Below are 72,089 nucleotides of genomic sequence, written 5' to 3'. Positions count from 1 at the left end.
ACATACGTACCACAATGATCCAGCCTCTATTTGTTGGCCAAAATGTCACTTGAAGCTCTAATATCCCCAAGTTGTTGGCTGGTGCTATGTGACTTGTAACTGTTACAGGTTGTGTTCATGACTCAACACGTCCTTGTCATTAGGGTCAAAAGGTCATTCATATTTGTGAGGATGTCATTTAAAATGAAATTGTAATTGATCCTTTGTTCCTTATGGATGACTAATTGTATTGGATCCAACCTTAAACACCAAACACCAATAAGTAGATGATCCAGACTGTGATTCCTTTCTTCTCCAGGTGACAAAGTATCCTACTAGGCCTGTAGATGGTTTAACACTAATACACAACAGCATAACGTGCCATTGTCAGCCATGAGACTGATTGTACTTTGACATCCCCATCTGATTGAAAATAACAAGTGTGTATAGGTCGTAGTCAATAAAACGTCACAATAAGGTGCAGAGCGTTCCATTTCCCTGCTGGGGGGCAAGGAGACGCACAGCTCCACTAAAACCATTGACAACTGTGTGATGTTTTCAAGGGATTGTTAAATAAATGTTAACTATTTAGTTGTAATATCATCACGTCTTGTAGAGCCTAGTCAGAACTACACATTTCAGATTATTCCATGCAAAACAATAGCGCACATGTAGCTCTATCATCAGGGTTATACAGCAAGGAACTGCATTCTTCTCATGATCAGGTAACATCTATTGATCATGTAATTTCCAGGCCCACCGTGTCCGGTCTGGAGTGTGAAGTCACAAGCTCTGCTGGTCAGCTACTGAGTAGCAACCAATGATATACAGTGCATTCGGAAAGTGCATCCTGTTCCCATTGATCATCCTTGAGATGTTTCTACAACTTGATTGGAGTCCACCTGTGCTAACTTCAATTGATTGGACATGATTTGGAAAGGCACGCACCTGTCTATATAAGGTCCCACAGTTGACAGTACATGTCAGAGCAAAAACCAAGCCATGAGGTCGAAGGAATTGTCCGTAGAGCTCTGAGACAGGATTGTGTCGAGCAACAGATCTGGGGAAGGGTACCAAAACATTTCTGCAGCATTGAAGGTCTCCAAAGTGGCCTCCATCATTCTTAAATGGCAGAAGTTTGGAATCACCAAGACTCTTCCTTGAGCTTGAAACCAAGATGGAACTCTTTGGCCTGAATGCCAAGCGTCACATCTGGAGGAAACCTGGCACCATCCCTACGGTGAAGCATGGTGGTGGCATCGTCATGCTGTGGGGATGTTTTTCAGCGGCAGGGACTGTAGTCATGATCGAGGGAAAGATGAACTGAGCAAAGTACAGAGAGAGATCTTTGATGAAAACCTGCTCCAGAGCACTCAGGACCTCAGACTGGGACGCAGGTTCACCTTCCAACGGGTCAACAACCCTAAGCACACAGCCAAGACAACACAGGAGTGGCTTTGGGATAAGCCTGTAAATGTGCTTGAGTGGCCCAGCCTGACAGAGCTTGAGAGGATCTGCAGAGAAGCTTGTAGTGTCATACCTAAGACGAATCGAGGCTGTAATCGCTGCCAAAGGTGCTTCAACAAAGTACTGAGTAAAGGGTCTGAATACTTATGTAAATGTGATATTTCAGTTTTTGAATTTCTAAAAACCTGTTTTTGCTTTGTCATTATGGGATATTGTGTGTAAATTGATGAGAGAAAAAAATCTATTTCATCCATTTTAGAATAAGGCTGTAACGTAACAATATGTGGAAAAAGTCAAAGGGTCTGAATACTTTTCGAATGCACTATATATAAACCCTGGATTGCTGATGCTATGTATTGGCCAATGACAGGCTTTGAAGCCACTGGGTCGGCCATATTGGCACTCCTCAGAAAAGTAGTCCTCCGACGGAATGAATGGAATTCTACAGTATTTCAAAATAAATGTTTCAAGGACAAAATTACATGTATTTAAGTATTTTGTTGTTGTAGCGGGGACAGCAACATTAGTTGCTTCGAAAAATTATTCTTCAAGGATTTAAAAATATAGATTTTAGCATTCTTTATGTCTATCATTAGCTCACATAATATAATTCTGTAATAGAATAAACTTGGATAAAACAATGTAGACATTAGTAAATGCATTTCAATAGCTTCCCAAGGTGGGTTAGTGCCAAGATGGAGACTCGGTGGCTTCAAAACAGCGCCCCCTGCCGTCATCTAGTATATATATAAATGATAAGTAGCAACCTAGCGGTGGTCTGCCCTGGTCTGCCTTAGAAAGCCTATATAAATTACGATCGCCAGAACAGCCAAATAAAATGTTTTTAGTTTTGGGCATAAAAATGTGTTTATTATGATCAAGTTTGATCCCCACTGTGAATTATTTCAAAGTTCGCAACAAATCGTGATATTTAATTAAATATTGATCCATTCTGACAACTACATTTGTCATCATACACGACCACGTGCTGACTCAGACCAATCACGGGCCGGCAGGCTGCGAGGAGACTCACGCCATCATGAAAGCTCTTTACACGTGCACCTAACTGGGTGTGGTGTACTATACAGATGAGAGAGCATATTCAACGAGCCTGTCAAGTAGGGACTGACCAGTGTCTATGGGACTGATAGAGGATGACAGAGTAGAGATGGAGGGACTGACCAATGTCTATGGGACTGATAGAGGATGACAGAGTAGAGATGGAGGGACTGACCAATGTCTATGGGGCTGATAGAGGATGACAGAGTAGAGATGGAGGGACTGACCAATGTCTATGGGACTGATAGAGGATGACAGAGTAGAGATGGAGGGACTGACCAATGTCTATGGGGCTGATAGAGGATGACAGAGTAGAGATGGAGGGACTGACCAATGTCTATGGGACTGATAGAGGATGACAGAGTAGAGATGGAGGGACTGACCAATGTCTATGGGGCTGATAGAGGATGACAGAGTAGAGATGGAGGGACTGACCAATGTCTATGGGACTGATAGAGGATGACAGAGTAGAGATGGAGGGACTGACCAATGTCTATAGGACTGATAGAGGATGACAGAGTAGAGATGGAGGGACTGACCCATGTCTATGGGGCTGATAGAGGATGACAGAGTAGAGATGGAGGGACTGACCAATGTCTACGGGACTGATAGAGGATGACAGAGTAGAGATGGAGGGATTTACCAATGTCTATGGGGCTGATAGAGGATGACAGACTGGAGAACAGAGGATGACAGGTGGGAGAAAAGAGGATGACAGAGTGGAGAACAGAGGATGACAGAGGGAACAACAGAGGATGACAGAGTGGAGAACAGAGGATGACAGAGTGGAGAACAGAGGATTACAGAGTGGAGAACAGAGAATGACAGAGTGGACAACAGAGGATGGCCATGGATGTTGATTGGCTCACACTGTTTGAAATATCAATTTAGTATGCAATTATCATTGAACATATTTTGAATTCCAAACTACATCGTATATCTGAAGGTATGTTGAATTCCAAACTACATCGTATATCTGAGGGTATGTTGAATTCCAAACTACATCGTATATCTGAGGGTATGTTGAATTCCAAACTACATCGTATATCTGAAGGTATGTTGAATTCCAAACTACATCGTATATCTGAGGGTATGTTGAATTCCAAACTACATCGTATATCTGAGGGTAAGTTGAATTCCAAACTACATCGTATATCTGAGGGTATGTTGAATTCCAAACTACATCGTATATCTGAGGGTATGTTGAATTCCAAACTACATCGTATATCTGAGGGTATGTTGAATTCCAAACTACATCGTATATCTGAGGGTATGTTGAATTCCAAACTACATCGTATATCTGAGGGTATGTTGAATTCCAAACTACATCGTATATCTGAGGGTATGTTGAATTCCAAACTACATCGTATATCTGAGGGTATGTTGAATTCCAAACTACATCGTATATCTGAGGGTATGTTGAATTCCAAACTACATCGTATATCTGAGGGTATGTTGAATTCCAAACTACATCGTATATCTGAGGGTATGTTGAATTCCAAACTACATCGTATATCTGAGGGTATGTTGAATTCCAAACTACATCGTATATCTGAGGGTAAGTTGAATTCCAAACTACATCGTATATCTGAGTCTATGTTGAATTCCAAACTACATCGTATATCTGAGTCTATGTTGAATTCCAAACTACATCGTATATCTGAGGGTATGTTGAATTCCAAACTACATCGTATATCTGAGGGTATGTTGAATTCCAACCTACATCGTATATCTGAGGGTATGTTGAATTCCAAACTACATCGTATATCTGAGTCTATGTTGAATTCCAAACTACATCGTATATCTGAGGGTATGTTGAATTCCAAACTACATCGTATATCTGAGGGTATGTTGAATTCCAAACTACATCGTATATCTGAGGCTATGTTGAATTCCAAACTACATCGTATATCTGAGGGTATGTTGAATTCCAAACTACATCGTATGTCTGAGGTTATTCTTTATGATGACACAATTATGCTGTTGAACAAATGATAAAGCCAGTCTACAATCATATAAATAGAAACACATTTTATAATTTATATATAGTACACTTTTTTCTCACCGGGTAACCCAATCTATCCTAACCGAGTTGTGATCAATTGTTGTGATGGTAGCCCATGAACTTTTTATTTCCAGGTGGAAGGATCATGGTCATATGATATCTAGTCTAGATGCTCACACACACTTAACTTTGGGACCAATTTGAGTCAGATGTGACACATAGCGTCACCTCACCGCCATGTTCTGTATTCAACTTACAAAGAGTCTAATCTTCATTTTTTTTCTGGTAAGTAAGTTGTAATTCTGATTCTCACAGTTAATATATGCTGTCCATTTTGTTTTCCAATGTTGACCTGGCTAGGTTCTCGGTAATGCTGAGCCTTCAAATTAACCTTCTGCTGCAAAGGTTTAACAGCAGACTAGCATCAGTTTACTGTAGGATTTTGCAGGTTATGTCCATTCCTGATCGACTTAGCTAACTTAATTTGGTCAAGTTTTTATGACAAGTAGTAATAAGATGATGGCTTTAATGTCTATCGTTGACTCTCAGGCAGGATGAAAACGACTACATCAACCATGATCCTTTGCTAGTTACGGCCACTTTCACCATTATCCTTATCCATTTTGCCCCATTCAGCAATATGGCGTGCTTCTAATTCAAATACGTGGATGACATCAGCGCTCTCACTATCTACTGGTTTCAATGTCTATGGTCATTTCAGACCATGATATCTCTTAATATTGGTCACCATTAATTGGATATTTGAGTGATATGAAATAAAAGTGATGTAGATGTGACAAGTATGAGTGGTTTAGGTTCTTTTGCCATCCTTTGTGGGCTCTGCCTGTCAGGCAGCAGAAGGGAGCAAAGTACCAATGTACCGTCAGCTGATAATGCTTACTTTGTGAGCTACCGGTAGGAACTTTGTACAGTTGGCTAACATATTGGTAAGTAGACTTAATGTACTTTTTCTCCAACCAATGTAGGCTTACCTAGCGAAGTTAGCTAACATTATCCCCTTTTCAACATTGTTTTTAAAAGTGTTTAATTACATTTGATGCTGACAGACCTGATAGGATACATTGATTGATGGACCACGTCACATTTGCTAGCTAGCTAAATATTGTTTGATTTGCTTGCCATCTACACTGAGTGTACAAAACATTAGGAACATCTTCCTAATATTGAGTTGAACCCCCACCTTTTCCCCTCAGAACAGCCTAAATACGTCGGGGCATGGACTCTACAAGATGTCGAAAGCATTCCACATGTTGGCCCATGTGGACTCCAGTGCTTCCCACAGCTCTGTCAAGTTGGCTGGATGTCCTTTGGGTGGTGGGCCATTCTTGATACACACGGTAAACTGTTTAACATGAAAAACCCAGCAGCGTTGCAGTTCATGAAACAAAATGCCTGGCACCTACACTGTTCAATTCACCCTCTGAATGACACACATACACAATCCATGTCTGAAATGTCTCAAGGCTTAATCCTTCTTTAGCCCGTCTCCTCCCCTTCATCTACACTGATTGAAGTGGATTTAACAAGTGACATCAATAATAGATCACAGATTTCACCTGGATTCACCTGGTCAGTCTATGTCATGGAAAGAGAAGGTGTTCATAATGTTTTGTACACTCAGTGTACAGTGTATCGTAAGACTAGAGGTGTTAACCTCGGTGTCCTGGCTAAATTCCCAATCCGGCCCTCATACCATCATGGACACCTAATCATCCCCAGCTTCCAATTGGCTTATTCATCCCCCTCCTCTCCCCTGTAACTATTCCCCAGGTCGTTGCTGTAAATGAGAATGTGTTCTCAGTCAACTTCCAGTACTTGGTGAAATACACGTTGTTTACATAGCTACATGCCAAAATGGATAGGCTTCCCTCACGTATCTGAAATGACATGATCAATTGACATTTACTGATCATGAAAAACATGCAGTGACTTGCTGGTATGACAGAGCTACTTGTGGAACAATCGGAGATGTGTAGTTCTGACTATGCTCTTCAAGAGGTGATGGTATTAAAACCAAATAGTTCTAACATTTATTTAACAAACACTTGAAAACGGCAGGTAGTTGTCGATGGTTTTAGCAGAGCTGGGGGTCTCCAAATGGAACTCTCTGCACCGTATTGTGATGTTTTATTGGTAACGATCCATTGGAATTGATCTAACAAGAGACATGCTGGGGCGCCCAATCACTGGCCCAGCCTGACAGAGCAGTGATGACGCAGGGTATCAGACACACACACGCACACAGACACACACACACACACACACACACATCTCGCCTCCGTGCTGAAAAAGCATGCATGTGTACATTTATCTCCATCTTTTCATTCAAAGACTCAATCATGGACACTCTTACTGACAGTTGTGGCTGCTTTGCGTGATGTATTGTTTTCTCTACCTTCTTGCCCTTTGTGCTGTTGTCTGTGCCCAATAATGTTTGTACCATGTTTTGTGCTCCTACCATGTTGTGCTGCTGCCATGTTGTTTTTCTACCATGTTGTTGTCATGTTGTTTTGCTACCATGTTGTTGTCATGTTGTGTTGCTACCATACTGTGTTGTCATGTGTTGCTGCCATGCTATGTTGCTGTCATGCTGTGTTGTCATGTGTTGCTGCCATGCTATGTTGTTGTCATAGGTCTCTCTTCATGTAGTGTGTTGTCTCTCTTGTCGTGTGTTTTGTCCTATATTTGTATTTTTAAACCCACGTCCCCTCAGGATGCCTTTTGGTAGGACGTCATTGTAAATAAGAATTTGTTCTTAACTGATTTGCCTCGTTAAATAAAGGTTAAATAAAGGTTAAATAAAAAATAAAAAAATTGTGTGTGTGTCAGCCTGATACACTTTGTCATCAGTGCTGCGTTAGGTTGGGCCAGTGATAGGCTGGGCCAGTGATAGGCTGGGCCAGTGATAGGGCGCCCCTGTGTGTGTGTGTGTGTGTGTGTGTGTGTGTGTGTGTGTGTGTGTGTGTGTGTGTGTGTGTGTGTGTGTGTGTGTGTGTGTATTTGTGTGTGTGTGTGTGTTTGTGCAGGCAGGTCACCCCTGATACAAATCCATATTCGACCTCAATCCATGTCTGAGGACGTCGGGAGATAATGTGGAAATCAGCCACTAGGGGCAACAGTGAATGCTGTTACCTTCCTGTTGGTGTTGTGGATGGGGATGTCAGATGGGCGCAAACATCTGCCTCTGGTTTCAAAGGTTGAATGTTCAAATCTAGCCGTGGAAAGTTGTTTTTGATATTTTTGTTTTAAGCTTATCCCAAAACCTTAACACTTACCTTAACCATTCGGAGTTAATGCCCAATCTTAAGAATGAGGAGATAATGCCTAACCTCAAGAATTAGAAGTTAATAACTAAACTTAACCTAATGATAGAGAAGTAACCAAAACACTTTGAAATTTGAAGTTTGAGAAACATGAATGAATGTTTAATTCTGACGTGTGTGTGTGTGTGTGTGTGTGTGTGTGTGTGTGTGTGTGTGTGTGTGTGTGTGTGTGTGTGTGTGTGTGTGTGGTGTTAGCAGGAGTCTAAAGCAACACATACAGTACAGTCAATGGGTCTTAATGTAGCACTCCTACCAGGGGTTTCTAGTCATTAGGAGGGTCCTGTGTGGCACAGTTGATAAGGGCTTAGCGCTTGCAACGATAGGGTATTGCGTTCGAATCCCGCTGGGGTCACATAATAAAATGGATTCACTCACAGCGCTGTGAGTTGCTTAAGATAAAAGCATATGCTAAAAGGCAGTGTGAACAACATCAACCAAGCATCAACCTGGTCACCATAGCAGCACCCACCTGTAGCACGCGCTCCAGCAGGTATATCTCTCTGGTCACCCCCAAAGCCAATTCCTCCTTTGGCCGTCTCTCTTTCCAGTTCTCTGCTGCCAATGACTGGAACGAACTACAAAAATCTCTGAAACTGGAAACACTTATCTCCCTCACTAGCTTTAAGCACCAGCTGTCAGAGCAGCTCACAGATCACTGCACCTGTACATAGCCCATCTGTAATTTAGCCCAAACAACTACCTCTTCCCCTACTGTATTTATTTATTTTATTTATTTTATTTTGCTCCTTTGTACCCCATTATCTCTATTTCTAGTTTGCACTTCCTTCTACTACAAATCTACCATTCCAGTGTTTTACTTGCTATATTGTATTTACTTTGCCACCATGGACTTTTTTGCCTTTACCTCCCTTATCTCACCTCATTTGCTCACATTGTACATAGACTTATCTTTCTACTGTATTATTGACTGTAAGTTTGTTTTACTCCATGTGTAACTCTGTGTTGTTGTATGTGTCAAACTGCTTTGCTTTATCTTGGCCAGGTCGCAATTGTAAATGAGAACTTGTTCTCAACTTGCCTACCTGGTTAAATAAAGGTGAAATAAAATAAATAAAAATAAAAAACAACCTGTGGTCACTAATCTCTGAAAGCCATTCCATCAATGGACCCAAGGCTGTAAATACAAACCTCCACAAGAGCTGTGATGAAGGCCAAGAGGCTGGCATGTAAGATTTAATCAAGCAAGAGCAGGCATTCTCTTTTCTTGGAAACGATGAACCCCCCATGTTTTTCTGGAGTCACCTACCTTTCTGGAGTCACTTATCTTAGATATTTTGTGACAGAGGCAGGTCAGTCAGGGAAAAGATGACAGGGGAAAGCTTTTAGCAGTCTGTAATTGGTACTGTACTGAAATTAGTATGTGACAATGCATCATTAAAATCTAAATATTGAATAAATACCACACATATGTACTATGATTATACAGCCTCTGTCTATTGGTTGGCCAAAACGTTAAATATCCCCAAGTTGTTGGCTGTTGCTATGTGACCAGTAACTGTAGAAACTAAACTCATTCTGGTTCTGTCACGTTCTGACCAGTAAAAGGGGTTATAAAAGGAATATAAGTATTGACACTTACCACGCTGCGTATTGGTCTGAAATTTCTTACTGTTAATCAGAAGACGAAACGCATGACAGGTTCAATGTATTAGGTTTAGTGGGTGCAACTCTTTTGGTTTCGGTGATGTCTGTTTCATTGGAAAGGGGGTATTTGAGGATACTGAATAAGGCAAAATGACTATACACCATTAAGTTGGTAAAGGTTAAAGGTCCAGTGCAGTCAAACTTCATTTTCTTGTATTTTATATATATTTAATCACTATGAGGGTGGAATAATTGTGTGAAATTGTGAAAATTATGATAATGTCCTTTTTGTGTAAGAGCTGTTCGAAATATCAGCCTGTTTTGGTGGGATGGAGTTTTGGCCTGCCTGGTGACATCACCACGCAGTACATTAGTTAATAGACCAATAAAAAAGAGTTCCAAACCTCTCTGCCAATAACAACTAGTTTTCAGTTTTCCCCACCCCACTCTGATCACTCCCAGACAGTCCTAACAAAATTCTTTGCTAAGAAGCTATTTTTGTTTATTTATTTTAATTGAAAACAATCACGGTAAGGTACTTAGTAACAATTAAGACATTATTTGATATTGAGATAAAAACATCTGCATTGGAACTTTAAGTGGAACTGACAGGGATTTAGCAACATGAAATCTTATTAAAATCTGTTCACATACCCCTTTTACATTTTCTCATAAGCGAGCACTTAGATATAGTCATTTTCACATTTTTATACTTTCATAGAATGTTTGGGAATGAGAGAGTGAGGCATTTGTCAAAATTCTATTTCTGTAAATATGTAAATACCACGGGAGTCCTCTTGCATTTGGAAGGTTTACAGTCCAATTGATCAAACAACCATGATCATGTATATCTCTTTGTTGGCTATGCACATCAACAACATCAACAACTAATGTTAGAAGGAGCAAGATGAGCTCAAATCTAATGAGGGAACATTAGATAAACTCAAACTTTTCAGATAGTTGGCCTTCAAAATTGCACTGATAAAGATGGGGAATAGTAGCCTGCTAGTCCTTCTGCAGCTTGCCTGCCAAAGCATACTTGTCCCAACCCATGTTTTGACAATTGAGTGGGAACTTGCCTGCCTGCCCTCCCATTTGCTAACTGTGGATAACAGTCGTTCAAGTTCAGCATAGCTCCCTAGTTAGCAAAAAGATTCAAATGACCAAATGAAACCTGCATCTCTAGTTGTAGCCACCGAAAAACAATATGGGGCGAAAAAGTCGTCCACTCACCCACTCGTCCATTGACATGACATCCTCCCAGCAGCTAGCTAGCTAACGTTTGGCTCCGTATTTGTAGCTTGCGAAATAAACATCTACATAGGGAGATAAGCTAGCCCATTAGCCACGTTATGACTGACTTGTGATGATAGCCCTTTCTAGTTTGATTGTATATGACATTCCCAGCCTTCTTACATTTGTCTATTTCTGTCCTAAATATTGAGTCATTGAAACTGAAACGGTGCATCTCGAATGGCTGGAGGCAGCGAACAATGTACCAGGCCAGCTGTAATTTACAACCTGATAGCAATAATTGTTGGACTACCATGTTGGGCTATTGGTGAATTATATGAATTATTATATTATCTATCTACCAACAATGTCTTACTCTACGTCATGGGACTTTTAAAACCTCTTATAAAAACCTCTTATAAAAACCTCTTAAACTCTTATAAAAACTTCTTAAAAACTCTTATAAAAAACTCTTAAAAACCTCTTAAAAACCTCTTATAAAAACCCTTTAAAAACCTCCTATAAAAATATCTTAAAACCTCTTGTAAAAACCTCTTAAAAACCTCTTTTTTTTCAACCTTAAACACCAAACACCAATAAGTAGATGATCTCGATTGTGATTCCTTTCTTCTCCAGGTGACAAAGTATCCTACTAGGCCTATAGATGGTTTAACACTAATACACAACAGCATAACGTGCCATTGTCAGCCATGAGACTGATTGTACTTTGACTTCCCCATTTGAGTGAAAATAACAAGTTTGTAAGGGAATTGACCTAACAAGAGACATGCTGAGGCGTCTATCACTGGCCCAGCCTGACAGAGCAGTGATGACGCAGGGTATCAGACACACACACACACACACACACACACACACACACACACACACACACACACACACACACACACACACACACACACACACACACACACACACACACACACACACACACACACACACACACACACACACACACACACACACACACACACACTTGGCCTGTGTGGTGTAAAAGCATGCATAGGAATAGAACAGGAGATCTAACCCCAGGACTTGTAGGCAGCACACAAGAATAGTTGTCTTCACATACAGTAGGTTCAGGTAGATTACAAGGCTCTGATCCAGTGAGAATATAACAGACAGGAAAAGACCATGGATAATATGTTGTCATGACGGTTGATGTATATAATTTACACAGTGTGGAGTGTGGAGGTTGATGTATATAATTTACCCAGTGTGGAGGTTGATGTATATAATTTACCCAGTGTGGAGGTTGACGTATATAATTTACCCAGTGTGGAGGTTGATGAATATCATTTACCCAGTGTGGAGGTTGATGTATATCATTTACCCAGTGTAGAGTGTGGAGGTTGATGAATATCATTTACACAGTGTGGAGGTTGATGAATATCATTTACACAGTGTGGAGGTTGATGCATATCATTTACCCAGTGTGGGGGTTGACGTATATCATTTACCCAGTGTGGAGGTTGATGAATATCATTTACCCAGTGTGGAGGTTGATGTATATCATTTACCCAGTGTAGAGTGTGGTTGACATATATAATTTACCCAGTGTGGAGGTTGACGTATATAATTTACCCAGTGTGGAGGTTGACATATATCATTTACCCAGTTTGGAGGTTGACGTATATAATTTACCCAGTGTGGAGGTTGATGTATATAATTTACCCAGTGTGGAGGTTGACGTATATAATTTACCCAGTGTGAAGGCTGATGTATATAATTTACCCAGTGTGGAGGTTGATGTATATAATTTACACAGTGAGGAGGTTGATGTATATAATTTACCCAGTGTGGAGGTTGATGCATATAATTTACCCAGTGTGGAGGTTGACGTATATAATTTACCCAGTGTAGAGTGTGGTTGACCTATATAATTTACCCAGTGTGGAGGTTGATGTATATAATTTACCCAGTGTGAAGGCTGATGTATATAATTTACCCAGTGTGGAGGTTGACGTATATAATTTACACATTAAGGAGGTTGATGTATATAATTTACCCAGTGTGAAGGCTGATGTATATAATTTACCCAGTGTGGAGGTTGACGTATATAATTTACACAATGAGGAGGTTGATGTATATAATTTTCCGAGTGTGGAGGATGATGCATATCATTTACCCAGTGTGGAGGTTGACGTATATAATTTATCCAGTGTAGAGTGTGGTTGATCCATATCATTTACCCAGTGTGGAGAATGACGTATATCATTTACCCAGTGTAGAGTGTGGTTGACGTATATAATTTACCCAGTGTGGAGGTTGACATATATAATTTACACAGTGTGGAGGTTGATGTATATAATTTACCCAGTCTGACGGCTGATGCATATCATTTACCCAGTGTGGAGGTTGATGTATATCATTTACCCAGTGTGGAGGTTGACGTATATAATTTACCCAGTGTGGAGGTTGACATATATAATTTACACAGTGTGGAGGTTGACGAAAATAATTTACCCAGTGTGGAGGTTGATGTATATCATTTACCCAGTGTGGAGGTTGATGTATATAATTTACCCAGTGTGGAGGTTGACGTATATAATTTACCCAGTGTGGAGGTTGACATATATAATTTACCCAGTGTGGAGATTGACGTATATAATTTACCCAGTGTGGCGGTTGACATATATAATTTACCCAGTGTGGAGGTTGATATATATAATTTACCCAGTGTGGAGGTTGACGTATATAATTTACCCAGTGTGGAGGTTGATGTATATAATTTACCCAGCGTGGAGGTTGACATATATAATTTACCCAGTGTGGAGGTTGATGTATATAATTTACCCAGTGTGGAGGTTGACGTATATAATTTACCCAGTGTGGAGGTTGATGTATATCATTTACCCAGTGTGGAGGTTGATGCATATCATTTACCCAGTGTAGAGTGTGGAGGTTGACGTATATAATTTACCCAGTGTAGCGTTTGGTTGAAGTATATAATTTACCCAGTGTGGAGGTTGACATATATAATTTACCCAGTATGGAGGTTGACGTATACAATTTACCCAGTGTGAAGGCTGATGTATATAATTTACCCAGTGTGGAGGTTGACGTATATAATTTACACAGTGAGGAGGTTGATGTATAAAATTTACCCAGAGTGGAGGTTGATGCATATCATTTACCCAGTGTGGAGGTTGACGTATATAATTTACCCAGTGTAGAGTGTGGTTGACGTATATCATTTACCCAGTGTGGAGGTTGATGTATATAATTTACCCAGTGTGAAGGCTGATGTATATAATTTACCCAGTGTGGAGGTTGACATATATAATTTACACATTGAGGAGGTTGATGTATATAATTTACCCAGTGTGGAGGTTGATGCATATCATTTACCCAGTGTGGAGGTTGACGTATATAATTTACCCAGAGTAGAGTGTGGTTGACGTAAATAATTTACCCAGTGAGGAGGTTGACATATATAATTTACACAGTGTGGAGGTTGATGTATATAATTTACCCAGTGTGGAGGTTGATGCATATCTTTTACCCAGTGTGGAGGTTGACGTATATAATTTACCCAGTGTGGAGGTTGACGTATATCATTTACCCAGTGTGGAGGTTGACATATATAATTTACAGTGTGGAGGTTGACGTATATAATTTACCCAGTGTGAAGGTTGATGTATATCATTTACCCAGTGTGGAGGTTGATGTATATCATTTACCCAGTGTGGAGGTTGACGTATATAATTTACCCAGTGTGGAGGTTGACGTATATAATTTACCCAGTGTGGAGGTTGACATATATAATTTACCCAGTGTGGAGGTTGATGTATATAATTTACCCAGTGTGGAGGTTGACGTATATAATTTCCCCAGCGTGGAGGTTGATGTATATCATTTACCCAGTGTGGAGGTTGATGTATATAATTTACCCAGCGTGGAGGTTGACATATATAATTTACCCAGTGTGGAGGTTGATGTATATAATTTACCCAGTGTGGAGGTTGACGTATATAATTTACCCAGTGTGGAGGTTGATGTATATCATTTACCCAGTGTGGAGGTTGATGCATATCATTTAAACAGTGTAGAGTGTGGAGGTTGACGTATATAATTTACCCAGTGTAGCGTTTGGTTGAAGTATATAATTTACCCAGTGTGGAGGTTGATGTATATAATTTACCCAGTGTGGAGGTTGACATATATAATTTACCCAGTATGGAGGTTGACGTATATAATTTAGCCAGTGTGGACGTTGATGTATATAATTTACCCAGTGTGGAGGTTGACATATATCATTTACCCAGTGTGGAGATGACATATATAATTTACCCAGTGTGGAGGTTGACGTATACAATTTACCCAGTGTGAAGGCTGATGTATATAATTTACCCAGTGTGGAGGTTGACGTATATAATTTACACAGTGAGGAGGTTGATGTATAAAATTTACCCAGAGTGGAGGTTGATGCATATCATTTACCCAGTGTGGAGGTTGACGTATATAATTTACCCAGTGTAGAGTGTGGTTGACGTATATCATTTACCCAGTGTGGAGGTTGATGTATATAATTTACCCAGTGTGAAGGCTGATGTATATAATTTACCCAGTGTGGAGGTTGACATATATAATTTACACATTGAGGAGGTTGATGTATATAATTTACCCAGTGTGGAGGTTGATGCATATCATTTACCCAGTGTGGAGGTTGACGTATATAATTTACCCAGAGTAGAGTGTGGTTGACGTAAATAATTTACCCAGTGAGGAGGTTGACATATATAATTTACACAGTGTGGAGGTTGATGTATATAATTTACCCAGTGTGGAGGTTGATGCATATCTTTTACCCAGTGTGGAGGTTGATGTATATAATTTACACAGTGTGGAGGTTGACGTATATAATTTACCCAGTGTGGAGGTTGACATATATAATTTACACAGTGTGGAGGTTGACGTATATAATTTACCCAGTGTGAAGGTTGATGTATATTATTTACCCAGTGTGGAGGTTGATGTATATAATTTACCCAGTGTGGAGGTTGACGTATATAATATAGCCAGTGTGGAGGTTGACGTATATAATTTACCCAGTGTGGAGGTTGACATATATAATTTACCCAGTGTGGAGGTTGATGTATATAATTTACCCAGTGTGGAGGTTGACGTATATAATTTACCCAGAGTGGAGGTTGACGTATATAATTTACCCAGCGTGGAGGTTGATGTATATCATTTACCCAGTGTGGAGGTTGATGTATATCATTTACCCAGTGTAGAGTGTGGAGGTTGACGTATATAATTTACCCAGTGTAGAGTGTGGTTGACGTATATAATTTACCCAGTGTGGAGGTTGACGTATATAATTTACCCAGTGTGGAGGTTGATGTATATAATTTACCCAGTGTGGAGGTTGATGTATATAATTTACCCAGTGTGGAGGTTGACATATATAATTTACCCAGTGTGGAGGTTGACATATATAATTTACCCAGTGTGGAGGTTGACGTATATCATTTACCCAGTGTGAAGGCTGATGTATATAATTTACCCAGTGTGGAGGTTGACGTATATAATTTACCCAGTGTGGAGGTTGATGCATATAATTTACCCAGTGTTGAGGTTGACGTATATAATTTACCCAGTGTGGAGGTTGACGTATATAATTTACCCAGTGTGGAGGTTGACATATATAATTTACCCATTGTGGAGATTGACGTATATAATTTACCCAGAGTGGCGGTTGACATATATAATTTACCCAGTGTGGAGGTTGATGTATATAATTTACCCAGTGTGGAGGTTGACGTATATAATTTAGCCAGTGTGGAGGTTGATGTATATAATTTACCCAGCGTGGAGGTTGACATATATAATTTACCCAGTGTGAAGGCTGACGTATATAATTTACCCAGTGTGAAGGCTGACGTATATAATTTACCCAGTGTGGAGGTTGATGTATATAATTTACCCAGTGTGGAGGTTGATGCATATAATTTACCCAGTGTGGAGGTTGACGTATATAATTTACCTAGTGTGGAGGTTGACGTATATAATTTACCCAGTGTTGAGATTGACGTATATAATTTACCCAGTGTGGCGGTTGACATATATAATTTACCCAGTGTGGAGGTTGATGTATATAATTTACCCAGTGTGGAGGTTGACGTATATAATTTACCCAGTGTGGAGGTTGATGTATATAATTTACCCAGCGTGGAGGTTGACATATATAATTTACCCAGTGTGGAGGTTGATGTATATAATTTACCCAGTGTGGAGGTTGACGTATATAATTTACCCAGTGTGGAGGTTGATGTATATCATTTACCCAGTGTGGAGGTTGATACATATCATTTACCCAGTGTAGAGAGTGGAGGTTGACGTATATAATTTACCCAGTGTAGCGATTGGTTGAAGTATATAATTTACCCAGTGTGGAGGTTGACGTATATAATTTACCCAGTGTGGAGGTTGACATATATAATTTACCCAGTATGGAGGTTGACGTATATAATTTAGCCAGTGTGGAGGTTGATGTATATAATTTACCCAGTGTGGAGGTTGACATATATCATTTACCCAGTGTGGAGATGACATATATAATTTACCCAGTGTGGAGGTTGACGTATACAATTTACCCAGTGTGAAGGCTGATGTATATAATTTACCCAGTGTGGAGGTTGACGTATATCATTTACACAGTGAGGAGGTTGATGTATAAAATTTACCCAGAGTGGAGGTTGATGCATATCATTTACCCAGTGTGGAGGTTGACGTATATAATTTTCCCAGTGTAGAGTGTGGTTGACGTATATCATTTACCCAGTGTGGAGGTTGATGTATATAATTTACCCAGTGTGAAGGCTGATGTATATAATTTACCCAGTGTGGAGGTTGACATATATAATTTATACATTGAGGAGATTGATCTATATAATTTACCCAGTGTGGAGGTTGATGCATATCATTTACCCAGTGTGGAGGTTGACGTATATAATTTACCCAGAGTAGAGTGTGGTTGACGTAAATAATTTACCCAGTGTGGAGGTTGACATATATAATTTACACAGTGTGGAGGTTGATGTATATAATTTACCCAGTGTGGAGGTTGATGCATATCTTTTAGCCAGTGTGGAGGTTGACGTATATAATTTACCCAGTGTGGAGGTTGATGTATAAAATTTACCCAGTGTGGAGGTTGATGCATATCTTTTACCCAGTGTGGAGGTTGACGTATATAATTTACCCAGTGTGGAGGTTGACGTATATAATTTACCCAGTGTGTAGGTTGACATATATAATTTACACAGTGTGGAGGTTGACGTATATAATTTACCCAGTGTGAAGGTTGATGTATATCATTTACCCAGTGTGGAGGTTGATGTATATAATTTACCAAGTGTGGAGGTTGACGTATATAATTTACCCAGTGTGGAGGATGACATTTATAATTTACCCAGTGTGGAGGTTGATGTATATAATTTACCCAGTGTGGAGGTTGACGTATATAATTTACCCAGTGAGGAGGTTGATGTATATAATTTACCCAGTGTGGAGGTTGATGCATATCATTTACCCAGTGTGGAGGTTGACGTATATAATTTACCTAGTGTGGAGGTTGACGTATATAATTTACCCAGTGTGGAGATTGACGTATATAATTTACCCAGTGTGGCGGTTGACATATATAATTTACCCAGTGTGGAGGTTGATGTATATAATTTACCCAGTGTGGAGGTTGACGTATATAATTTACCCAGTGTGGAGGTTGATGTATATAATTTACCCAGCGTGGAGGTTGACATATATAATTTACCCAGTGTGGAGGTTGATGTATATAATTTACCCAGTGTGGAGGTTGACGTATATAATTTACCCAGTGTGGAGGTTGATGTATATCATTTACCCAGTGTGGAGGTTGATACATATCATTTACCCAGTGTAGAGAGTGGAGGTTGACGTATATAATTTACCCAGTGTAGCGATTGGTTGAAGTATATAATTTACCCAGTGTGGAGGTTGACGTATATAATTTACCCAGTGTGGAGGTTGACATATATAATTTACCCAGTATGGAGGTTGACGTATATAATTTAGCCAGTGTGGAGGTTGATGTATATAATTTACCCAGTGTGGAGGTTGACATATATCATTTACCCAGTGTGGAGATGACATATATAATTTACCCAGTGTGGAGGTTGACGTATACAATTTACCCAGTGTGAAGGCTGATGTATATAATTTACCCAGTGTGGAGGTTGACGTATATCATTTACCCAGTGTTGAGATTGACGTATATAATTTACCCAGTGTGGCGGTTGACATATATAATTTACCCAGTGTGGAGGTTGATGTATATAATTTACCCAGTGTGGAGGTTGACGTATATAATTTACCCAGTGTGGAGGTTGATGTATATAATTTACCCAGCGTGGAGGTTGACATATATAATTTACCCAGTGTGGAGGTTGATGTATATAATTTACCCAGTGTGGAGGTTGACGTATATAATTTACCCAGTGTGGAGGTTGATGTATATCATTTACCCAGTGTGGAGGTTGATACATATCATTTACCCAGTGTAGAGAGTGGAGGTTGACGTATATAATTTACCCAGTGTAGCGATTGGTTGAAGTATATAATTTACCCAGTGTGGAGGTTGACGTATATAATTTACCCAGTGTGGAGGTTGACATATATAATTTACCCAGTATGGAGGTTGACGTATATAATTTAGCCAGTGTGGAGGTTGATGTATATAATTTACCCAGTGTGGAGGTTGACATATATCATTTACCCAGTGTGGAGATGACATATATAATTTACCCAGTGTGGAGGTTGACGTATACAATTTACCCAGTGTGAAGGCTGATGTATATAATTTACCCAGTGTGGAGGTTGACGTATATCATTTACACAGTGAGGAGGTTGATGTATAAAATTTACCCAGAGTGGAGATTGATGCATATCATTTACCCAGTGTGGAGGTTGACGTATATAATTTTCCCAGTGTAGAGTGTGGTTGACGTATATCATTTACCCAGTGTGGAGGTTGATGTATATAATTTACCCAGTGTGAAGGCTGATGTATATAATTTACCCAGTGTGGAGGTTGACATATATAATTTATACATTGAGGAGATTGATCTATATAATTTACCCAGTGTGGAGGTTGATGCATATCATTTACCCAGTGTGGAGGTTGACGTATATAATTTACCCAGAGTAGAGTGTGGTTGACGTAAATAATTTACCCAGTGTGGAGGTTGACATATATAATTTACACAGTGTGGAGGTTGATGTATATAATTTACCCAGTGTGGAGGTTGATGCATATCTTTTAGCCAGTGTGGAGGTTGACGTATATAATTTACCCAGTGTGGAGGTTGATGTATAAAATTTACCCAGTGTGGAGGTTGATGCATATCTTTTACCCAGTGTGGAGGTTGACGTATATAATTTACCCAGTGTGGAGGTTGACGTATATAATTTACCCAGTGTGTAGGTTGACATATATAATTTACACAGTGTGGAGGTTGACGTATATAATTTACCCAGTGTGAAGGTTGATGTATATCATTTACCCAGTGTGGAGGTTGATGTATATAATTTACCAAGTGTGGAGGTTGACGTATATAATTTACCCAGTGTGGAGGATGACATTTATAATTTACCCAGTGTGGAGGTTGATGTATATAATTTACCCAGTGTGGAGGTTGACGTATATAATTTACCCAGTGAGGAGGTTGATGTATATAATTTACCCAGTGTGGAGGTTGATGCATATCATTTACCCAGTGTGGAGGTTGACGTATATAATTTACCTAGTGTGGAGGTTGACGTATATAATTTACCCAGTGTGGAGATTGACGTATATAATTTACCCAGTGTGGCGGTTGACATATATAATTTACCCAGTGTGGAGGTTGATGTATATAATTTACCCAGTGTGGAGGTTGACGTATATAATTTACCCAGTGTGGAGGTTGATGTATATAATTTACCCAGCGTGGAGGTTGACATATATAATTTACCCAGTGTGGAGGTTGATGTATATAATTTACCCAGTGTGGAGGTTGACGTATATAATTTACCCAGTGTGGAGGTTGATGTATATCATTTACCCAGTGTGGAGGTTGATACATATCATTTACCCAGTGTAGAGAGTGGAGGTTGACGTATATAATTTACCCAGTGTAGCGATTGGTTGAAGTATATAATTTACCCAGTGTGGAGGTTGACGTATATAATTTACCCAGTGTGGAGGTTGACATATATAATTTACCCAGTATGGAGGTTGACGTATATAATTTAGCCAGTGTGGAGGTTGACATATATCATTTACCCAGTGTGGAGATGACATATATAATTTACCCATTGTGGAGGTTGACGTATACAATTTACCCAGTGTGGAGGTTGATGCATATAATTTACCCAGTGTGGAGGTTGACGTATATAATTTACCCAGTGTAGAGTGTGGTTGACCTATATAATTTCCCAGTGTGGAGGTTGATGTATATAATTTACCCAGTGTGAAGGCTGATGTATATAATTTACCCAGTGTGGAGGTTGACGTATATAATTTACACATTGAGGAGGTTGATGTATATAATTTACCCAGTGTGAAGGCTGATGTATATAATTTACCCAGTGTGGAGGTTGATGTATATAATTTACACAGTGAGGAGATTGATGTATATAATTTACCCAGTGTGGAGGTTGATGCATATCATTTACCCAGTGTGGAGGTTGACGTATATAATTTACCCAGTGTAGAGTGTGGTTGACCTATATAATTTACCCAGTGTGGAGAATGACGTATATCATTTACCCAGTGTAGAGTGTGGTTGACGTATATAATTTACCCAGTGTGGAGGTTGACATATATAATTTACACAGTGTGGAGGTTGATGTATATAATTTACCCAGTGTGAAGGCTGATGCATATCATTTACCCAGTGTGGAGGTTGATGTATATCATTTACCCAGTGTGGAGGTTGACGTATATAATTTACCCAGTGTGGAGGTTGACATATATAATTTACACAGTGTGGAGGTTGACGACAATAATTTACCCAGTGTGGAGGTTGATGTATATCATTTACCCAGTGTGGAGGTTGATGTATATAATTTACCCAGTGTGGAGGTTGACGTATATAATTTACCCAGTGTGGAGGTTGACATATATAATTTACCCAGTGTGGAGATTGACGTATATAATTTACCCAGTGTGGCGGTTGACATATATAATTTACCCAGTGTGGAGGTTGATATATATAATTTACCCAGTGTGGAGGTTGACGTATATAATTTACCCAGTGTGGAGGTTGATGTATATAATTTACCCAGCGTGGAGGTTGACATATATAATTTACCCAGTGTGGAGGTTAATGTATATAATTTACCCAGTGTGGAGGTTGACGTATATAATTTACCCAGTGTGGAGGTTGATGTATATCATTTACCCAGTGTGGAGGTTGATGCATATCATTTACCCAGTGTAGAGTGTGGAGGTTGACGTATATAATTTACCCAGTGTAGCGTTTGGTTGAAGTATATAATTTACCCAGTGTGGAGGTTGACATATATAATTTACCCAGTATGGAGGTTGACGTATACAATTTACCCAGTGTGAAGGCTGATGTATATAATTTACCCAGTGTGGAGGTTGACGTATATAATTTACACAGTGAGGAGGTTGATGTATAAAATTTACCCAGAGTGCAGGTTGATGCATATCATTTACCCAGTGTGGAGGTTGACGTATATAATTTACCCAGTGTAGAGTGTGGTTGACGTATATCATTTACCTAGTGTGGAGGTTGATGTATATAATTTACCCAGTGTGAAGGCTGATGTATATAATTTACCCAGTGTGGAGGTTGACATATATAATTTACACATTGAGGAGGTTGATGTATATAATTTACCCAGTGTGGAGGTTGATGCATATCATTTACCCAGTGTGGAGGTTGACGTACATAATTTACCCAGAGTAGAGTGTGGTTGACGTAAATAATTTACCCAGTGAGGAGGTTGACATATATAATTTACACAGTGTGGAGGTTGATGTATATAATTTACCCAGTGTGGAGGTTGATGCATATCTTTTACCCAGTGTGGAGGTTGACGTATATAATTTACCCAGTGTGGAGGTTGACGTATATAATTTACCCAGTATGGAGGTTGACATATATAATTTACAGTGTGGAGGTTGACGTATATAATTTACCCAGTGTGAAGGTTGATGTATATCATTTACCCAGTGTGGAGGTTGATGTATATCATTTACCCAGTGTGGAGGTTGACGTATATAATTTACCCAGTGTGGAGGTTGACGTATATAATTTACCCAGTGTGGAGGTTGACATATATAATTTACCCAGTGTGGAGGTTGATGTATATAATTTACCCAGTGTGGAGGTTGACGTATATAATTTACCCAGCGTGGAGGTTGATGTATATCATTTACCCAGTGTGGACGTTGATGTATATAATTTACCCAGTGTGGAGGTTGACATATATCATTTACCCAGTGTGGAGATGACATATATAATTTACCCAGTGTGGAGGTTGACGTATACAATTTACCCAGTGTGAAGGCTGATGTATATAATTTACCCATTGTGGAGGTTGACGTATATAATTTACACAGTGAGGAGGTTGATGTATAAAATTTACCCAGAGTGGAGGTTGATGCATATCATTTACCCAGTGTGGAGGTTGACGTATATAATTTACCCAGTGTAGAGTGTGGTTGACGTATATCATTTACCCAGTGTGGAGGTTGATGTATATAATTTACCCAGTGTGAAGGCTGATGTATATAATTTACCCAGTGTGGAGGTTGACATATATAATTTACACATTGAGGAGGTTGATGTATATAATTTACCCAGTGTGGAGGTTGATGCATATCATTTACCCAGTGTGGAGGTTGACGTATATAATTTACCCAGAGTAGAGTGTGGTTGACGTAAATAATTTACCCAGTGAGGAGGTTGACATATATAATTTACACAGTGTGGAGGTTGATGTATATAATTTACCCAGTGTGGAGGTTGATGCATATCTTTTACCCAGTGTGGAGGTTGATGTATATAATTTACCCAGTGTGGAGGTTGACGTATATAATTTACCCAGTGTGGAGGTTGACATATATAATTTACACAGTGTGGAGGTTGACGTATATAATTTACCCAGTGTGAAGGTTGATGTATATCATTTACCCAGTGTGGAGGTTGATGTATATAATTTACCCAGTGTGGAGGTTGACGTATATAATATACCCAGTGTGGAGGTTGACGTATATAATTTACCCAGTGTGGAGGTTGACATATATAATTTACCCAGTGTGGAGGTTGATGTATATAATTTACCCAGTGTGGAGGTTGACGTATATAATTTACCCAGTGTGGAGGTTGATGTATATAATTTACCCAGTGTGGAGGTTGATGTATATAATTTACCCAGTGTGGAGGTTGACATATATAATTTAACCAGTGTGGAGGTTGACATATATAATTTACCCAGTGTGGAGGTTGACGTATATCATTTACCCAGTGTGAAGGCTGATGTATATAATTTACCCAGTGTGGAGGTTGACGTATATAATTTACCCAGTGTGGAGGTTGATGCATATAATTTACCCAGTGTGGAGGTTGACGTATATAATTTACCCAGTGTGGAGGTTGACGTATATAATTTACCCAGTGTGGAGGTTGACATATATAATTTACCCATTGTGGAGATTGACGTATATAATTTACCCAGAGTGGCGGTTGACATATATAATTTACCCAGTGTGGAGGTTGATGTATATAATTTACCCAGTGTGGAGGTTGACGTATATAATTTAGCCAGTGTGGAGGTTGATGTATATAATTTACCCAGCGGGGAGGTTGACATATATAATTTACCCAGTGTGAAGGCTGACGTATATAATTTACCCAGTGTGAAGGCTGACGTATATAATTTACCCAGTGAGGAGGTTGATGTATATAATTTACCCAGTGTGGAGGTTGATGCATATAATTTACCCAGTGTGGAGGTTGACGTATATAATTTACCTAGTGTGGAGGTTGACGTATATAATTTACCCAGTGTGGAGATTGACGTATATAATTTACCCAGTGTGGCGGTTGAAATAAATAATTTACCCAGTGTGGAGGTTGATGTATATAATTTACCCAGTGTGGAGGTTGACGTATATAATTTACCCAGTGTGGAGGTTGATGTATATAATTTACCCAGCGTGGAGGTTGACATATATAATTTACCCAGTGTGGAGGTTGATGTATATAATTTACCCAGTGTGGAGGTTGACGTATATAATTTACCCAGTGTGGAGGTTGATGTATATCATTTACCCAGTGTGGAGGTTGATACATATCATTTACCCAGTGTAGAGAGTGGAGGTTGACGTATATAATTTACCCAGTGTAGCGATTGGTTGAAGTATATAATTTACCCAGTGTGGAGGTTGACGTATATAATTTACCCAGTGTGGAGGTTGACATATATCATTTACCCAGTGTGGAGATGACATATATAATTTACCCAGTGTGGAGGTTGACATATACAATTTACCCAGTGTGAAGGCTGATGTATATAATTTACCCAGTGTGGAGGTTGACGTATATCATTTACACAGTGAGGAGGTTGATGTATAAAATTTACCCAGAGTGGAGGTTGATGCATATCATTTACCCAGTGTGGAGGTTGACGTATATAATTTTCCCAGTGTAGAGTGTGGTTGACGTATATCATTTACCCAGTGTGGAGGTTGATGTATATAATTTACCCAGTGTGAAGGCTGATGTATATAATTTACCCAGTGTGGAGGTTGACATATATAATTTATACATTGAGGAGGTTGATCTATATAATTTACCCAGTGTGGAGGTTGATGCATATCATTTACCCAGTGTGGAGGTTGACGTATATAATTTACCCAGAGTAGAGTGTGGTTGACGTAAATAATTTACCCAGTGTGGAGGTTGACATATATAATTTACACAGTGTGGAGGTTGATGTATATAATTTACCCAGTGTGGAGGTTGATGCATATCTTTTAGCCAGTGTGGAGGTTGACGTATATAATTTACCCAGTGTGGAGGTTGATGTATAAAATTTACCCAGTGTGGAGGTTGATGCATATCTTTTACCCAGTGTGGAGGTTGACGTATATAATTTACCCAGTGTGGAGGTTGACGTATATAATTTACCCAGTGTGTAGGTTGACATATATAATTTACACAGTGTGGAGGTTGACGTATATAATTTACCCAGTGTGAAGGTTGATGTATATCATTTACCCAGTGTGGAGGTTGATGTATATAATTTACCAAGTGTGGAGGTTGACGTATATAATTTACCCAGTGTGGAGGATGACATTTATAATTTACCCAGTGTGGAGGTTGATGTATATAATTTACCCAGTGTGGAGGTTGACGTATATAATTTACCCAGTGTGGAGGTTGAAGTATATAATTTTCCCAGTGTGGAGGTTGACGTATATAATTTACCCAGTGTGGAGGTTGATGTATATAATTTACCCAGTGTGGAGATTGACGTATATAATTTACCCAGTGTGAAGGTTGACGTATATAATTTACCCAGTGTGGAGGTTGACGTATATAATTTACCCAGTGTGGAGGTTGATGCATATAATTTACCCAGTGTGGAGGTTGACGTATATAATTTACCCAGTGTAGAGTGTGGTTGACCTATATAATTTACCCAGTGTGGAGGTTGATGTATATAATTTACCCAGTGTGAAGGCTGATGTATATAATTTACCCAGTGTGGAGGTTGACGTATATAATTTACACATTGAGGAGGTTGATGTATATAATTTACCCAGTGTGGAGGTTGATGTATATAATTTACACAGTGTGGAGGTTGACATATATAATTTACCCAGTGTGGAGGTTGACATATATAATTTACCCAGTGTGGAGGTTGACGTATATCATTTACCCAGTGTGAAGGCTGATGTATATAATTTACCCAGTGTGGAGGTTGACGTATATAATTTACCCAGTGTGGAGGTTGATGCATATAATTTACCCAGTGTGGAGGTTGACGTATATAATTTACCCAGTGTGGAGGTTGACGTATATAATTTACCCAGTGTGGAGGTTGACATATATAATTTACCCATTGTGGAGATTGACGTATATAATTTACCCAGAGTGGCGGTTGACATATATAATTTACCCAGTGTGGAGGTTGATGTATATAATTTACCCAGTGTGGAGGTTGACGTATATAATTTACCCAGTGTGGAGGTTGATGTATATAATTTACCCAGTGTGGAGGTTGACGTATATAATTTACCTAGTGTGGAGGTTGACGTATATAATTTACCCAGTGTGGAGATTGACGTATATAATTTACCCAGTGTGGCGGTTGACATAAATAATTTACCCAGTGTGGAGGTTGATGTATATAATTTACCCAGTGTGGAGGTTGACGTATATAATTTACCCAGTGTGGAGGTTGATGTATATAATTTACCCAGCGTGGAGGTTGACATATATAATTTACCCAGTGTGGAGGTTGATGTATATAATTTACCCAGTGTGGAGGTTGACGTATATAATTTACCCAGTGTGAAGGTTGATGTATATCATTTACCCAGTGTGGAGGTTGATACATATCATTTACCCAGTGTAGAGAGTGGAGGTTGACGTATATAATTTACCCAGTGTAGCGATTGGTTGAAGTATATAATTTACCCAGTGTGGAGGTTGACGTATATAATTAACCAGTGTGGAGGTTGACATATATAATTTACCCAGTATGGAGGTTGACGTATATAATTTAGCCAGTGTGGAGGTTGATGTATATAATTTACCCAGTGTGGAGTTTGACATATATCATTTACCCAGTGTGGAGATGACATATATAATTTACCCAGTGTGGAGGTTGACGTATACAATTTACCCAGTGTGAAGGCTGATGTATATAATTTACCCAGTGTGGAGGTTGACGTATATCATTTACACAGTGAGGAGGTTGATGTATAAAATTTACCCAGAGTGGAGGTTGATGCATATCATTTACCCAGTGTGGAGGTTGACGTATATAATTTTCCCAGTGTAGAGTGTGGTTGACGTATATCATTTACCCAGTGTGGAGGTTGATGTATATAATTTACCCAGTGTGAAGGCTGATGTATATAATTTACCCAGTGTGGAGGTTGACATATATAATTTATACATTGAGGAGGTTGATCTATATAATTTACCCAGTGTGGAGGTTGATGCATATCATTTACCCAGTGTGGAGGTTGACGTATATAATTTACCCAGAGTAGAGTGTGGTTGACGTAAATAATTTACCCAGTGTGGAGGTTGACATATATAATTTACACAGTGTGGAGGTTGATGTATATAATTTACCCAGTGTGGAGGTTGATGCATATCTTTTAGCCAGTGTGGAGGTTGACGTATATAATTTAGCCAGTGTGGAGGTTGACGTATATAATTTACCCAGTGTGGAGGTTGATGTATAAAATTTACCCAGTGTGGAGTTTGATGCATATCTTTTACCCAGTGTGGAGGTTGACGTATATAATTTACCCAGTGTGGAGGTTGACGTATATAATTTACCCAGTGTGTAGGTTGACATATATAATTTACACAGTGTGGAGGTTGACGTATATAATTTACCCAGTGTGAAGGTTGATGTATATCATTTACCCAGTGTGGAGGTTGATGTATATAATTTACCAAGTGTGGAGGTTGACGTATATAATTTACCCAGTGTGGAGGATGACATTTATAATTTACCCAGTGTGGAGGTTGATGTATATAATTTACCCAGTGTGGAGGTTGACGTATATAATTTACCCAGTGTGGAGGTTGACGTATATAATTTTCCCAGTGTGGAGGTTGACGTATATAATTTACCCAGTGTGGAGGTTGATGTATATAATTTACCCAGTGTGGAGGTTGACGTATATAATTTACCCAGTGTGAATGTTGACGTATATAATTTACCCAGTGTGGAGGTTGACGTATATAATTTACCCAGTGTGGAGGTTGATGCATATAATTTACCCAGTGTGGAGGTTGACGTATATAATTTACCCAGTGTAGAGTGTGGTTGACCTATATAATTTACCCAGTGTGGAGGTTGATGTATATAATTTACCCAGTGTGAAGGCTGATGTATATAATTTACCCAGTGTGGAGGTTGACCAATATAATTTACACATTGAGGAGGTTGATGTATATAATTTACCCAGTGTGAAGGCTGATGTATATAATTTACCCAGTGTGGAGGTTGATGTATATAATTTACACAGTGAGGAGATTGATGTATATAATTTACCCAGTGTGGAGGTTGATGCATATCATTTACCCAGTGTGGAGGTTGACGTATATAATTTACCCAGTGTAGAGTGTGGTTGACCTATATAATTTACCCAGTGTGGAGGTTGATGTATATCATTTACCCAGTGTGAAGGCTGATGTATATAATTGACCCAGTGTGGAGGTTGACGTATATAATTTACACAGTGAGGAGGTTGATGTATATAATTTTCCGAGTGTGGAGGATGATGCATATCATTTACCCAGTGTGGAGGTTGACGTATATAATTTATCCAGTGTAGAGTGTGGTTGATCCATATCATTTACCCAGTGTGGAGAATGACGTATATCATTTACCCAGTGTAGAGTGTGGTTGACGTATATAATTTACCCAGTGTGGAGGTTGACATATATAATTTACACAGTGTGGAGGTTGATGTATATAATTTACCCAGTGTGAAGGCTGATGCATATCATTTACCCAGTGTGGAGGTTGATGTATATCATTTACCCAGTGTGGAGGTTGACATATATAATTTACCCAGTGTGGAGGTTGACATATATAATTTACACAGTGTGGAGGTTGACGACAATAATTTACCCAGTGTGGAGGTTGATGTATATCATTTACCCAGTGTGGAGGTTGATGTATATAATTTACCCAGTGTGGAGGTTGACGTATATAATTTACCCAGTGTGGAGGTTGACATATATAATTTACCCAGTGTGGAGATTGACGTATATAATTTACCCAGTGTGGCGGTTGACATATATAATTTACCCAGTGTGGAGGTTGATATATATAATTTACCCAGTGTGGAGGTTGACGTATATAATTTACCCATTGTGGAGGTTGATGTATATAATTTACCCAGCGTGGAGGTTGACATATATAATTTACCCAGTGTGGAGGTTGATGTATATAATTTACCCAGTGTGGAGGTTGACGTATATAATTTACCCAGTGTGGAGGTTGATGTATATCATTTACCCAGTGTGGAGGTTGATGCATATCATTTACCCAGTGTAGAGTGTGGAGGTTGACGTATATAATTTACCCAGTGTAGCGTTTGGTTGAAGTATATAATTTACCCAGTGTGGAGGTTGACATATATAATTTACCCAGTATGGAGGTTGACGTATACAATTTACCCAGTGTGAAGGCTGATGTATATAATTTACCCAGTGTGGAGGTTGACGTATATAATTTACACAGTGAGGAGGTTGATGTATAAAATTTACCCAGAGTGGAGGTTGATGCATATCATTTACCCAGTGTGGAGGTTGACGTATATAATTTACCCAGTGTAGAGTGTGGTTGACGTATATCATTTACCCAGTGTGGAGGTTGATGTATATAATTTACCCAGTGTGAAGGCTGATGTATATAATTTACCCAGTGTGGAGGTTGACATATATAATTTACACAGTGTGGAGGTTGACGACAATAATTTACCCAGTGTGGAGGTTGATGTATATCATTTACCCAGTGTGGAGGTTGATGTATATAATTTACCCAGTGTGGAGGTTGACGTATATAATTTACCCAGTGTGGAGGTTGACATATATAATTTACCCAGTGTGGAGATTGACGTATATAATTTACCCAGTGTGGCGGTTGACATATATAATTTACCCAGTGTGGAGGTTGATATATATAATTTACCCAGTGTGGAGGTTGACATATATAATTTACCCAGTATGGAGGTTGACGTATATAATTTAGCCAGTGTGGAGGTTGACATATATCATTTACCCAGTGTGGAGATGACATATATAATTTACCCATTGTGGAGGTTGACGTATACAATTTACCCAGTGTGGAGGTTGATGCATATAATTTACCCAGTGTGGAGGTTGACGTATATAATTTACCCAGTGTAGAGTGTGGTTGACCTATATAATTTCCCAGTGTGGAGGTTGATGTATATAATTTACCCAGTGTGAAGGCTGATGTATATAATTTACCCAGTGTGGAGGTTGACGTATATAATTTACACATTGAGGAGGTTGATGTATATAATTTACCCAGTGTGAAGGCTGATGTATATAATTTACCCAGTGTGGAGGTTGATGTATATAATTTACACAGTGAGGAGATTGATGTATATAATTTACCCAGTGTGGAGGTTGATGCATATCATTTACCCAGTGTGGAGGTTGACGTATATAATTTACCCAGTGTAGAGTGTGGTTGACCTATATAATTTACCCAGTGTGGAGAATGACGTATATCATTTACCCAGTGTAGAGTGTGGTTGACGTATATAATTTACCCAGTGTGGAGGTTGACATATATAATTTACACAGTGTGGAGGTTGATGTATATAATTTACCCAGTGTGAAGGCAGATGCATATCATTTACCCAGTGTGGAGGTTGATGTATATCATTTACCCAGTGTGGAGGTTGACGTATATAATTTACCCAGTGTTGAGGTTGACATATATAATTTACACAGTGTGGAGGTTGACGACAATAATTTACCCAGTGTGGAGGTTGATGTATATCATTTACCCAGTGTGGAGGTTGATGTATATAATTTACCCAGTGTGGAGGTTGACGTATATAATTTACCCAGTGTGGAGGTTGACATATATAATTTACCCAGTGTGGAGATTGACGTATATAATTTACCCAGTGTGGCGGTTGACATATATAATTTACCCAGTGTGGAGGTTGATATATATAATTTACCCAGTGTGGAGGTTGACGTATATAATTTACCCAGTGTGGAGGTTGATGTATATAATTTACCCAGCGTGGAGGTTGACATATATAATTTACCCAGTGTGGAGGTTAATGTATATAATTTACCCAGTGTGGAGGTTGACGTATATAATTTACCCAGTGTGGAGGTTGATGTATATCATTTACCCAGTGTGGAGGTTGATGCATATCATTTACCCAGTGTAGAGTGTGGAGGTTGACGTATATAATTTACCCAGTGTAGCGTTTGGTTGAAGTATATAATTTACCCAGTGTGGAGGTTGACATATATAATTTACCCAGTATGGAGGTTGACGTATACAATTTACCCAGTGTGAAGGCTGATGTATATAATTTACCCAGTGTGGAGGTTGACGTATATAATTTACACAGTGAGGAGGTTGATGTATAAAATTTACCCAGAGTGCAGGTTGATGCATATCATTTACCCAGTGTGGAGGTTGACGTATATAATTTACCCAGTGTAGAGTGTGGTTGACGTATATCATTTACCTAGTGTGGAGGTTGATGTATATAATTTACCCAGTGTGAAGGCTGATGTATATAATTTACCCAGTGTGGAGGTTGACATATATAATTTACACATTGAGGAGGTTGATGTATATAATTTACCCAGTGTGGAGGTTGATGCATATCATTTACCCAGTGTGGAGGTTGACGTACATAATTTACCCAGAGTAGAGTGTGGTTGACGTAAATAATTTACCCAGTGAGGAGGTTGACATATATAATTTACACAGTGTGGAGGTTGATGTATATAATTTACCCAGTGTGGAGGTTGATGCATATCTTTTACCCAGTGTGGAGGTTGACGTATATAATTTACCCAGTGTGGAGGTTGACGTATATAATTTACCCAGTATGGAGGTTGACATATATAATTTACAGTGTGGAGGTTGACGTATATAATTTACCCAGTGTGAAGGTTGATGTATATCATTTACCCAGTGTGGAGGTTGATGTATATCATTTACCCAGTGTGGAGGTTGACGTATATAATTTACCCAGTGTGGAGGTTGACGTATATAATTTACCCAGTGTGGAGGTTGACATATATAATTTACCCAGTGTGGAGGTTGATGTATATAATTTACCCAGTGTGGAGGTTGACGTATATAATTTACCCAGCGTGGAGGTTGATGTATATCATTTACCCAGTGTGGACGTTGATGTATATAATTTACCCAGTGTGGAGGTTGACATATATCATTTACCCAGTGTGGAGATGACATATATAATTTACCCAGTGTGGAGGTTGACGTATACAATTTACCCAGTGTGAAGGCTGATGTATATAATTTACCCATTGTGGAGGTTGACGTATATAATTTACACAGTGAGGAGGTTGATGTATAAAATTTACCCAGAGTGGAGGTTGATGCATATCATTTACCCAGTGTGGAGGTTGACGTATATAATTTACCCAGTGTAGAGTGTGGTTGACGTATATCATTTACCCAGTGTGGAGGTTGATGTATATAATTTACCCAGTGTGAAGGCTGATGTATATAATTTACCCAGTGTGGAGGTTGACATATATAATTTACACATTGAGGAGGTTGATGTATATAATTTACCCAGTGTGGAGGTTGATGCATATCATTTACCCAGTGTGGAGGTTGACGTATATAATTTACCCAGAGTAGAGTGTGGTTGACGTAAATAATTTACCCAGTGAGGAGGTTGACATATATAATTTACACAGTGTGGAGGTTGATGTATATAATTTACCCAGTGTGGAGGTTGATGCATATCTTTTACCCAGTGTGGAGGTTGATGTATATAATTTACCCAGTGTGGAGGTTGACGTATATAATTTACCCAGTGTGGAGGTTGACATATATAATTTACACAGTGTGGAGGTTGACGTATATAATTTACCCAGTGTGAAGGTTGATGTATATCATTTACCCAGTGTGGAGGTTGATGTATATAATTTACCCAGTGTGGAGGTTGACGTATATAATATACCCAGTGTGGAGGTTGACGTATATAATTTACCCAGTGTGGAGGTTGACATATATAATTTACCCAGTGTGGAGGTTGATGTATATAATTTACCCAGTGTGGAGGTTGACGTATATAATTTACCCAGTGTGGAGGTTGATGTATATAATTTACCCAGTGTGGAGGTTGATGTATATAATTTACCCAGTGTGGAGGTTGACATATATAATTTAACCAGTGTGGAGGTTGACATATATAATTTACCCAGTGTGGAGGTTGACGTATATCATTTACCCAGTGTGAAGGCTGATGTATATAATTTACCCAGTGTGGAGGTTGACGTATATAATTTACCCAGTGTGGAGGTTGATGCATATAATTTACCCAGTGTGGAGGTTGACGTATATAATTTACCCAGTGTGGAGGTTGACGTATATAATTTACCCAGTGTGGAGGTTGACATATATAATTTACCCATTGTGGAGATTGACGTATATAATTTACCCAGAGTGGCGGTTGACATATATAATTTACCCAGTGTGGAGGTTGATGTATATAATTTACCCAGTGTGGAGGTTGACGTATATAATTTAGCCAGTGTGGAGGTTGATGTATATAATTTACCCAGCGGGGAGGTTGACATATATAATTTACCCAGTGTGAAGGCTGACGTATATAATTTACCCAGTGTGAAGGCTGACGTATATAATTTACCCAGTGAGGAGGTTGATGTATATAATTTACCCAGTGTGGAGGTTGATGCATATAATTTACCCAGTGTGGAGGTTGACGTATATAATTTACCTAGTGTGGAGGTTGACGTATATAATTTACCCAGTGTGGAGATTGACGTATATAATTTACCCAGTGTGGCGGTTGAAATAAATAATTTACCCAGTGTGGAGGTTGATGTATATAATTTACCCAGTGTGGAGGTTGACGTATATAATTTACCCAGTGTGGAGGTTGATGTATATAATTTACCCAGCGTGGAGGTTGACATATATAATTTACCCAGTGTGGAGGTTGATGTATATAATTTACCCAGTGTGGAGGTTGACGTATATAATTTACCCAGTGTGGAGGTTGATGTATATCATTTACCCAGTGTGGAGGTTGATACATATCATTTACCCAGTGTAGAGAGTGGAGGTTGACGTATATAATTTACCCAGTGTAGCGATTGGTTGAAGTATATAATTTACCCAGTGTGGAGGTTGACGTATATAATTTACCCAGTGTGGAGGTTGACATATATCATTTACCCAGTGTGGAGATGACATATATAATTTACCCAGTGTGGAGGTTGACATATACAATTTACCCAGTGTGAAGGCTGATGTATATAATTTACCCAGTGTGGAGGTTGACGTATATCATTTACACAGTGAGGAGGTTGATGTATAAAATTTACCCAGAGTGGAGGTTGATGCATATCATTTACCCAGTGTGGAGGTTGACGTATATAATTTTCCCAGTGTAGAGTGTGGTTGACGTATATCATTTACCCAGTGTGGAGGTTGATGTATATAATTTACCCAGTGTGAAGGCTGATGTATATAATTTACCCAGTGTGGAGGTTGACATATATAATTTATACATTGAGGAGGTTGATCTATATAATTTACCCAGTGTGGAGGTTGATGCATATCATTTACCCAGTGTGGAGGTTGACGTATATAATTTACCCAGAGTAGAGTGTGGTTGACGTAAATAATTTACCCAGTGTGGAGGTTGACATATATAATTTACACAGTGTGGAGGTTGATGTATATAATTTACCCAGTGTGGAGGTTGATGCATATCTTTTAGCCAGTGTGGAGGTTGACGTATATAATTTACCCAGTGTGGAGGTTGATGTATAAAATTTACCCAGTGTGGAGGTTGATGCATATCTTTTACCCAGTGTGGAGGTTGACGTATATAATTTACCCAGTGTGGAGGTTGACGTATATAATTTACCCAGTGTGTAGGTTGACATATATAATTTACACAGTGTGGAGGTTGACGTATATAATTTACCCAGTGTGAAGGTTGATGTATATCATTTACCCAGTGTGGAGGTTGATGTATATAATTTACCAAGTGTGGAGGTTGACGTATATAATTTACCCAGTGTGGAGGATGACATTTATAATTTACCCAGTGTGGAGGTTGATGTATATAATTTACCCAGTGTGGAGGTTGACGTATATAATTTACCCAGTGTGGAGGTTGAAGTATATAATTTTCCCAGTGTGGAGGTTGACGTATATAATTTACCCAGTGTGGAGGTTGATGTATATAATTTACCCAGTGTGGAGATTGACGTATATAATTTACCCAGTGTGAAGGTTGACGTATATAATTTACCCAGTGTGGAGGTTGACGTATATAATTTACCCAGTGTGGAGGTTGATGCATATAATTTACCCAGTGTGGAGGTTGACGTATATAATTTACCCAGTGTAGAGTGTGGTTGACCTATATAATTTACCCAGTGTGGAGGTTGATGTATATAATTTACCCAGTGTGAAGGCTGATGTATATAATTTACCCAGTGTGGAGGTTGACGTATATAATTTACACATTGAGGAGGTTGATGTATATAATTTACCCAGTGTGGAGGTTGATGTATATAATTTACACAGTGTGGAGGTTGACATATATAATTTACCCAGTGTGGAGGTTGACATATATAATTTACCCAGTGTGGAGGTTGACGTATATCATTTACCCAGTGTGAAGGCTGATGTATATAATTTACCCAGTGTGGAGGTTGACGTATATAATTTACCCAGTGTGGAGGTTGATGCATATAATTTACCCAGTGTGGAGGTTGACGTATATAATTTACCCAGTGTGGAGGTTGACGTATATAATTTACCCAGTGTGGAGGTTGACATATATAATTTACCCATTGTGGAGATTGACGTATATAATTTACCCAGAGTGGCGGTTGACATATATAATTTACCCAGTGTGGAGGTTGATGTATATAATTTACCCAGTGTGGAGGTTGACGTATATAATTTACCCAGTGTGGAGGTTGATGTATATAATTTACCCAGTGTGGAGGTTGACGTATATAATTTACCTAGTGTGGAGGTTGACGTATATAATTTACCCAGTGTGGAGATTGACGTATATAATTTACCCAGTGTGGCGGTTGACATAAATAATTTACCCAGTGTGGAGGTTGATGTATATAATTTACCCAGTGTGGAGGTTGACGTATATAATTTACCCAGTGTGGAGGTTGATGTATATAATTTACCCAGCGTGGAGGTTGACATATATAATTTACCCAGTGTGGAGGTTGATGTATATAATTTACCCAGTGTGGAGGTTGACGTATATAATTTACCCAGTGTGAAGGTTGATGTATATCATTTACCCAGTGTGGAGGTTGATACATATCATTTACCCAGTGTAGAGAGTGGAGGTTGACGTATATAATTTACCCAGTGTAGCGATTGGTTGAAGTATATAATTTACCCAGTGTGGAGGTTGACGTATATAATTAACCAGTGTGGAGGTTGACATATATAATTTACCCAGTATGGAGGTTGACGTATATAATTTAGCCAGTGTGGAGGTTGATGTATATAATTTACCCAGTGTGGAGTTTGACATATATCATTTACCCAGTGTGGAGATGACATATATAATTTACCCAGTGTGGAGGTTGACGTATACAATTTACCCAGTGTGAAGGCTGATGTATATAATTTACCCAGTGTGGAGGTTGACGTATATCATTTACACAGTGAGGAGGTTGATGTATAAAATTTACCCAGAGTGGAGGTTGATGCATATCATTTACCCAGTGTGGAGGTTGACGTATATAATTTTCCCAGTGTAGAGTGTGGTTGACGTATATCATTTACCCAGTGTGGAGGTTGATGTATATAATTTACCCAGTGTGAAGGCTGATGTATATAATTTACCCAGTGTGGAGGTTGACATATATAATTTATACATTGAGGAGGTTGATCTATATAATTTACCCAGTGTGGAGGTTGATGCATATCATTTACCCAGTGTGGAGGTTGACGTATATAATTTACCCAGAGTAGAGTGTGGTTGACGTAAATAATTTACCCAGTGTGGAGGTTGACATATATAATTTACACAGTGTGGAGGTTGATGTATATAATTTACCCAGTGTGGAGGTTGATGCATATCTTTTAGCCAGTGTGGAGGTTGACGTATATAATTTAGCCAGTGTGGAGGTTGACGTATATAATTTACCCAGTGTGGAGGTTGATGTATAAAATTTACCCAGTGTGGAGTTTGATGCATATCTTTTACCCAGTGTGGAGGTTGACGTATATAATTTACCCAGTGTGGAGGTTGACGTATATAATTTACCCAGTGTGTAGGTTGACATATATAATTTACACAGTGTGGAGGTTGACGTATATAATTTACCCAGTGTGAAGGTTGATGTATATCATTTACCCAGTGTGGAGGTTGATGTATATAATTTACCAAGTGTGGAGGTTGACGTATATAATTTACCCAGTGTGGAGGATGACATTTATAATTTACCCAGTGTGGAGGTTGATGTATATAATTTACCCAGTGTGGAGGTTGACGTATATAATTTACCCAGTGTGGAGGTTGACGTATATAATTTTCCCAGTGTGGAGGTTGACGTATATAATTTACCCAGTGTGGAGGTTGATGTATATAATTTACCCAGTGTGGAGGTTGACGTATATAATTTACCCAGTGTGAATGTTGACGTATATAATTTACCCAGTGTGGAGGTTGACGTATATAATTTACCCAGTGTGGAGGTTGATGCATATAATTTACCCAGTGTGGAGGTTGACGTATATAATTTACCCAGTGTAGAGTGTGGTTGACCTATATAATTTACCCAGTGTGGAGGTTGATGTATATAATTTACCCAGTGTGAAGGCTGATGTATATAATTTACCCAGTGTGGAGGTTGACCAATATAATTTACACATTGAGGAGGTTGATGTATATAATTTACCCAGTGTGAAGGCTGATGTATATAATTTACCCAGTGTGGAGGTTGATGTATATAATTTACACAGTGAGGAGATTGATGTATATAATTTACCCAGTGTGGAGGTTGATGCATATCATTTACCCAGTGTGGAGGTTGACGTATATAATTTACCCAGTGTAGAGTGTGGTTGACCTATATAATTTACCCAGTGTGGAGGTTGATGTATATCATTTACCCAGTGTGAAGGCTGATGTATATAATTGACCCAGTGTGGAGGTTGACGTATATAATTTACACAGTGAGGAGGTTGATGTATATAATTTTCCGAGTGTGGAGGATGATGCATATCATTTACCCAGTGTGGAGGTTGACGTATATAATTTATCCAGTGTAGAGTGTGGTTGATCCATATCATTTACCCAGTGTGGAGAATGACGTATATCATTTACCCAGTGTAGAGTGTGGTTGACGTATATAATTTACCCAGTGTGGAGGTTGACATATATAATTTACACAGTGTGGAGGTTGATGTATATAATTTACCCAGTGTGAAGGCTGATGCATATCATTTACCCAGTGTGGAGGTTGATGTATATCATTTACCCAGTGTGGAGGTTGACATATATAATTTACCCAGTGTGGAGGTTGACATATATAATTTACACAGTGTGGAGGTTGACGACAATAATTTACCCAGTGTGGAGGTTGATGTATATCATTTACCCAGTGTGGAGGTTGATGTATATAATTTACCCAGTGTGGAGGTTGACGTATATAATTTACCCAGTGTGGAGGTTGACATATATAATTTACCCAGTGTGGAGATTGACGTATATAATTTACCCAGTGTGGCGGTTGACATATATAATTTACCCAGTGTGGAGGTTGATATATATAATTTACCCAGTGTGGAGGTTGACGTATATAATTTACCCATTGTGGAGGTTGATGTATATAATTTACCCAGCGTGGAGGTTGACATATATAATTTACCCAGTGTGGAGGTTGATGTATATAATTTACCCAGTGTGGAGGTTGACGTATATAATTTACCCAGTGTGGAGGTTGATGTATATCATTTACCCAGTGTGGAGGTTGATGCATATCATTTACCCAGTGTAGAGTGTGGAGGTTGACGTATATAATTTACCCAGTGTAGCGTTTGGTTGAAGTATATAATTTACCCAGTGTGGAGGTTGACATATATAATTTACCCAGTATGGAGGTTGACGTATACAATTTACCCAGTGTGAAGGCTGATGTATATAATTTACCCAGTGTGGAGGTTGACGTATATAATTTACACAGTGAGGAGGTTGATGTATAAAATTTACCCAGAGTGGAGGTTGATGCATATCATTTACCCAGTGTGGAGGTTGACGTATATAATTTACCCAGTGTAGAGTGTGGTTGACGTATATCATTTACCCAGTGTGGAGGTTGATGTATATAATTTACCCAGTGTGAAGGCTGATGTATATAATTTACCCAGTGTGGAGGTTGACATATATAATTTACACAGTGTGGAGGTTGACGACAATAATTTACCCAGTGTGGAGGTTGATGTATATCATTTACCCAGTGTGGAGGTTGATGTATATAATTTACCCAGTGTGGAGGTTGACGTATATAATTTACCCAGTGTGGAGGTTGACATATATAATTTACCCAGTGTGGAGATTGACGTATATAATTTACCCAGTGTGGCGGTTGACATATATAATTTACCCAGTGTGGAGGTTGATATATATAATTTACCCAGTGTGGAGGTTGACGTATATAATTTACCCAGTGTGGAGGTTGATGTATATAATTTACCCAGCGTGGAGATTGACATATATAATTTACCCAGTGTGGAGGTTGATGTATATAATTTACCCAGTGTGGAGGTTGACGTATATAATTTACCCAGTGTGGAGATGATGTATATCATTTACCCAGTGTGGAGGTTGATGCAAATCATTTACCCAGTGTAGAGTGTGGAGGTTGACGTATATAATTTACCCAGTGTAGCGTTTGGTTGAAGTATATAATTTACCCAGTGTGGAGGTTGACATATATAATTTACCCAGTATGGAGGTTGACGTATACAATTTACCCAGTGTGAAGGCTGATGTATATAATTTACCCAGTGTGGAGGTTGACGTATATAATTTACACAGTGAGGAGGTTGATGTATAAAATTTACCCAGAGTGGAGGTTGATGCATATCATTTACCCAGTGTGGAGGTTGACGTATATAATTTACCCAGTGTGAAGGCTGATGTATATAATTGACCCAGTGTGGAGGTTGACGTATATAATTTACACAGTGAGGAGGTTGATGTATATAATTTTCCGAGTGTGGAGGATGATGCATATCATTTACCCAGTGTGGAGGTTGACGTATATAATTTATCCAGTGTAGAGTGTGGTTGATCCATATCATTTACCCAGTGTGGAGAATGACGTATATCATTTACCCAGTGTAGAGTGTGGTTGACGTATATAATTTACCCAGTGTGGAGGTTGACATATATAATTTACACAGTGTGGAGGTTGATGTATATAATTTACCCAGTGTGAAGGCTGATGCATATCATTTACCCAGTGTGGAGGTTGATGTATATCATTTACCCAGTGTGGAGGTTGACGTATATAATTTACCCAGTGTGGAGGTTGACATATATAATTTACACAGTGAGGAGGTTGATGTATAAAATTTACCCAGAGTGGAGGTTGATGCATATCATTTACCCAGTGTGGAGGTTGACGTATATAATTTACCCAGTGTAGAGTGTGGTTGACGTATATCATTTACCCAGTGTGGAGGTTGATGTATATAATTTACCCAGTGTGAAGGCTGATGTATATAATTTACCCAGTGTGGAGGTTGACATATATAATTTACACAGTGTGGAGGTTGACGACAATAATTTACCCAGTGTGGAGGTTGATGTATATCATTTACCCAGTGTGGAGGTTGATGTATATAATTTACCCAGTGTGGAGGTTGACGTATATAATTTACCCAGTGTGGAGGTTGACATATATAATTTACCCAGTGTGGAGATTGACGTATATAATTTACCCAGTGTGGCGGTTGACATATATAATTTACCCAGTGTGGAGGTTGATATATATAATTTACCCAGTGTGGAGGTTGACGTATATAATTTACCCAGTGTGGAGGTTGATGTATATAATTTACCCAGCGTGGAGATTGACATATATAATTTACCCAGTGTGGAGGTTGATGTATATAATTTACCCAGTGTGGAGGTTGACGTATATAATTTACCCAGTGTGGAGATGATGTATATCATTTACCCAGTGTGGAGGTTGATGCATATCATTTACCCAGTGTAGAGTGTGGAGGTTGACGTATATAATTTACCCAGTGTAGCGTTTGGTTGAAGTATATAATTTACCCAGTGTGGAGGTTGACATATATAATTTACCCAGTATGGAGGTTGACGTATACAATTTACCCAGTGTGAAGGCTGATGTATATAATTTACCCAGTGTGGAGGTTGACGTATATAATTTACACAGTGAGGAGGTTGATGTATAAAATTTACCCAGAGTGGAGGTTGATGCATATCATTTACCCAGTGTGGAGGTTGACGTATATAATTTACCCAGTGTGAAGGCTGATGTATATAATTGACCCAGTGTGGAGGTTGACGTATATAATTTACACAGTGAGGAGGTTGATGTATATAATTTTCCGAGTGTGGAGGATGATGCATATCATTTACCCAGTGTGGAGGTTGACGTATATAATTTATCCAGTGTAGAGTGTGGTTGATCCATATCATTTACCCAGTGTGGAGAATGACGTATATCATTTACCCAGTGTAGAGTGTGGTTGACGTATATAATTTACCCAGTGTGGAGGTTGACATATATAATTTACACAGTGTGGAGGTTGATGTATATAATTTACCCAGTGTGAAGGCTGATGCATATCATTTACCCAGTGTGGAGGTTGATGTATATCATTTACCCAGTGTGGAGGTTGACGTATATAATTTACCCAGTGTGGAGGTTGACATATATAATTTACACAGTGTGGAGGTTGACGACAATAATTTACCCAGTGTGGAGGTTGATGTATATCATTTACCCAGTGTGGAGGTTGATGTATATAATTTACCCAGTGTGGAGGTTGACGTATATAATTTACCCAGTGTGGAGGTTGACATATATAATTTACCCAGTGTGGAGATTGACGTATATAATTTACCCAGTGTGGTGGTTGACATATATAATTTACCCAGTGTGGAGGTTGATATATATAATTTACCCAGTGTGGAGGTTGACGTATATAATTTACCCAGTGTGGAGGTTGATGTATATAATTTACCCAGCGTGGAGGTTGACATATATAATTTACCCAGTGTGGAGGTTGATGTATATAATTTACCCAGTGTGGAGGTTGACGTATATAATTTACCCAGTGTGGAGGTTGATGTATATCATTTACCCAGTGTGGAGGTTGATGCATATCATTTACCCAGTGTAGAGTGTGGAGGTTGACGTATATAATTTAAACCAGTGTAGCGTTTGGTTGAAGTATATAATTTACCCAGTGTGGAGGTTGACATATATAATTTACACAGTATGGAGGTTGACGTATACAATTTACCCAGTGTGAAGGCTGATGTATATAATTTACCCAGTGTGGAGGTTGACGTATATAATTTACACAGTGAGGAGGTTGATGTATAAAATTTACCCAGAGTGGAGGTTGATGCATATCATTTACCCAGTGTGGAGGTTGACGTATATAATTTACCCAGTGTAGAGTGTGGTTGACGTATATCATTTACCCAGTGTGGAGGTTGATGTATATAATTTACCCAGTGTGAAGGCTGATCTATATAATTTACCCAGTGTGGAGGTTGACATATATAATTTATACATTGAGGAGGTTGATCTATATAATTTACCCAGTGTGGAGGTTGATGCATATCATTTACCCAGTGTGGAGGTTGACGTATATAATTTACCCAGAGTAGAGTGTGGTTGACGTAAATAATTTACCCAGTGTGGAGGTTGACATATATAATTTACACAGTGTGGAGGTTGATGTATATAATTTACCCAGTGTGGAGGTTGATGCATATCTTTTAGCCAGTGTGGAGGTTGACGTATATAATTTACCCAGTGTGGAGGTTGATGTATAAAATTTACCCAGTGTGGAGGTTGATGCATATCTTTTACCCAGTGTGGAGGTTGACGTATATAATTTACCCAGTGTGGAGGTTGACGTATATAATTTACCCAGTGTGTAGGTTGACATATATAATTTACACAGTGTGGAGGTTGACGTATATAATTTACCCAGTGTGAAGGTTGATGTATATCATTTACCCAGTGTGGAGGTTGATGTATATAATTTACCAAGTGTGGAGGTTGACGTATATAATTTACCCAGTGTGGAGGATGACATTTATAATTTACCCAGTGTGGAGGTTGACGTATATAATTTACCCAGTGTGGAGGTTGACGTATATAATTTTCCCAGTGTGGAGGTTGACGTATATAATTTACCCAGTGTGGAGGTTGATGTATATAATTTACCCAGTGTGGAGGTTGACGTATATAATTTACCCAGTGTGAATGTTGACGTATATAATTTACCCAGTGTGGAGGTTGACGTATATAATTTACCCAGTGTGGAGGTTGATGCATATAATTTACCCAGTGTGGAGGTTGACGTATATAATTTACCCAGTGTAGAGTGTGGTTGACCTATATAATTTACCCAGTGTGGAGGTTGATGTATATAATTTACCCAGTGTGAAGGCTGATGTATATAATTTACCCAGTGTGGAGGTTGACCAATATAATTTACACATTGAGGAGGTTGATGTATATAATTTACCCAGTGTGAAGGCTGATGTATATAATTTACCCAGTGTGGAGGTTGATGTATATAATTTACACAGTGAGGAGATTGATGTATATAATTTACCCAGTGTGGAGGTTGATGCATATCATTTACCCAGTGTGGAGGTTGACGTATATAATTTACCCAGTGTAGAGTGTGGTTGACCTATATAATTTACCCAGTGTGGAGGTTGATGTATATCATTTACCCAGTGTGAAGGCTGATGTATATAATTGACCCAGTGTGGAGGTTGACGTATATAATTTACACAGTGAGGAGGTTGATGTATATAATTTTCAGAGTGTGGAGGATGATGCATATCATTTACCCAGTGTGGAGGTTGACGTATATAATTTATCCAGTGTAGAGTGTGGTTGATCCATATCATTTACCCAGTGTGGAGAATGACGTATATCATTTACCCAGTGTAGAGTGTGGTTGACGTATATAATTTACCCAGTGTGGAGGTTGACATATATAATTTACACAGTGTGGAGGTTGATGTATATAATTTACCCAGTGTGAAGGCTGATGCATATCATTTACCCAGTGTGGAGGTTGATGTATATCATTTACCCAGTGTGGAGGTTGACGTATATAATTTACCCAGTGTGGAGGTTGACATATATAATTTACACAGTGTGGAGGTTGACGACAATAATTTACCCAGTGTGGAGGTTGATGTATATCATTTACCCAGTGTGGAGGTTGATGTATATAATTTACCCAGTGTGGAGGTTGACGTATATAATTTACCCAGTGTGGAGGTTGACATATATAATTTACCCAGTGTGGAGATTGACGTATATAATTTACCCAGTGTGGCGGTTGACATATATAATTTACCCAGTGTGGAGGTTGATATATATAATTTACCCAGTGTGGAGGTTGATGTATATAATTTACCCAGCGTGGAGGTTGACATATATAATTTACCCAGTGTGGAGGTTGATGTATATAATTTACCCAGTGTGGAGGTTGACGTATATAATTTACCCAGTGTGGAGGTTGATGTATATCATTTACCCAGTGTGGAGGTTGATGCATATCATTTACCCAGTGTAGAGTGTGGAGGTTGACGTATATAATTTACCCAGTGTAGCGTTTGGTTGAAGTATATAATTTACCCAGTGTGGAGGTTGACATATATAATTTACCCAGTATGGAGGTTGACGTATACAATTTACCCAGTGTGAAGGCTGATGTATATAATTTACCCAGTGTGGAGGTTGACGTATATAATTTACACAGTGAGGAGGTTGATGTATAAAATTTACCCAGAGTGGAGGTTGATGCATATCATTTACCCAGTGTGGAGGTTGACGTATATAATTTACCCAGTGTAGAGTGTGGTTGACGTATATCATTTACCCAGTGTGGAGGTTGATGTATATAATTTACCCAGTGTGAAGGCTGATGTATATAATTTACCCAGTGTGGAGGTTGACATATATAATTTACACATTGAGGAGGTTGATGTATATAATTTACCCAGTGTGGAGGTTGATGCATATCATTTACCCAGTGTGGAGGTTGACGTATATAATTTACCCAGAGTAGAGTGTGGTTGACGTAAATAATTTACCCAGTGAGGAGGTTGACATATATAATTTACACAGTGTGGAGGTTGATGTATATAATTTACCCAGTGTGGAGGTTGATGCATATCTTTTACCCAGTGTGGAGGTTGACGTATATAATTTACCCAGTGTGGAGGTTGACGTATATAATTTACCCAGTGTGGAGGTTGACATATATAATTTACCCAGTGTGAAGGTTGATGTATATCATTTACCAAGTGTGGAGGTTGATGTATATCATTTACCCAGTGTGGAGGTTGACGTATATAATTTACCCAGTGTGGAGGTTGACGTATATAATTTACCCAGTGTGGAGGTTGACATATATAATTTACCCAGTGTGGAGGTTGATGTATATAATTTACCCAGTGTGGAGGTTGACGTATATAATTTACCCAGCGTGGAGGTTGATGTATATCATTTACCCAGTGTGGAGGTTGATGTATATAATTTACCCAGCGTGGAGGTTGACATATATAATTTACCCAGTGTGGAGGTTGATGTATATAATTTACCCAGTGTGGAGGTTGACGTATATAATTTACCCAGTGTGGAGGTTGATGTATATCATTTACCCAGTGTGGAGGTTGATGCATATCATTTAAACAGTGTAGAGTGTGGAGGTTGACGTATATAATTTACCCAGTGTAGCGTTTGGTTGAAGTATATAATTTACCCAGTGTGGAGGTTGATGTATATAATTTACCCAGTGTGGAGGTTGACATATATAATTTACCCAGTATGGAGGTTGACGTATATAATTTAGCCAGTGTGGACGTTGATGTATATAATTTACCCAGTGTGGAGGTTGACATATATCATTTACCCAGTGTGGAGATGACATATATAATTTACCCAGTGTGGAGGTTGACGTATACAATTTACCCAGTGTGAAGGCTGATGTATATAATTTACCCAGTGTGGAGGTTGACGTATATAATTTACACAGTGAGGAGGTTGATGTATAAAATTTACCCAGAGTGGAGGTTGATGCATATCATTTACCCAGGGTGGAGGTTGACGTATATAATTTACCCAGTGTAGAGTGTGGTTGACGTATATCATTTACCCAGTGTGGAGGTTGATGTATATAATTTACCCAGTGTGAAGGCTGATGTATATAATTTACCCAGTGTGGAGGTTGACATATATAATTTACACATTGAGGAGGTTGATGTATATAATTTACCCAGTGTGGAGGTTGATGCATATCATTTACCCAGTGTGGAGGTTGACGTATATAATTTACCCAGAGTAGAGTGTGGTTGACGTAAATAATTTACCCAGTGAGGAGGTTGACATATATAATTTACACAGTGTGGAGGTTGATGTATATAATTTACCCAGTGTGGAGGTTGATGCATATCTTTTACCCAGTGTGGAGGTTGATGTATATAATTTACCCAGTGTGGAGGTTGACGTATATAATTTACCCAGTGTGGAGGTTGACATATATAATTTACACAGTGTGGAGGTTGACGTATATAATTTACCCAGTGTGAAGGTTGATGTATATCATTTACCCAGTGTGGAGGTTGATGTATATAAATTACCCAGTGTGGAGGTTGACGTATATAATATACCCAGTGTGGAGGTTGACGTATATAATTTACCCAGTGTGGAGGTTGACATATATAATTTACCCAGTGTGGAGGTTGATGTATATAATTTACCCAGTGTGGAGGTTGACGTATTTAATTTACCCAGTGTGGAGGTTGATGTATATAATTTACCCAGTGTGGAGGTTGATGTATATAATTTACCCAGTGTGGAGGTTGACATATATAATTTACCCAGTGTGGAGGTTGACATATATAATTTACCCAGTGTGGAGGTTGACGTATATCATTTACCCAGTGTGAAGGCTGATGTATATAATTTACCCAGTGTGGAGGTTGACGTATATAATTTACCCAGTGTGGAGGTTGATGCATATAATTTACCCAGTGTGGAGGTTGACGTATATAATTTACCCAGTGTGGAGGTTGACGTATATAATTTACCCAGTGTGGAGGTTGACATATATAATTTACCCATTGTGGAGATTGACGTATATAATTTACCCAGAGTGGCGGTTGACATATATAATTTACCCAGTGTGGAGGTTGATGTATATAATTTACCCAGTGTGGAGGTTGACGTATATAATTTAGCCAGAGTGGAGGTTGATGTATATAATTTACCCAGCGTGGAGGTTGACATATATAATTTACCCAGTGTGAAGGCTGACGTATATAATTTACCCAGTGTGAAGGCTGACGTATATAATTTACCCAGTGAGGAGGTTGATGTATATAATTTACCCAGTGTGGAGGTTGATGCATATAATTTACCCAGTGTGGAGGTTGACGTATATAATTTACCTAGTGTGGAGGTTGACGTATATAATTTACCCAGTGTGGAGATTGACGTATATAATTTACCCAGTGTGGCGGTTGACATATATAATTTACCCAGTGTGGAGGTTGATGTATATAATTTACCCAGTGTGGAGGTTGACGTATATAATTTACCCAGTGTGGAGGTTGATGTATATAATTTACCCAGCGTGGAGGTTGACATATATAATTTACCCAGTGTGGAGGTTGATGTATATAATTTACCCAGTGTGGAGGTTGACGTATATAATTTACCCAGTGTGGAGGTTGATGTATATCATTTACCCAGTGTGGAGGTTGATACATATCATTTACCCAGTGTAGAGAGTGGAGGTTGACGTATATAATTTACCCAGTGTAGCGATTGGTTGAAGTATATAATTTACCCAGTGTGGAGGTTGACGTATATAATTTACCCAGTGTGGAGGTTGACATATATAATTTACCCAGTATGGAGGTTGACGTATATAATTTAGCCAGTGTGGAGGTTGATGTATATAATTTACCCAGTGTGGAGGTTGACATATATAATTTACCCAGTATGGAGGTTGACGTATATAATTTAGCCAGTGTGGACGTTGATGTATATAATTTACCCAGTGTGGAGGTTGACATATATCATTTACCCAGTGTGGAGATGACATATATAATTTACCCAGTGTGGAGGTTGACGTATACAATTTACCCAGTGTGAAGGCTGATGTATATAATTTACCCAGTGTGGAGGTTGACGTATATAATTTACACAGTGAGGAGGTTGATGTATAAAATTTACCCAGAGTGGAGGTTGATGCATATCATTTACCCAGGGTGGAGGTTGACGTATATAATTTACCCAGTGTAGAGTGTGGTTGACGTATATCATTTACCCAGTGTGGAGGTTGATGTATATAATTTACCCAGTGTGAAGGCTGATGTATATAATTTACCCAGTGTGGAGGTTGACATATATAATTTACCCAGCGTGGAGGTTGATGTATATAATTTACCCAGTGTGGAGGTTGACGTATATAATTTACCCAGTGTGGAGGTTGATGTATATAATTTACCCAGCGTGGAGGTTGACATATATAATTTACCCAGTGTGGAGGTTGATGTATATAATTTACCCAGTGTGGAGGTTGACGTATATAATTTACCCAGTGTGGAGGTTGATGTATATCATTTACCCAGTGTGGAGGTTGATACATATCATTTACCCAGTGTAGAGAGTGGAGGTTGACGTATATAATTTACCCAGTGTAGCGATTGGTTGAAGTATATAATTTACCCAGTGTGGAGGTTGACGTATATAATTTACCCAGTGTGGAGGTTGACATATATAATTTACCCAGTATGGAGGTTGACGTATATAATTTAGCCAGTGTGGAGGTTGATGTATATAATTTACCCAGTGTGGAGGTTGACATATATAATTTACCCAGTATGGAGGTTGACGTATATAATTTAGCCAGTGTGGACGTTGATGTATATAATTTACCCAGTGTGGAGGTTGACATATATCATTTACCCAGTGTGGAGATGACATATATAATTTACCCAGTGTGGAGGTTGACGTATACAATTTACCCAGTGTGAAGGCTGATGTATATAATTTACCCAGTGTGGAGGTTGACGTATATAATTTACACAGTGAGGAGGTTGATGTATAAAATTTACCCAGAGTGGAGGTTGATGCATATCATTTACCCAGGGTGGAGGTTGACGTATATAATTTACCCAGTGTAGAGTGTGGTTGACGTATATCATTTACCCAGTGTGGAGGTTGATGTATATAATTTACCCAGTGTGAAGGCTGATGTATATAATTTACCCAGTGTGGAGGTTGACATATATAATTTACACATTGAGGAGGTTGATGTATATAATTTACCCAGTGTGGAGGTTGATGCATATCATTTACCCAGTGTGGAGGTTGACGTATATAATTTACCCAGAGTAGAGTGTGGTTGACGTAAATAATTTACCCAGTGAGGAGGTTGACATATATAATTTACACAGTGTGGAGGTTGATGTATATAATTTACCCAGTGTGGAGGTTGATGCATATCTTTTACCCAGTGTGGAGGTTGATGTATATAATTTACCCAGTGTGGAGGTTGACGTATATAATTTACCCAGTGTGGAGGTTGACATATATAATTTACACAGTGTGGAGGTTGACGTATATAATTTACCCAGTGTGAAGGTTGATGTATATCATTTACCCAGTGTGGAGGTTGATGTATATAAATTACCCAGTGTGGAGGTTGACGTATATAATATACCCAGTGTGGAGGTTGACGTATATAATTTACCCAGTGTGGAGGTTGACATATATAATTTACCCAGTGTGGAGATTGATGTATATAATTTACCCAGTGTGGAGGTTGACGTATTTAATTTACCCAGTGTGGAGGTTGATGTATATAATTTACCCAGTGTGGAGGTTGATGTATATAATTTACCCAGTGTGGAGGTTGACATATATAATTTACCCAGTGTGGAGGTTGACATATATAATTTACCCAGTGTGGAGGTTGACGTATATCATTTACCCAGTGTGAAGGCTGATGTATATAATTTACCCAGTGTGGAGGTTGACGTATATAATTTACCCAGTGTGGAGGTTGATGCATATAATTTACCCAGTGTGGAGGTTGACGTATATAATTTACCCAGTGTGGAGGTTGACGTATATAATTTACCCAGTGTGGAGGTTGACATATATAATTTACCCATTGTGGAGATTGACGTATATAATTTACCCAGAGTGGCGGTTGACATATATAATTTTCCCAGTGTGGAGGTTGATGTATATAATTTACCCAGTGTGGAGGTTGACGTATATAATTTAGCCAGAGTGGAGGTTGATGTATATAATTTACCCAGCGTGGAGGTTGACATATATAATTTACCCAGTGTGAAGGCTGACGTATATAATTTACCCAGTGTGAAGGCTGACGTATATAATTTACCCAGTGAGGAGGTTGATGCATATAATTTACCCAGTGTGGAGGTTGACGTATATAATTTACCTAGTGTGGAGGTTGACGTATATAATTTACCCAGTGTGGAGATTGACGTATATAATTTACCCAGTGTGGCGGTTGACATATATAATTTACCCAGTGTGGAGGTTGATGTATATAATTTACCCAGTGTGGAGGTTGACGTATATAATTTACCCAGTGTGGAGGTTGACATATATAATTTACCCAGTATGGAGGTTGACGTATATAATTTAGCCAGTGTGGAGGTTGATGTATATAATTTACCCAGTGTGGAGGTTGACATATATCATTTACCCAGTGTGGAGATGACATATATAATTTACCCAGTGTGGAGGTTGACGTATACAATTTACCCAGTGTGAAGGCTGATGTATATAATTTACCCAGTGTGGAGGTTGACATATATAATTTACACATTGAGGAGGTTGATCTATATAATTTACCCAGTGTGGAGGTTGATGCATATCATTTACCCAGTGTGGAGGTTGACGTATATAATTTACCCAGAGTAGATTGTGGTTGACGTAAATAATTTACCCAGTGTGGAGGTTGACATATATAATTTACACAGTGTGGAGGTTGATGTATATAATTTACCCAGTGTGGAGGTTGATGCATATCTTTTAGCCAGTGTGGAAGTTGACGTATATAATTTACCCAGTGTGGAGGTTGATGTATAAAATTTACCCAGTGTGGAGGTTGATGCATATCTTTTACCCAGTGTGGAGGTTGACGTATATAATTTACCCAGTGTGGAGGTTGACATATATAATTTACCCAGTGTGTAGGTTGACATATATAATTTACACAGTGTGGAGGTTGACGTATATAATTTACCCAGTGTGAAGGTTGATGTATATCATTTACCCAGTGTGGAGGTTGATGTATATAATTTACCAAGTGTGGAGGTTGACGTATATAATTTACCCAGTGTGGAGGATGACATTTATAATTTACCCAGTGTGGAGGTTGATGTATATAATTTACCCAGTGTGGAGGTTGACGTATATAATTTACCCAGTGTGGAGGTTGACGTATATAATTTTCCCAGTGTGGAGGTTGACGTATATCATTTACCCAGTGTGGAGGTTGATGTATATAATTTACCCAGTGTGGAGGTTGACGTATATAATTTACCCAGTGTGAAGGTTGACGTATATAATTTACCCAGTGTGGAGGTTGACGTATATAATTTACCCAGTGTGGAGGTTGACATATATAATTTACCCAGTATGGAGGTTGACGTATATAATTTAGCCAGTGTGGAGGTTGATGTATATAATTTACCCAGTGTGGAGGTTGACATATATCATTTACCCAGTGTGGAGATGACATATATAATTTACCCAGTGTGGAGGTTGACGTATACAATTTACCCAGTGTGAAGGCTGATGTATATAATTTACCCAGTGTGTAGGTTGACATATATAATTTACACAGTGTGGAGGTTGACGTATATAATTTAACCAGTGTGAAGGTTGATGTATATCATTTACCCAGTGTGGAGGTTGATGTATATAATTTACCAAGTGTGGAGGTTGACGTATATAATTTACCCAGTGTGGAGGATGACATTTATAATTTACCCAGTGTGGAGGTTGATGTATATAATTTACCCAGTGTGGAGGTTGACGTATATAATTTACCCAGTGTGGAGGTTGACGTATATAATTTACCCAGTGTGGAGGTTGATGTATAAAATTTACCCAGTGTGGAGGTTGATGCATATCTTTTACCCAGTGTGGAGGTTGACGTATATAATTTACCCAGTGTGGAGGTTGACATATATAATTTACCCAGTGTGTAGGTTGACATATATAATTTACACAGTGTGGAGGTTGACGTATATAATTTACCCAGTGTGAAGGTTGATGTATATCATTTACCCAGTGTGGAGGTTGATGTATATAATTTACCAAGTGTGGAGGTTGACGTATATAATTTACCCAGTGTGGAGGATGACATTTATAATTTACCCAGTGTGGAGGTTGATGTATATAATTTACCCAGTGTGGAGGTTGACGTATATAATTTACCCAGTGTGGAGGTTGACGTATATAATTTTCCCAGTGTGGAGGTTGACGTATATCATTTACCCAGTGTGGAGGTTGATGTATATAATTTACCCAGTGTGGAGGTTGACGTATATAATTTACCCAGTGTGAAGGTTGACGTATATAATTTACCCAGTGTGGAGGTTGACGTATATAATTTACCCAGTGTGGAGGTTGACATATATAATTTACCCAGTATGGAGGTTGACGTATATAATTTAGCCAGTGTGGAGGTTGATGTATATAATTTACCCAGTGTGGAGGTTGACATATATCATTTACCCAGTGTGGAGATGACATATATAATTTACCCAGTGTGGAGGTTGACGTATACAATTTACCCAGTGTGAAGGCTGATGTATATAATTTACCCAGTGTGGAGGTTGACATATATAATTTACACATTGAGGAGGTTGATCTCTATAATTTACCCAGTGTGGAGGTTGATGCACATCATTTACCCAGTGTGGAGGTTGACGTATATAATTTACCCAGAGTAGATTGTGGTTGACGTAAATAATTTACCCAGTGTGGAGGTTGACATATATAATTTACACAGTGTGGAGGTTGATGTATATAATTTACCCAGTGTGGAGGTTGATGCATATCTTTTAGCCAGTGTGGAGGTTGACGTATATAATTTACCCAGTGTGGAGGTTGATGTATAAAATTTACCCAGTGTGGAGGTTGATGCATATCTTTTACCCAGTGTGGAGGTTGACGTATATAATTTACCCAGTGTGGAGGTTGACGTATATAATTTACCCAGTGTGTAGGTTGACATATATAATTTACACAGTGTGGAGGTTGACGTATATAATTTAACCAGTGTGAAGGTTGATGTATATCATTTACCCAGTGTGGAGGTTGATGTATATAATTTACCAAGTGTGGAGGTTGACGTATATAATTTACCCAGTGTGGAGGATGACATTTATAATTTACCCAGTGTGGAGGTTGATGTATATAATTTACCCAGTGTGGAGGTTGACGTATATAATTTACCCAGTGTGGAGGTTGACGTATATAATTTTCCCAGTGTGGAGGTTGACGTATATAATTTACCCAGTGTGGAGGTTGATGTATATAATTTACCCAGTGTGGAGGTTGACGTATATAATTTACCCAGTGTGAAGGTTGACGTATATAATTTACCCAGTGTGGAGGTTGACGTATATAATTTACCCAGTGTGGAGGTTGACATATATAATTTACCCAGTGTGGAGGTTGATGTATATAATTTACCCAGTGTGGAGGTTGATGTATATAATTTACCCAGCGTGGAGGTTGATGTATATCATTTACCCAGTGTGGAGGTTGATGTATATCATTTACCCAGTGTAGAGTGTGGAGTTTGACGTATATAATTTACCCAGTGTGGAGGTTGACGTATATAATTTACCCAGTGTGGAGGTTGACATATATAATTTACCCAGTGTGGAGGTTGATGTATATAATTTACCCAGTGTGGAGGTTGATGTATATAATTTACCCAGTGTGGAGGTTGACATATATAATTTACCCAGTGTGGAGGTTGACATGTATAATTTACCCAGTGTGGAGATTGATGCATATAATTTACCCAGTGTGGAGGTTGACGTATATAATTTACCTAGTGTGGAGGTTGACATATATAATTTACCCAGTGTGGAGATTGACGTATGTAATTTACCCAGTGTGGCGGTTGACATATATAATTTACCCAGTGTGGAGGTTGATGTATATAATTTACCCAGTGTGGAGGTTGACGTATATAATTTACCCAGTGTGGAGGTTGATGTATATAATTTACCCAGCGTGGAGGTTGACATATATAATTTACCCAGTGTGGAGGTTGATGTATATAATTTACCCAGTGTGGAGGTTGACGTATATAATTTACCCAGTGTGGAGGTTGATGTATATCATTTACCCAGTGTGGAGGTTGATACATATCATTTACCCAGTGTAGAGTGTGGAGGTTGACGTATATAATTTACCTAGTGTAGCGTTTGGTTGAAGTATATAATTTACCCAGTGTGGAGGTTGTCGTATATAATTTACCCAGTGTGGAGGTTGACATATATAATTTACCCATTATGGAGGTTGACGTATATAATTTAGCCAGTGTGGAGGTTGATGTATATAATTTACCCAGTGTGGAGGTTGACATATATCATTTACCCAGTGTGGAGATGACATATATAATTTACCCAGTGTGGAGGTTGACGTATACAATTTACCCAGTGTGAAGGCTGATGTATATAATTTACCCAGTGTGGAGGTTGACGTATATAATTTACACAGTGAGGAGGTTGATGTATAAAATTTACCCAGAGTGGAGGTTGATACATATCATTTACCCAGTGTGGAGGTTGACGTATATAATTTACCCAGTGTAGAGTGTGGTTGACGTATATCATTTACCCAGTGTGGAGGTTGACATATATAATTTACACATTGTGGAGGTTGATGTATATAATTTACCCAGTGTGGAGGTTGACGCATATCTTTTACCCAGTGTGGAGGTTTTCGTATATAATTTACCCAGTGTGGAGGTTGATGTATAAAATTTACCCAGTGTGGAGGTTGATGCATATCTTTTACCCAGTGTGGAGGTTGATGTATATAATTTACCCAGTGTGAAGGTTGATGTATATCATTTACCCAGTGTGGAGGTTGATGTATATAATTTACCAAGTGTGGAGGTTGACATATATAATTTACCCAGTGGGGAGGATGACATATATAATTTACCCAGTGTGGAGGTTGATGTATATAATTTACCCAGTGTGGAGGTTGACGTATATAATTTACCCAGTGTGGAGGTTGACGTATATAATTTTCCCAGTGTGGAGGTTGACGTATATAATTTACCCAGTGTGGAGGTTGATGTATATAATTTACCCAGTGTGGAGGTTGACATATATAATTTACCCAGTGTGGAGGATGACGTATATAATTTACCCAGTGTGGAGGTTGATGTATATAATTTACCCAGTGTGAAGGTTGATGTATATCATTTACACAGTGTGGAGGTTGATGTATATAATTTACCAAGTGTGGAGGTTGACATATATAATTTACCCAGTGTGGAGGATGACATATATAATTTACCCAGTGTGGAGGTTGATGTATATAATTTACCCAGTGTGGAGGTTGACGTATATAATTTACCCAGTGTGGAGGTTGACGTATATAATTTTCCCAGTGTGGAGGTTGACGTATATAATTTACCCAGTGTGGAGGTTGATGTATATAATTTACCCAGTGTGGAGGTTGACGTATATAATTTACCCAGTGTGGAGGTTGATGTATATCATTTACCCAGAGTGGAGGTTGATACATATCATTTACCCAGTGTGGAGGTTGACGTATATAATTTACCCAGTGTAGAGTGTGGTTGACGTATATCATTTACCCAGTGTGGAGGTTGACATATATAATTTACACATTGTGGAGGTTGATGTATATAATTTACCCAGTGTGGAGGTTGATGCATATCTTTTACCCAGTGTGGAGGTTTACGTATATAATTTACCCAGTGTGGAGGTTGATGTATAAAATTTACCCAGTGTGGAGGTTGATGCATATCTTTTAACCAGTGTGGCGGTTGACGTATATAATTTACCCAGTGTGAAGGTTGATGTATATCATTTACCCAGTGTGGAGGTTGATGTATATAATTTACCAAGTGTGGAGGTTGACATATATAATTTACCCAGTGGGGAGGATGACATATATAATTTACCCAGTGTGGAGGTTGATGTATATAATTTACCCAGTGTGGAGGTTGACGTATATAATTTACCCAGTGTGGAGGTTGACGTATATAATTTTCCCAGTGTGGAGGTTGACGTATATAATTTACCCAGTGTGGAGGTTGATGTATATAATTTACCCAGTGTGGAGGTTGACATATATAATTTACCCAGTGTGGAGGATGACGTATATAATTTACCCAGTGTGGAGGTTGATGTATATAATTTACCCAGTGTGAAGGTTGATGTATATCATTTACACAGTGTGGAGGTTGATGTATATAATTTACCAAGTGTGGAGGTTGACATATATAATTTACCCAGTGTGGAGGATGACATATATAATTTACCCAGTGTGGAGGTTGATGTATATAATTTACCCAGTGTGGAGGTTGACGTATATAATTTACCCAGTGTGGAGGTTGACGTATATAATTTTCCCAGTGTGGAGGTTGACGTATATAATTTACCCAGTGTGGAGGTTGATGTATATAATTTACCCAGTGTGGAGGTTGACGTATATAATTTACCCAGTGTGGAGGTTGATGTATATCATTTACCCAGAGTGGAGGTTGATACATATCATTTACCCAGTGTGGAGGTTGACGTATATAATTTACCCAGTGTAGAGTGTGGTTGACGTATATCATTTACCCAGTGTGGAGGTTGACATATATAATTTACACATTGTGGAGGTTGATGTATATAATTTACCCAGTGTGGAGGTTGATGCATATCTTTTACCCAGTGTGGAGGTTTACGTATATAATTTACCCAGTGTGGAGGTTGATGTATAAAATTTACCCAGTGTGGAGGTTGATGCATATCTTTTACCCAGTGTGGAGGTTGACGTATATAATTTACCCAGTGTGAAGGTTGATGTATATCATTTACCCAGTGTGGAGGTTGATGTATATAATTTACCAAGTGTGGAGGTTGACATATATAATTTACCCAGTGTGGAGGATGACATATATAATTTACCCAGTGTGGAGGTTGATGTATATAATTTACCCAGTGTGGAGGTTGACGTATATAATTTACCCAGTGTGGAGGTTGACGTATATAATTTTCCCAGTGTTGAGGTTGACGTATATAATTTACCCAGTGTGGAGGTTGATGTATATAATTTACCCAGTGTGGAGGTTGACATATATAATTTACCCAGTGTGGAGGATGACGTATATAATTTACCCAGTGTGAAGGCTGATGTATATAATTTACCCAGTGTGGAGGTTGATGCATATAATTTACCCAGTGTAGAGTGTGGTTGACGTATATCATTTACCCAGTGTGGAGTGTGGAGGTTGACGTATATAATTTACCCAGAGTAGAGTGTGGTTGACGTATATCATTTACCCAGTGTGGAGGTTGATGTATATAATTTACCCAGTGTGAAGGCTGATGTATATAATTTACCCAGTGTGGAGGTTGACATATATAATTTACACATTGAGGAGGTTGATGTATATAATTTACCCAGTGTGGAGGTTGACGTATATAATTTACCCAGTGTGGAGGTTGATGTATATAATTTACCCAGCGTGGAGGTTGACATATATAATTTACCCAGTGTGGAGGTTGATGTATATAATTTACCCAGTGTGGAGGTTGACGTATATAATTTACCCAGTGTGGAGGTTGATGTATATCATTTACCCAGTGTGGAGGTTGATACATATCATTTACCCAGTGTAGAGAGTGGAGGTTGACGTATATAATTTACCCAGTGTAGCGATTGGTTGAAGTATATAATTTACCCAGTGTGGAGGTTGACGTATATAATTTACCCAGTGTGGAGGTTGACATATATAATTTACCCAGTATGGAGGTTGACGTATATAATTTAGCCAGTGTGGAGGTTGATGTATATAATTTACCCAGTGTGGAGGTTGACATATATCATTTACCCAGTGTGGAGATGACATATATAATTTACCCAGTGTGGAGGTTGACATATACAATTTACCCAGTGTGAAGGCTGATGTATATAATTTACCCAGTGTGGAGGTTGAGGTATATCATTTACACAGTGAGGAGGTTGATGTATAAAATTTACCCAGAGTGGAGGTTGATGCATATCATTTACCCAGTGTGGAGGTTGACGTATATAATTTTCCCAGTGTAGAGTGTGGTTGACGTATATCATTTACCCAGTGTGGAGGTTGATGTATATAATTTACCCAGTGTGAAGGCTGATGTATATAATTTACCCAGTGTGGAGGTTGACATATATAATTTACACATTGAGGAGGTTGATCTATATAATTTACCCAGTGTGGAGGTTGATGCATATCATTTACCCAGTGTGGAGGTTGACGTATATAATTTACCCAGAGTAGAGTGTGGTTGACGTAAATAATTTACCCAGTGTGGAGGTTGACATATAAAATTTACACAGTGTGGAGGTTGATGTATAAAATTTACCCAGTGTGGAGGTTGATGCATATCTTTTACCCAGTGTGGAGGTTGACGTATATAATTTACCCAGTTTGGAGGTTGACGTATATAATTTACCCAGTGTGTAGGTTGACATATATAATTTACACAGTGTGGAGGTTGACGTATATAATTTACCCAGTGTGAAGGTTGATGTATATCATTTACCCAGTGTGGAGAGTGATGTATATAATTTACCAAGTGTGGAGGTTGACATATATAATTTACACATTGTGGAGGTTGATGTATATAATTTACCCAGTGTGGAGGTTGATGCATATCTTTTACCCAGTGTGGAGGTTTACGTATATAATTTACCCAGTGTGGAGGTTGATGTATAAAATTTACCCAGTGTGGAGGTTGATGCATATCTTTTAACCAGTGTGGAGGTTGACGTATATAATTTACCCAGTGTGAAGGTTGATGTATATCATTTACCCAGTGTGGAGGTTGATGTATATAATTTACCAAGTGTGGAGGTTGACATATATAATTTACCCAGTGGGGAGGATGACATATATAATTTACCCAGTGTGGAGGTTGATGTATATAATTTACCCAGTGTGGAGGTTGACGTATATAATTTACCCAGTGTGGAGGTTGACGTATATAATTTTCCCAGTGTGGAGGTTGACGTATATAATTTACCCAGTGTGGAGGTTGATGTATATAATTTACCCAGTGTGGAGGTTGACATATATAATTTACCCAGTGTGGAGGATGACGTATATAATTTACCCAGTGTGGAGGTTGATGTATATAATTTACCCAGTGTGAAGGTTGATGTATATCATTTACACAGTGTGGAGGTTGATGTATATAATTTACCAAGTGTGGAGGTTGACATATATAATTTACCCAGTGTGGAGGATGACATATATAATTTACCCAGTGTGGAGGTTGATGTATATAATTTACCCAGTGTGGAGGTTGACGTATATAATTTACCCAGTGTGGAGGTTGACGTATATAATTTTCCCAGTGTGGAGGTTGACGTATATAATTTACCCAGTGTGGAGGTTGATGTATATAATTTACCCAGTGTGGAGGTTGACGTATATAATTTACCCAGTGTGGAGGTTGATGTATATCATTTACCCAGAGTGGAGGTTGATACATATCATTTACCCAGTGTGGAGGTTGACGTATATAATTTACCCAGTGTAGAGTGTGGTTGACGTATATCATTTACCCAGTGTGGAGGTTGACATATATAATTTACACATTGTGGAGGTTGATGTATATAATTTACCCAGTGTGGAGGTTGATGCATATCTTTTACCCAGTGTGGAGGTTTACGTATATAATTTACCCAGTGTGGAGGTTGATGTATAAAATTTACCCAGTGTGGAGGTTGATGCATATCTTTTAACCAGTGTGGCGGTTGACGTATATAATTTACCCAGTGTGAAGGTTGATGTATATCATTTACCCAGTGTGGAGGTTGATGTATATAATTTACCAAGTGTGGAGGTTGACATATATAATTTACCCAGTGGGGAGGATGACATATATAATTTACCCAGTGTGGAGGTTGATGTATATAATTTACCCAGTGTGGAGGTTGACGTATATAATTTACCCAGTGTGGAGGTTGACGTATATAATTTTCCCAGTGTGGAGGTTGACGTATATAATTTACCCAGTGTGGAGGTTGATGTATATAATTTACCCAGTGTGGAGGTTGACATATATAATTTACCCAGTGTGGAGGATGACGTATATAATTTACCCAGTGTGGAGGTTGATGTATATAATTTACCCAGTGTGAAGGTTGATGTATATCATTTACACAGTGTGGAGGTTGATGTATATAATTTACCAAGTGTGGAGGTTGACATATATAATTTACCCAGTGTGGAGGATGACATATATAATTTACCCAGTGTGGAGGTTGATGTATATAATTTACCCAGTGTGGAGGTTGACGTATATAATTTACCCAGTGTGGAGGTTGACGTATATAATTTTCCCAGTGTGGAGGTTGACGTATATAATTTACCCAGTGTGGAGGTTGATGTATATAATTTACCCAGTGTGGAGGTTGACGTATATAATTTACCCAGTGTGGAGGTTGATGTATATCATTTACCCAGAGTGGAGGTTGATACATATCATTTACCCAGTGTGGAGGTTGACGTATATAATTTACCCAGTGTAGAGTGTGGTTGACGTATATCATTTACCCAGTGTGGAGGTTGACATATATAATTTACACATTGTGGAGGTTGATGTATATAATTTACCCAGTGTGGAGGTTGATGCATATCTTTTACCCAGTGTGGAGGTTTACGTATATAATTTACCCAGTGTGGAGGTTGATGTATAAAATTTACCCAGTGTGGAGGTTGATGCATATCTTTTACCCAGTGTGGAGGTTGACGTATATAATTTACCCAGTGTGAAGGTTGATGTATATCATTTACCCAGTGTGGAGGTTGATGTATATAATTTACCAAGTGTGGAGGTTGACATATATAATTTACCCAGTGTGGAGGATGACATATATAATTTACCCAGTGTGGAGGTTGATGTATATAATTTACCCAGTGTGGAGGTTGACGTATATAATTTACCCAGTGTGGAGGTTGACGTATATAATTTTCCCAGTGTGGAGGTTGACGTATATAATTTACCCAGTGTGGAGGTTGATGTATATAATTTACCCAGTGTGGAGGTTGACATATATAATTTACCCAGTGTGGAGGATGACGTATATAATTTACCCAGTGTGAAGGCTGATGTATATAATTTACCCAGTGTGGAGGTTGATGCATATAATTTACCCAGTGTAGAGTGTGGTTGACGTATATCATTTACCCAGTGTGGAGTGTGGAGGTTGACGTATATAATTTACCCAGAGTAGAGTGTGGTTGACGTATATCATTTACCCAGTGTGGAGGTTGATGTATATAATTTACCCAGTGTGAAGGCTGATGTATATAATTTACCCAGTGTGGAGGTTGACATATATAATTTACACATTGAGGAGGTTGATGTATATAATTTACCCAGTGTGGAGGTTGACGTATATAATTTACCCAGTGTGGAGGTTGATGTATATAATTTACCCAGCGTGGAGGTTGACATATATAATTTACCCAGTGTGGAGGTTGATGTATATAATTTACCCAGTGTGGAGGTTGACGTATATAATTTACCCAGTGTGGAGGTTGATGTATATCATTTACCCAGTGTGGAGGTTGATACATATCATTTACCCAGTGTAGAGAGTGGAGGTTGACGTATATAATTTACCCAGTGTAGCGATTGGTTGAAGTATATAATTTACCCAGTGTGGAGGTTGACGTATATAATTTACCCAGTGTGGAGGTTGACATATATAATTTACCCAGTATGGAGGTTGACGTATATAATTTAGCCAGTGTGGAGGTTGATGTATATAATTTACCCAGTGTGGAGGTTGACATATATCATTTACCCAGTGTGGAGATGACATATATAATTTACCCAGTGTGGAGGTTGACATATACAATTTACCCAGTGTGAAGGCTGATGTATATAATTTACCCAGTGTGGAGGTTGAGGTATATCATTTACACAGTGAGGAGGTTGATGTATAAAATTTACCCAGAGTGGAGGTTGATGCATATCATTTACCCAGTGTGGAGGTTGACGTATATAATTTTCCCAGTGTAGAGTGTGGTTGACGTATATCATTTACCCAGTGTGGAGGTTGATGTATATAATTTACCCAGTGTGAAGGCTGATGTATATAATTTACCCAGTGTGGAGGTTGACATATATAATTTACACATTGAGGAGGTTGATCTATATAATTTACCCAGTGTGGAGGTTGATGCATATCATTTACCCAGTGTGGAGGTTGACGTATATAATTTACCCAGAGTAGAGTGTGGTTGACGTAAATAATTTACCCAGTGTGGAGGTTGACATATAAAATTTACACAGTGTGGAGGTTGATGTATAAAATTTACCCAGTGTGGAGGTTGATGCATATCTTTTACCCAGTGTGGAGGTTGACGTATATAATTTACCCAGTTTGGAGGTTGACGTATATAATTTACCCAGTGTGTAGGTTGACATATATAATTTACACAGTGTGGAGGTTGACGTATATAATTTACCCAGTGTGAAGGTTGATGTATATCATTTACCCAGTGTGGAGAGTGATGTATATAATTTACCAAGTGTGGAGGTTGACGTATATAATTTACCATGTGTGGAGGATGACATTTATAATTTACCCAGTGTGGAGGTTGATGTATATAATTTACCCAGTGTGGAGGTTGACGTATATAATTTACCCAGTGTGGAGGTTGACGTATATAATTTTCCCAGTGTGGAGGTTGACGTATATAATTTACCCAGTGTGGAGGTTGATGTATATAATTTACCCAGTGTGGAGGTTGACTTATATAATTTACCCAGTGTGAAGGTTGACGTATATAATTTACCCAGTGTGGAGGTTGACGTATATAATTTACCCAGTGTGGAGGTTGACATATATAATTTACCCAGTGTGGAGGTTGATGTATATAATTTACCCAGTGTGGAGGTTGACGTATATAATTTACCCATCGTGGAGGTTGATGTATATCATTTACCCAGTGTGGAGGTTGATGTATATCATTTACCCAGTGTAGAGTGTGGAGGTTGACGTATATAATTTACCCAGTGTGGAGGTTGACATATATAATTTACCCAGTGTGGAGGTTGACATATATAATTTACCCAGTGTGGAGGTTGATGTATATAATTTACCCAGTGTGGAGGTTGATGTATATAATTTACCCAGTGTGGAGGTTGACATATATAATTTACCCAGTGTGGAGGTTGACATGTATAATTTACCCAGTGTGGAGGTTGATGCATATAATTTACCCAGTGTGGAGGTTGACGTATATAATTTACCTAGTGTGGAGGTTGACATATATAATTTACCCAGTGTGGAGATTGACGTATATAATTTACCCAGTGTGGCGGTTGACATATATAATTTACCCAGTGTGGAGGTTGATGTATATAATTTACCCAGTGTGGAGATTGACGTATATAATTTACCCAGTGTGGAGGTTGATGTATATAATTTACCCAGCGTGGAGGTTGACATATATAATTTACCCAGTGTGGAGGTTGATGTATATAATTTACCCAGTGTGGAGGTTGACGTATATAATTTACCCAGTGTGGAGGTTGATGTATATCATTTACCCAGTGTGGAGGTTGATACATATCATTTACCCAGTGTAGAGTGTGGAGGTTGACGTATATAATTTACCCAGTGTAGCGTTTGGTTGAAGTATATAATTTACCCAGTGTGGAGGTTGTCGTATATAATTTACCCAGTGTGGAGGTTGACATATATAATTTACCCAGTATGGAGGTTGACGTATATAATTTAGCCAGTGTGGAGGTTGATGTATATAATTTACCCAGTGTGGAGGTTGACATATATCATTTACCCAGTGTGGAGATGACATATATAATTTACCCAGTGTGGAGGTTGACGTATACAATTTACCCAGTGTGAAGGCTGATGTATATAATTTACAAAGTGTGGAGGTTGACGTATATAATTTACACAGTGAGGAGGTTGATGTATAAAATTTACCCAGAGTGGAGGTTGATACATATCATTTACCCAGTGTGGAGGTTGACGTATATAATTTACCCAGTGTAGAGTGTGGTTGACGTATATCATTTACCCAGTGTGGAGGTTGACATATATAATTTACACATTGTGGAGGTTGATGTATATAATTTACCCAGTGTGGAGGTTGATGCATATCTTTTACCCAGTGTGGAGGTTTACGTATATAATTTACCCAGTGTGGAGGTTGATGTATAAAATTTACCCAGTGTGGAGGTTGATGCATATCTTTTACCCAGTGTGGAGGTTGACGTATATAATTTACCCAGAGTAGAGTGTGGTTGACGTAAATAATTTACCCAGTGTGGAGGTTGATGCATATCTTTTACCCAGTGTGGAGGTTTACGTATATAATTTACCCAGTGTGGAGGTTGATGTATAAAATTTACCCAGTGTGGAGGTTGATGCATATCTTTTACCCAGTGTGGAGGTTGACGTATATAATTTACCCAGTGTGAAGGTTGATGTATATCATTTACCCAGTGTGGAGGTTGATGTATATAATTTACCAAGTGTGGAGGTTGACATATATAATTTACCCAGTGTGGAGGATGACATATATAATTTACCCAGTGTGGAGGTTGATGTATATAATTTACCCAGTGTGGAGGTTGACGTATATAATTTAACCAGTGTGGAGGTTGACGTATATAATTTTCCCAGTGTGGAGGTTGACGTATATAATTTACCCAGTGTGGAGGTTGACGTATATAATTTACCCAGTGTGGAGGTTGATGTATATCATTTACCCAGTGTGGAGGTTGATGTATATCATTTACCCAGTGTGGAGGTTGACATATATAATTTACCCAGTGTGGAGGATGACGTATATAATTTACCCAGTGTGAAGGCTGATGTATATAATTTACCCAGTGTGGAGGTTGACGTATATAATTTACACAGTGAGGAGGTTGATGTATATAATTTACCCAGTGTGGAGGTTGATGCATATAATTTACCCAGTGTGGAGGTTGACGTATATAATTTACCCAGTGTAGAGTGTGGTTGACCTATATAATTTACCCAGTGTGGAGGTTGATGTATATCATTTACCCAGTGTAGAGTGTGGTTGACGTATATCATTTACCCAGTGTGGAGTGTGGAGGTTGACGTATATCATTTACCCAGAGTAGAGTGTGGTTGACGTATATCATTTACCCAGTGGGGAGGTTGATGTATATAATTTACCCAGTGTGAAGGCTGATGTATATAATTTACCCAGTGTGGAGGTTGACATATATAATTTACACATTGAGGAGGTTGATTTAAATAATTTACCCAGTGTGGAGGTTGATGCATATCATTTACCCAGTGTGGAGGTTGACGTATATAATTTACCCAGAGTAGAGTGTGGTTGACGTAAATAATTTACCCAGTGTGGAGGTTGACATATATAATTTACACAGTGTGGAGGTTGATGTATATAATTTACCCAGTGTGGAGGTTGATGCATATCTTTTACCCAGTGTGGAGGTTGACGTATATAATTTACCCAGTGTGAAGGTTGATGTATATCATTTACCCAGTGTGGAGGTTGATGTATATAATTTACCAAGTGTGGAGGTTGACATATATAATTTACCCAGTGTGGAGGATGACATATATAATTTACCCAGTGTGGAGGTTGATGTATATAATTTACCCAGTGTGGAGGTTGACGTATATAATTTAACCAGTGTGGAGGTTGACGTATATAATTTTCCCAGTGTGGAGGTTGACGTATATAATTTACCCAGTGTGGAGGTTGACGTATATAATTTACCCAGTGTGGAGGTTGATGTATATCATTTACCCAGTGTGGAGGTTGATGTATATCATTTACCCAGTGTGGAGGTTGACATATATAATTTACCCAGTGTGGAGGATGACGTATATAATTTACCCAGTGTGAAGGCTGATGTATATAATTTACCCAGTGTGGAGGTTGACGTATATAATTTACACAGTGAGGAGGTTGATGTATATTATTTACCCAGTGTGGAGGTTGATGCATATAATTTACCCAGTGTGGAGGTTGACGTATATAATTTACCCAGTGTAGAGTGTGGTTGACCTATATAATTTACCCAGTGTGGAGGTTGATGTATATCATTTACCCAGTGTAGAGTGTGGTTGACGTATATCATTTACCCAGTGTGGAGTGTGGAGGTTGACGTATATCATTTACCCAGAGTAGAGTGTGGTTGACGTATATCATTTACCCAGTGGGGAGGTTGATGTATATAATTTACCCAGTGTGAAGGCTGATGTATATAATTTACCCAGTGTGGAGGTTGACATATATAATTTACACATTGAGGAGGTTGATTTAAATAATTTACCCAGTGTGGAGGTTGATGCATATCATTTACCCAGTGTGGAGGTTGACGTATATAATTTACCCAGAGTAGAGTGTGGTTGACGTAAATAATTTACCCAGTGTGGAGGTTGACATATATAATTTACACAGTGTGGAGGTTGATGTATATAATTTACCCAGTGTGGAGGTTGATGCATATCTTTTACCCAGTGTGGAGGTTGACGTATATAATTTACCCAGTGTGAAGGTTGATGTATATCATTTACACAGTGTGGAGGTTGATGTATATAATTTACCAAGTGTGGAGGTTGACATATATAATTTACCCAGTGTGGAGGATGACATATATAATTTACCCAGTGTGGAGGTTGATGTATATAATTTACCCAGTGTGAAGGTTGATGTATATCATTTACCCAGTGTGGAGGTTGATGTATATAATTTACCAAGTGTGGAGGTTGACATATATAATTTACCCAGTGTGGAGGATGACATATATAATTTACCCAGTGTGGAGGTTGATGTATATAATTTACCCAGTGATGAGGTTGACGTATATAATTTACCCAGTGTGGAGGTTGATGTATATAATTTACCCAGCGTGGAGGTTGACATATATAATTTACCCAGTGTGGAGGTTGATGTATATAATTTACCCAGTGTGGAGGTTGACGTATATAATTTACCCAGTGTGGAGGTTGATGTATATCATTTACCCAGTGTGGAGGTTGATACATATCATTTACCCAGTGTAGAGAGTGGAGGTTGACGTATATAATTTACCCAGTGTAGCGATTGGTTGAAGTATATAATTTACCCAGTGTGGAGGTTGACGTATATAATTTACCCAGTGTGGAGGTTGACATATATAATTTACCCAGTATGGCGGTTGACGTATATAATTTAGCCAGTGTGGAGGTTGATGTATATAATTTACCCAGTGTGGAGGTTGACATATATCATTTACCCAGTGTGGAGATGACATATATAATTTACCCAGTGTGGAGGTTGACGTATACAACTTACCCAGTGTGAAGGCTGATGTATATAATTTACCCAGTGTGGAGGTTGACATATATAATTTACACATTGAGGAGGTTGATCTATATAATTTACCCAGTGTGGAGGTTGATGCATATCATTTACCCAGTGTGGAGGTTGACGTATATAATTTACCCAGTGTGGAGGTTGACATATATAATTTACACAGTGTGGAGGTTGATGTATATAATTTACCCAGTGTGGAGGTTGATGCATATCTTTTAGCCAGTGTGGAGGTTGACGTATATAATTTACCCAGTGTGGAGGTTGATGTATAAAATTTACCCAGTGTGGAGGTTGATGCATATCTTTTACCCAGTGTGGAGGTTGACGTATATAATTTACCCAGTGTGGAGGTTGACGTATATAATTTACCCAGTGTGTAGGTTGACATATATAATTTACACAGTGTGGAGGTTGACGTATATCATTTACCCAGTGTGAAGGTTGATGTATATCATTTACCCAGTGTGGAGGTTGATGTATATAATTTACCAAGTGTGGAGGTTGACGTATATAATTTACCCAGTGTGGAGGATGACATTTATAATTTACCCAGTGTGAAGGCTGATGTATATAATTTACCCAGTGTGGAGGTTGACGTATATAATTTACACAGTGAGGAGGTTGATGTATATAATTTACCCAGTGTGGAGGTTGATGCATATAATTTACCCAGTGTAGAGTGTGGTTGACGTATATCATTTACCCAGTGTGGAGTGTGGAGGTTGACGTATATAATTTACCCAGAGTAGAGTGTGGTTGACGTATATCATTTACCCAGTGTGGAGGTTGATGTATATAATTTACCCAGTGTGAAGGCTGATGTATATAATTTACCCAGTGTGGAGGTTGACATATATAACTTACACATTGAGGAGGTTGATGTATATAATTTACCCAGTGTGGAGGTTGACGTATATAATTTACCCAGAGTAGAGTGTGGTTGACGTAAATAATTTACCCAGTGTGGAGGTTGATGCATATCTTTTACCCAGTGTGGAGGTTTACGTATATAATTTACCCAGTGTGGAGGTTGATGTATAAAATTTACCCAGTGTGGAGGTTGATGCATATCTTTTACCCAGTGTGGAGGTTGACGTATATAATTTACCCAGTGTGAAGGTTGATGTATATCATTTACCCAGTGTGGAGGTTGATGTATATAATTTACCAAGTGTGGAGGTTGACATATATAATTTACCCAGTGTGGAGGTTGATGTATATAATTTACCCAGTGTGGAGGTTGACGTATATAATTTAACCAGTGTGGAGGTTGACGTATATAATTTTCCCAGTGTGGAGGTTGACGTATATAATTTACCCAGTGTAGAGTGTGGTTGACCTATATAATTTACCCAGTGTGGAGGTTGATGTATATCATTTACCCAGTGTGGAGGTTGATGTATATCATTTACCCAGTGTGGAGGTTGACATATATAATTTACCCAGTGTGGAGGATGACGTATATAATTTACCCAGTGTGAAGGCTGATGTATATAATTTACCCAGTGTGGAGGTTGACGTATATAATTTACACAGTGAGGAGGTTGATGTATATAATTTACCCAGTGTTTAGGTTGATGCATATAATTTACCCAGTGTGGAGGTTGACGTATATAATTTACCCAGTGTAGAGTGTGGTTGACCTATATAATTTACCCAGTGTGGAGGTTGATGTATATCATTTACCCAGTGTAGAGTGTGGTTGACGTATATCATTTACCCAGTGTGGAGTGTGGAGGTTGACGTATATAATTTACCCAGAGTAGAGTGTGGTTGACGTATATCATTTACCCAGTGGGGAGGTTGATGTATATAATTTACCCAGTGTGAAGGCTGATGTATATAATTTACCCAGTGTGGAGGTTGACATATATAATTTACACATTGAGGAGGTTGATGTAAATAATTTACCCAGTGTGGAGGTTGATGCATATCATTTACCCAGTGTGGAGGTTGACGTATATAATTTACCCAGAGTAGAGTGTGGTTGACGTAAATAATTTACCCAGTGTGGAGGTTGACATATATAATTTACACAGTGTGGAGGTTGATGTATATAATTTACCCAGTGTGGAGGTTGATGCATATCTTTTACCCAGTGTGGAGGTTGACGTATATAATTTACCCAGTGTGAAGGTTGATGTATATCATTTACACAGTGTGGAGGTTGATGTATATAATTTACCAAGTGTGGAGGTTGACATATATAATTTACCCAGTGTGGAGGATGACATATATAATTTACCCAGTGTGGAGGTTGATGTATATAATTTACCCAGTGTGAAGGTTGATGTATATCATTTACCCAGTGTGGAGGTTGATGTATATAATTTACCAAGTGTGGAGGTTGACATATATAATTTACCCAGTGTGGAGGATGACATATATAATTTACCCAGTGTGGAGGTTGATGTATATAATTTACCCAGTGTGGAGGTTGACGTATATAATTTACCCAGTGTGGAGGTTGATGTATATAATTTACCCAGCGTGGAGGTTGACATATATAATTTACCCAGTGTGGAGGTTGATGTATATAATTTACCCAGTGTGGAGGTTGACGTATATAATTTACCCAGTGTGGAGGTTGATGTATATCATTTACCCAGTGTGGAGGTTGATACATATCATTTACCCAGTGTAGAGAGTGGAGGTTGACGTATATAATTTACCCAGTGTGGAGGTTGACATATATAATTTACCCAGTATGGCGGTTGACGTATATAATTTAGCCAGTGTGGAGGTTGATGTATATAATTTACCCAGTGTGGAGGTTGACATATATCATTTACCCAGTGTGGAGATGACATATATAATTTACCCAGTGTGGAGGTTGACGTATACAATTTACCCAGTGTGAAGGCTGATGTATATAATTTACCCAGTGTGGAGGTTGACATATATAATTTACACATTGAGGAGGTTGATCTATATAATTTACCCAGTGTGGAGGTTGATGCATATCATTTACCCAGTGTGGAGGTTGACGTATATAATTTACCCAGAGTAGAGTGTGGTTGACGTAAATAATTTACCCAGTGTGGAGGTTGACATATATAATTTACACAGTGTGGAGGTTGATGTATATAATTTACCCAGTGTGGAGGTTGATGCATATCTTTTAGCCAGTGTGGAGGTTGACGTATATAATTTACCCAGTGTGGAGGTTGATGTATAAAATTTACCCAGTGTGGAGGTTGATGCATATCTTTTACCCAGTGTGGAGGTTGACGTATATAATTTACCCAGTGTGGAGGTTGACGTATATAATTTACCCAGTGTGTAGGTTGACATATATAATTTACACAGTGTGGAGGTTGACGTATATCATTTACCCAGTGTGAAGGTTGATGTATATCATTTACCCAGTGTGGAGGTTGATGTATATAATTTACCAAGTGTGGAGG

The sequence above is a fragment of the Salmo salar genome, chromosome 01 (assembly GCF_965601325.2).
Source record: "Salmo salar chromosome 01, fSalSal1, whole genome shotgun sequence".
NCBI classification, from domain to species: domain Eukaryota; kingdom Metazoa; phylum Chordata; class Actinopteri; order Salmoniformes; family Salmonidae; genus Salmo; species Salmo salar.
The sequence above is the reverse complement of the archived record's forward strand: the minus strand, read 5'-3'. Positions refer to the sequence as shown.